Source organism: Chroicocephalus ridibundus, chromosome 17 (genome assembly GCF_963924245.1).
Source record: "Chroicocephalus ridibundus chromosome 17, bChrRid1.1, whole genome shotgun sequence".
Taxonomy (NCBI): domain Eukaryota; kingdom Metazoa; phylum Chordata; class Aves; order Charadriiformes; family Laridae; genus Chroicocephalus; species Chroicocephalus ridibundus.
In genome coordinates, this window is record NC_086300.1 from 9,443,398 (window position 1) to 9,514,940 (window position 71,543).

General features: G+C 49.3%; 2 protein-coding genes across 2 annotated transcripts; one reads left to right on the plus strand and one right to left on the minus strand.

Moving 5' to 3' along the window:
• Positions 1-7,946: 7,946 nt before the first annotated feature.
• On the plus strand, positions 7,947-8,879 carry LOC134524477 (olfactory receptor 5V1-like). Its single transcript, XM_063354548.1, has one exon. The coding sequence runs from the start codon at positions 7,947-7,949 to the stop codon at positions 8,877-8,879; it is 933 nt and encodes a 310-aa protein (XP_063210618.1).
• Positions 8,880-25,799: 16,920 nt separating this feature from the next.
• On the minus strand, positions 25,800-30,172 carry LOC134524782 (olfactory receptor 5J3-like). The gene is made up of 4 exons (XM_063354938.1): positions 29,969-30,172; positions 29,284-29,287; positions 27,599-28,398; positions 25,800-25,922 (listed from the first exon to the last, which is right to left on the minus strand). Exons 1-4 carry the CDS (start codon positions 30,170-30,172, stop codon positions 25,800-25,802), a joined length of 1,131 nt encoding a protein of 376 aa, XP_063211008.1.
• Between the last annotated feature and the right edge of the window lie 41,371 nt (positions 30,173-71,543).

Sequence of the window (71,543 nt, forward strand, 5' to 3'; positions counted from 1 at the left end):
CTTTTCACGCAACGCAGGGGGCAAACATTACTGAGAGTTCAATTTGTTACACACGCCTGGCCAGACATTCGAAGAAAATTAAGAGAAACTAGAGGACTGGCAGGATCGGGCCCTGAACAAATTACTGAGGGAAGCTCAGAAAGTATATGTATGAAGAGATGAGGAGAAGGCTAAAGCAAAAGCTAAAATCATAGTAGCCACCATGAGGGAAGGAAATATTCAGAAAAATCCCAGGGTGATGGTGGGGATGGGACGTAATCCTGAAAGGCGGGAGGAGACTTTTCGACAGAATCAGATCCCTCCCAGAAGGGGACCATCGGGAACTGAGAAAAGGAATGAAGGAAGTGGATGTTTCTATTGTGGGAAACTTGGGCATTTTAAGAAGGAATGTCCTCAAAGGGATAAAGATCAGAAAATGTTTAGAGAAATTGAGGATTAGGGGTGTCAGGGGCTCTACCTCCTGGAGGATAACTATCACCTTGAGCCCTTGATAAACCTGAAAGTAGGCCCCCAGGAGGAAGTATTAGAATTTCTAGTAGATACAGGAGCTGAGCGAACTTGTGTTCGTAACATACCTAAAGGACGCGTTATAAGTAAGGAAGTAATTAATGTAATAGGAGCAAAGGGGGAAAGTTTTAAAGCCCCGGTGATCAAGCAGGTGGTTTTTGAAGGTAATGACAAAATAGGTGTAGGGAATATCTTGTTAGTGCCTGGAGCTGGGTGCAATCTGTTGGGAAGGGACTTGCAGATTCAGCTGGGGGTTGGAGTAATCCCCAAAGAGGGGAAAATGATTGCAAAAATATTAAGTCAGGAGGACGAATCCAAAATTAATCAGCAAGTTTGGGCTGCAGCGGTCATATAGGTTGGTGCAAGACTTACGGGAGGTGAATAAGAGAACTTTGGCTCGGTGCCCTGTTGTACAAAACCCTTATACCCTTCTGAGCAAAGTTCCCCCGGAACACAGCTGGTTTAGTGTAGTGGATTTAAAAGATGCGTTTTGGGCATGTCCCCTGGCTGAGGAAAGTCGAGATACCTTTGCTTTTGAACGGGAGGACCCAAAACCGGATGTAAGGACAAAGCTCCCTCAAGGGTTTACGGAGTCTCCCAACCTGTTTGGACAGGCTCTGGAGGAGCTGTTACTATCTTTTCACACCCCTCCAAAAACTCAAATCACTCACTTATGAAGGAGGGGAGGCTAGTATTAAACAATATGTAATGCAGATTGCAGAGAACTTGGAACAACTAAGAAATAAAGGGTTGCTCCCACAAACTACCCTGTTGGATTTTAAGATCCATAACATTAAAATTGCAGAACGGGTTTTAGTAAAAACATGGAGAGAGCAATCTTTAACTCCCCAGTAGGAGGGTCCCTTTCAGGTGCTGTTGACTACGGAAGCTGCAGTACGGATGAAGGAAAAAGGGTGGACTCACGCCAGCAGAATAAAAGGACCAGTAGAAGAACCTAGAGATTGGACTCTGACTTCAACTCCCGGGGACACCAGACTCACCTTAAAACGCCAACCAACGCGGTGATGTGTGGGAGAGGAAATGAATAATAACTTAGAAATCACAGAAACCTGGGGAGTGAAACCAGAACTTTATCGTTGGTTTCGGGTACGGCCGGGGCAAACCTTAAGTAAAATTATATATCCTCCTTGGGGAAGAGCACTCCCGTTACAGACAGGAGGGTCAGGGTTGTATAAAACTGAAAACTCTCTGTTTGCACTTGCACGTGATTTATATAAAGAAGATAGTCGGCTATATCCTAACCTTGAGGAAGAACTACAGCCCCCTCCAGTACCCCGTAGTATACCTTGTCTGATACATCCCTGTGCTAGACATCATAGTTGGGTGAAGTGCGAATGTTTAGATTGTAAGCAAAATTGGTATTACCATTCATCCTGAAGACATCCCTTCTGTTTAAATTGCCGGAAGCAAAATTCGAGTTTGGCTCAAACTCGGATACGATATACCAATATCGTAACATTGATTTGTGGGTGGGAATTGCTAGTGCCGGTTCTGTGGGAAATTCCTGAAGAATGGTGGGAAACAGTGGTTTCTAAGTGTAAAAAACGATTTTGCTTGGAAAAGAGATAAGAACCCTACCTGCTACAAGAGCCAGGGATACCGGATGAAAAGAGGATGGAGGGCAAGACCAGGTTGGCCACTGTACTCGCTGCCAAGAAGAATTATTTCTCGGCTGTTGGAAGCACCCCAATAGGCATGAGAGGTAGGAGTATAAGCCATACTGGACCTCCACTCCTCGTATTGTTATTAGCGGTATCCTTAGTATCCAGTAAGGAATGCATGAAGCGTTACCAGCAGGTCTCCTGGAATAGGAAGATGGTTTCCACGATGACAGTGCATTCACATATCAACAGCCGCTGTTATAACTGCTGTTAGTTAACAGTGTGCAAATACGACCAACACGAATATTGGGTTGGGAAGAATTTAGGAACAGGCGGAACAAGACTAGGAGTGCATTGTCCGAGAGGGGAGCAATGGCTCTGCTTTACTAAAGCCGGGCATTGGGACGTATCAGACGGAGGTGGGGTACAAGATATGATAAAAGCCAAAATAGTGAGGGCTGCTATCTACCAAAACCAATTAGCCTTAGACTACTTACTGGTGGAAGAAGGGGGCGTTTGTGGAAAATGGAACACTTCAGATTGTTGTTTAAAGATAGATGATAATGGGGATGCAATATTGGAAATAACAGAAGAAATCCGGAAAATTGCGCATGTACTGGTTCAAAAATGGGAATCTATGTTAATTGGTGGAATAACGTTTTTGGCGGAACCTGGTGGAAGAAACTAGGTTACATTCTCTTATGTTCAATTGCTGGTTTATTATTTCTTCCTTGCTTAATCCCTTGTTTTATACGCTTAATTATAACAGTAGTCCAAAGCACACAAGTAGTTTCCATACCCAAGAATCCAAAATTGGCAGCCTCAGGCTCAACTAAAAAGATAATGGTATTACGGAAAATAAGAAATACTCCACAACAATTGGAAGAAGCAGAATCGATCTATGAACAAAACAAATGGATTAAGCAAAATGAAAGTTATGGCTCAAGCCAAATGTAGTATAAAAGACACAAAGGGGGAATTGTGAAAAATAGTGAAGGTATTGTTGGCTTTCGCCATAATAACACGGCTATAAATCTTTGACTTATAAGGATAACTAACCTTTAGTAAATTAGGAAACATGAGAAACCTCAAAGATAACAACTAACAGCAACTGTGGAGAAAAACATCATGAAGAAAAACATCCAAGAGAAACAAAAGAGAACTTCTCCAAAAGACTCCACAAGTGATTAACAGAAGGAAACAGATGCATAGGAGAAGGGAGCTGATGATAATCGATCCTACCAGAAGGAAACACATGCATGGGAAAAGGGAAGTGAAGATCATCGATCCTCAGAAACAATTGTCAGAAGGAAACACACACATAGAAGAGAAAAAGGACTAATGATAATCAATCATTATAAACAATTACTCTGTCTAAAAGAGGGAATACGTATGCAATATTGAATGTATATAAGACATGGTTGAAGTGTTAGCTGGTGTGCCTCTGACTTGAGTCATGCACCCAGCGCTGTGCTTTTGCTTTATTGACTTTGTCCCTATAATAAAATAAGTGCCATTTCTCTTTAAGGGATCTGGCTATTTATTACACAATATATATTGTATGTATAGTTTCAACCTTTACTAGTAGGCTCATCTGTACAATCTTTCCTTACTTTATTTTAAGAAAGGTGTTATAAACATGCTAAAGGTAAAACCGGTATGAGTTCTACCACTTCTACAATATATCTGAGTAGCTACAATTTGACAAATATTCACAATGGTGTTATGATCCGCAAGAGTAACAGCTTATTACATGAATAATATCAAATGGAATTGAACTTAACTCTTTGAGGAATTAAAGGCATTACATGGAAATTAATTTCCTGATGTACCATAAGACTATAAGCTATGGTATCTACTCAGCACAAAGGACTGTCTAATACGGTTTCCTGTCTTTGAAAGTGGCCAAAATAATTTTCTAGGGAAAGGCATGGTAAGGGATAAACCTGTAGAGATACAAATATAGTGATACACTGTCTTTAATCTTTTTAGGTGCTTCACTCTCTCTTCTGACTAACAAGAGAGAACAGATAACAAATCTACTCTTATTCAGCTCATTGTTAGATGCCTAAAAGCAAGTGAGATGAATTCTTGTGGAATGGGTGCTGAACCTGAAGAAAAAAAGCGCTCAACAATTAATATAATTTTTCCAGAAAGTAACTCTATCTAAGTAAGCAACGTGCTCATTCAATTAAACTTTCTTCAACCCATAGCTATGTGTCGGACTGCAGTTACAAAGCTTCTGCAACAGGATGAATGATTAGTAGTGGCTTCCTTGGTCCCACAAGACAGAAAACACATCACTCCAGAGAGTTCAATGGAATAGTCTCTAATAAAAGACAAGAAGAGGATAACAGAAAGTAAGAAAGCTATGTCACCTCATTTCACTGCAGTTCTTCTCACAGGATTTGCTCGTTCTTATTTGGATAGCTGGCTCAGGTAGATATTCCAATTGCTTTTATACTGAGTATGAAGAAAAAATGGTGTTCAAAGGTGTGGTTCCCTGACGGGGCAGCAAATCACTCTCTACAAGTGCCTTGTTCTCTTCTTTGTTAATGTAAAGGCATTAGCCAACTAACTAGTTGTTATTGACATGGTAACTACTTAACATTAGGAGAACAAACCCCATGTCTTAGACGAGAGATCAATCATAAATGAATTCTCAACTTCTTGCTCATCTCAAAAGTTGTAGAAAATAAAATAACTTAGTTTTAACTTTAGTGCAATTAAATCAACCTCTTATTTTAACTTCAGGTGAAGTATCAATGGATGCTTTCAGTATGAGTTAATAAGAAGTTCTTCTTTTCAGCATCCCTGGTGTTATTCCTTGGGCACCACATGAAAGTTGGGGGGATGCAGCATTCTTCAAGGGCAGAGTGTTTGAAAGGCACTCTCTGTTAAGGCAAAATTCTCTGGGGATGGAAGAAACAAAATAGCAACCTATTATCCCATCTTTTGTAAAATGCTTATTATTTCCTGTTCCACAATACTCTTAGTTTCTTTCACATGCGACTGAGATAGTAAGAATATATTTAGGTTCTAGAATTAAGGCTGAGTTAGGAATATGAAAGGAGATAAGCAATAAGGAGAGAGGTATGTGTTGACCTCCTTCTCAGCAGACAAGAGCAACATGGAGAAGCCTTTTTTTCCTGGCAGTAAACTGCACATTTTTGTGTAAAATTTTTGGCTTAAAGATGAACTGAGAGGAAGGATATAAAAGAATAGTAACATAATTTGGAGAAGGAGAGAGCTGGAGAGAGCTTTAAGTATTGTAGTGTTATAATTTTGAAAACATTTACTAATTTTTTTTTGTCTAAACAGATCACTTAAGAGAAGAAGACTGAAAGGAGGTATTACATGGTTGAAATTCAGATATCTATCATGAATTAATTTCCTTATCTATCAATGTATCTGTTGATATATTTAATCAGCTTACCTGCATTTCAATTATAACCTGTTCTAGACATGCATGTTCGACGTAAATGAATTCCACTATTATTTTATTCTTATTTATAGGCAATTTGGAGTAGATATATGAATGGACATTTGTTATCTCATTATGCTATGTTTTGTACTGATAAACTCACTCAACAGTTTCCAATATGCATTTGCAGAGAGAAGAGAAGGATGAATAGCAAATAATGACATCTTAAGAAAAAGAAGAAACTATTCTTTGCTTGGTGAGTACTCAACTTCTAAACAAAATAGCTCAGTGAATGTACATTTTGCAAGAACTATAAGTTCGGATTCCTTGGGATCAGGACAAAAGAGTGCAGAACCATGCTTGCACATATACAGAACAAAGCAGGAGTGGCGGGTCTTTGACATTGTACATGTAGCCAAATCCCTTTCCTTTTAACTCTGTAGTACTTTTAAAATACACACCAGCGTATTTCCGTAGCTCACACAAGGGTATTTCCGTAGCTCTTTTTTGGTTTAAAAAGTTAAAACAAAAATGCTATCTTTTTGCAGACTACTTTTCTTTGTGGATAGCATTGTATATATTTTCTTTAAATTTAATGGAATAAATTCATCTAGTTTTTTAAAAATAACAAAATTAAAAATAACAAAATTAAAATTAAGCCCCTAAGAACACAATTTAAAGAAAAAACCCAACAAAAGAACTTTACTTATTACAACTTTACTTATTACTTATTTACAACTTTTACTTATTAAAAGATGGATGGATTCAACTTCATCTAAGTTTAAAGGTAACGGTATTGTAAATTCAGATAGAAAAATATTTCCAGATGTTTATCCCTTTCCAGTATCTTTAATGCTAACTAACATGTATCTGGAAACTGTAACTAATATGTATAAGGAAAAAATCCATTTTTTCTTAAATCCAGATTTCTACGACTAACTTTTAAACAAGTCAAAAATTGGAAAAAATGTTTATAACTAAGAACATGTACATAACAAGACTTCCTGAAGACCAATGATTTTCCCATTTGCAGACTACGCAGACTGTGCTGGCAGCACCGGAACCCAAGAACTAGACACTTATTTAAATGAAAAGAAAGCTTTGCTCTGTTGTAGAATATCATATCTCTTCCTGTGGTAACCTTCAATTTTGGAGCCCCCGATCCTTTTCAGATCAAGTCCACGCGTACTCCTACTTGCCTTGGGTGCCCACACGTGTGACATGCTGGATCTGATTCTGCTTGGACTGTTGGAGTGAGTTGGACAGCTTTTCAGAATAGGAAACCCATGCCAAATGTGGAAGTGGTAAAAATGGGGAATTGACTCAAACTGCAGTTATGCTTCTTGAGACCTAATAAGATTCAAGTACATGGAAACACTTTGCGATGATATTCTGAGATAATTTAGTTCCGCATTCAGAGCTACGAACACCTATGTGTTTGAGATGCATCACATCTGTGTTAGACATCTCTCAGGTTAAGTGACTAACAATAATCACAGGAGATTATCTCTAGGAGAGTACTATGCTTGGGATTCTTACTGCTTCTTCCCTATATAAGTTCCTTCATTTTACTGAAAAATGTAAGAAGGGCATGTTTGTACAGAAAACATCTCATGAGTGTTCTCTGCTTTAAAATCCAGCTATCTGATATTTGATCTGAATCATCATAAAAACAAAACAAAATAAATTAAAAAACCAAACCAACACCTAACAACACCCTATCTCCTCCCTCCCCCCCACCCCAAACATTCTAGCCCCAAACTCCCACTTGCCGTAATTCGTCATGCAGGACCAAAACACACATATATATGTATCTCACAGACCTCTGTGTCTGCAGGGGTTATACTGAAAGCATATGCCGTGGGAATTTGTGACCCTCAGCAGAATCAGAAAAATGCTAAATAGTAGAATTTCTGAGAACTGGACGAGCCTTTAACTCAAAGTTTGTGCAGGACTGAGGTTCTAAGTGAGGAAGCAAAGTCTAGGACCAATTACACAGACTTACTGGAATTCCTATGGTGTCCTCATACTTGGTGGTGGGTAGCCTAATTTGTAATTCTGGGTTGTCAGGATGAAGACAAACCACAAATCAGAGAAGCACATCTTCAGTCTCGGGCTCAGCTTTCAAGACTTCACTCCTTTGTAGAATCTGAAAGGTCCTGGTAAGAGAGCAAAACGAATAGGAATAGCAAGTGCCAGTTGGGCTCAATGGGGAAAAGGCCTATTTCAAACACTTTCTGCATACCTCTTCCAACCCCCCTGCTTCCTAACATGGATTGAATTCTTAACCTCACATTGATCTGCTACCTGGGAGACAATTAATGTGATTTTGCGTATTCTGATTCCAGTGCTAACATCATGCATTTCCCTCCCCTTCAGGTGACACAGAGTAAATGGAAAACCAAACAAGTGACACTGATTTCGTTCTCTTGGGACTTACAAGAGATCCACTCCTTCAAAGACTCCTATTCACTGTGTTTTTAATTATTTATCTAATAATTTTATTAGGGAATATAGTAATCATGATGGTCATAAGGACTGATCTCCACCTTCACTCTCCTATGTACTTCTTCCTCTTTCATTTAGCAGTTGTTGACATCTGTTATGCCACCACTGTTGTTCCAAAGATGCTAGTGAATTTCCTTGTGAAAGGAAGCATAACCATTGCTGTCAATGCCTGTATGACTCAAATGTTCTTCATATTCCTCTCAGCTGGGTCTGAAGTTTTTATGCTTTCAGTAATGGCATATGACCGATATGTGGCCATCTGTAATCCACTGAAGTATCAAGAGGCTATGAGCAAACATTTCTGTTATCAGCTGGTGGGGAGTGCATGGGCAATGGGTCTCTTATATTCAGTTTTAAACACAATTCCTGTGTTAAATATTCAATTCTGTGGGCACACAGAAATCAAACATTTCAGTTGTGAGCTGCCCCCTCTCCTGTCTGCTGCTTGCACTGGAACTTTTCTCAGTAAACTCATTCTTCTTTTTTCTGCTGTAATCTTTGGGTGCAGCTCCTTTTTGCTCACCCTCATCTCCTACATCTGTATCATTGCCACTGTCTTGAAGATACAGTCTGCAGAAGGGAGGCACAAAGCTTTCTCCACTTGCAGCTCCCACTTCATTGTAGTGGGGTTACTCTACGTAACTGCTCTGTTCCAATACACAAAACCCAAATCAGTCTCATCAATCATTCTAGATCAAGTGCTGTCCACCCAGTACAGCATCTTAACCCCCATGCTGAATCCTATCATCTACAGCCTGAAAAATAAAGATATGAAAACAGCCTTAGGCAGAATTCTAAAGAAGCTGCAATTTGTGTAACCTCTGAGCTGTATATTTCAAATACATGTTCTTTAAAACATGGACTTAGGAGAAAATGACTTATTGGGATTCGCTGGTTGTGTATTCTAGGTTATGTGATAAAAAAACCTGTTCACATATCCACAAAGCAGCACAATGGCAGGAGGGGATGCCAAATAATGCCCCGACCCAGCAGCTCCCGTCACAAGGACAGCTACCAGCCCATTGGTGGTGCATCTCTACAAGGAGTATAGAGGTAACATGGAAGGCAGGGGAACCCAAATTACAGGCTCAGAAGAGGGAACACCCTATCCAGGCTCCTCTCAGGACTGTCACAGGAGGCTTTAACAGATCCATTCCAGGTGCGAAACCTATCACGATGAGTGAAGAGAAGTCAAGGCTGTAGCACTTTTTGGACCAATGGGAGTTACTGCCTAAGGCTATGGGACACATTATGGGATGCAGGGGATCAGCATTTTGGGAATGCACAGGACTTATTCTGGGATCTCTACAGGAGGAACCAAAGGCAGAGAAAGTGGTGTACCTAGGTGATTTGGGGAGAAACGTATGCATGAAAATAGAGTGATAAGGGGATAAAAAGGGCTGGTTGCATGTAAATGAGGACTGGTCAGTATGCTGATGTGGCCATGCCCTGCATCTGATCAGTGCAGTCTGTTCTATTTTCTTACTAAATTCCATTTCTAAATCTTTCCCTGGGTGGGGGAGTCTATTCTCTGTGTACATGTGTGTACTCAGGTCTGGGGGCCAGCCACTGCAGTTAGACCACAGGTCAGAGGGCCCATGTGTCTGGGTGCCAGCAACTGGACAGATGGAAAGTAGTGAAATCAAGTGCCAGACACTGAAGTGGGACACAGGCCAGACGCCTTTGTGTCCACAGTGCCAGCAACTGCAGTGAGTGATGGTCTGGATGCCAGCAACTAGACTGGGGCGAGGGGTCAGACACCCATGTGTTTATAGTGCTAGCAACTAGAGTGAGTGCAGGTGTGCAAGCAAGCACCATATCTGAGGTCAAATTCTATAGGCCTACAGGAAGGATGGGGAGGGACTCTTGATCAGGGAGTGAAGCGATAGGACACGGGGTAATGGTTTCAAACTGAAAGAGGGTAGATTTAGATTGGATATCAGGAAGAAATTCTTTACTGTGAGGGTGGTGAGGCACTGGAACAGGTTGCCCAGGGAAGTTGTCAATGCCCCATCCCTGGAGGTGTTCAAGGCCAGGCTGGGAGAGGCTTTGAGCAGCCTGGTCTAGTGGGAGGTGTCTCTGCCCAGGGCAGGAGGTGTGGAACTAGATGATCTTTAAGGTCCCTTCCAACCCGAACCATTCTGTGATTCTGTGATTTAATCTCCATGTAACATTAATTCCGTCGAGGCAAATGACTGAACTGTCAACTATTTTAAGGACATATTGTTCCTGTAATGGAGTAGGGCTCCTTTAAATGAAGCTGAGGCAGAGCAGAATAGCTGTGATTTCAGTTTCTAGTTGTCGTGGTTTTGGCCAAATTGGCCAATGGCTGGCGACAGATGCCCCCCCCCGGCCTCTCGTGCAAGGAGAGGAGGAGGAGACAAAAAGAGATTTATGAGTTTAGAAGAAACTAAACTACTTTAATGAAATATTAATAATAAGATAAAAAGGAAAATAATGAAATAGATACAGCATATACAAACCTGTATCAAGCTCCCAGGATGGTGTCACCGTCAGGCACTGGGGAAGTCCCAGGCTGGACCCGGGGACAGGTAGGAACTGGGTTCCAGAGCTGGAGTCAGGAACACATGGATCGGGATCAAAGGCAGATGAGCAGACAGGGTCCTCCTCGGACGTCGGCCATTGATGAAAAAGAGACCGACCCTTTGATCCCTCAGCTTTTCTACTAAGCATGGGGCAGATGGGATGGAATACCCCTGTTGGTCAATTTTGGGTCACCCCCGCAGGTGGGACCCCTCTACGCTTTTCCACTTCCGATCCTCTAACGGGGCAAATAATGGAATTAGCTGACCTTGGTCGTTATAGCAATAAGTTTAAGCAAGAGCCTCTCTACGTACCATTCCTTGGCACAAACTGCGTTATCACTCTGAACGAACCGTTTCAGACACAACATGCTGTTAATTTCAGAGAGTTAGAAGAGGCCTAGCTAAGAACTAAAATTACTGAACAGAAAGTTGGTTCTGTTTTACCTTAAACCAGGACATTCCACCCCTTATTCCATACCATTTGTGTCATGCTCAGATCACTAATACTTTATCTATCAAATCTATCCATATACCATATATACATAGAAACAGATATATGCAGGTTACTCAGTTATGATTTTATCTACAAACGTCCACTAAGACCATTTCGTCCATAACTGTAGAGTTTCATCTCTCATAGCAGAATCTCAGGGAAGGAAAGATGAATGAAATTCTCAGGGATGAATGAAATTCAGTGTGGTTCGTGCCCACAGGTATCATGTCCATCTCAAAGAGTTGTGCTGGACGTCACTTGATGAAGCTGGTTCAGGTTTCATCACCACTGTATTATCCTGAAAAACACTTATAGAACACTGTTAGTATCCTATAACAATTAATATCATACAATGCAGAATTAAGTATTCTCACCCAGGGTCAAATTTCCTTGAGGTACACACTGAACTTCTCCATTTTCCACCATCACCCACCAAGTACATCCAGGCCCTTGAGCAAAAACAGTCCCACGAATGGGTTTGCCTTTGCCTGAGACAGGGAAAACCCAAACAGTTTTCCCTAACATATTCGTTTCGTGCACCACAGGGACTTTATCCCCTTCTACTGTATATAAAAGGTCTGACTGAGCTGGACCAGCTCGACTGATGGATCCCCTGGTGTTAACTAACCAGGGAGCTTGTGCTAAATGCTTGTCTCAATTTTTAAAGGATCCACCACTCACTGCCTTCAGGGTGGTTTTTAACAATCCATTGTATCATTCAATTTTGCCAGAAGCCAATGCATGATAGGGAAGATGATATACCCACTCAATGCCATGCTTTTTTGCCCAAGTACTTATAAGACTGTTTTTAAAATGAGTCCCATTGTCTGACTCAGTTCCTTCTGGAGTACCATGTCACCACAAGACTTGCTTTTCAAGGCCCAGGATGGTATTCTGGGTAGTAGCGTGGGGTACGACGTAGGTTTCCAACCATCTGGTGCTTCCTTCTACCATAGTAAGCACGTAGTGCTTACCCTGGCGGGTTTGAGGGAGTGTGATGTAGTCAATTTGCCAGGCCTTCCTCAACCATCGTCCCCCATACCAGAAAGGTTTAAAGGTTTTAACCTTTCATCTTGCTTGATTTTGGTGCATGTTTCACAGTCATGGATAACTTGCACAATAGTGTCCATGGTTAAATCCACCCTTCAGTCAAGGACCCATTTATATGTTGCATCCCTTCCTTGATGACCTGAAGTGTCATGGGTCCACTGAGCTAAAAACAGTCCACCTTTATGTTCCCAGCCCAAATGTATCTGGAAAATCTTAGCAGCCTGATCCACTTGCTGATTATTTCTATCTTCCTCAGTAGCCCAACTCATGGATATGTGGGCATCTTCATGACTTACCTTTATGACTAGTTTCCCTAGCTGGCCAGCAATATCTTGTCACAAGTTGGCAGCCCAAATAGATTTACCTTTGTGCTGCCAGTTGGAAGCATCCACTGCTTTAACCACCCCCATAGAGCATTGGCCACCATCCATGAGTCAGTATAGATATGGAGCATTGGCCACTTTTCTCATTCAGCAATGCCTAGAGCCAGCTGGACAGCTTTTAGCTCTGCAAATTGACTCGATTCACCTTGTCCTTCAGCAGATTCTGCTACTCGTTGTGTAGGACTCCACACAGCAGCTTTCCAGTTTTGATGCTTTCCCACAATACGCCAAGACACATCAGTGAACAAGGCATACAGTTTCTCATTATCTAAGCGTTCATTATAAGGTGGGGCTTACTCAGCGCAAATCACCACCTCCTCTGGTGGCATTCCAAAGTCTTTGCCTTTGTGCCAGTTTGTGATCACTTCTACGATTCCTCGATGATTTGGGTTTCCTGTTTGAGCTCGCTGTGTAATTAGGGCAACCCACTTAACTCCAGGTAGCATCAGTGGCATGATGAATAGAAGGAACTCTACCCTTGAACACCCAGCCCAGCACTGGTCATTGGGGTCCCAGGAGGAGCTGTGCTTCGGTACCAGTTACCTCTGAAGCAGCTCTAACTCCTTCATATGCTGTCAAGATTTCTTTCTCAGTTGGGGTATAGTTGGCCTCGGAGCCTTTGTATCCTCGACTCCAGAATCGTAGGGGTCGACCTCGAGTCTTCCCTGGTGCCTTCTGCCAGAGGCTCCAGGTAGGGCCATTGTCCCCGGCTGCAGTGTAGAGCACATTTTTAACGTCCCGTCCTGTTCGGACTGGTCCAAGGACTACTGCATGCACAATCTCTTGTTTAATTTGCTCAAAGGCCTGTTACTGCTCAGGACCCCACGTAAAATCATTTCTCTTTCGAGCCACTTCATAGAGAGGTTTCACAATCTGACTATAACCTGGGATATGCATTCTCCATAAACCCACAACACCTAAAAAGGCTTGTGTTTCCTTTTTGCTAGTCGGTGGGGACATAGATGTTATTTTGTTAATCATGTCCATTGGGATCTGGCGACGACCATCTTGCCACTTGATTCCAAGAACTGGATGTCTCTTGCAGGCCCCTTGACCTTACCTCTTTTTACAGCAAAACCTGCTTTCAGAAGAATCTTGATTATTTTCTTACCTCTCTTAAAAACTACTGCTGTATTACCCCACGCAATCATATCATCAATGTATTGCAGGTGTTCTGGAGCTCCAGCCTTCTCCAGTGCAGTCTGGATTAGTCCACGACAAATAGTAGGGCTGTGTTTCCACCCCAGGGCAGTCAATTCCAGGTGTACTGGACACCCCTCCAGGTGAAAGCAAACTGTGGCCTGCACTCTGCTGCTAAAGGAATAGAGAGGAATGCATTAGCGATATCAATTGTAGCACACCACTTGGCTGCCTTTGACTCCAGTTCATACTGCAGTTCTAGCAGGCCTGGCACAGCAGCACTCAGTGGTGGTGTCACATCATTCAGGCCACGATAGTCTACTGTTAATCTCCAGTCTCCGTCAGACTTCCACACTGGACATATTGGGCTGTTAAAGGGTGAGCGAGTCTTGCTGATCACCCCTTGGGTCTCCATCTGACGAACCAGGTTCTGGATGGGAATCAGGGAGTCTCAGTTGGTGTGATACTGTCATCGATGTACCGTGGCAGTAGCAATTGGCACCTGCTGTTCTTTAACCCTCAGCAGTCCCACCACAGAAGGGTCATCTGAAAGACCGGGTAAGGTAGACAGCTGTGTAATGTCCTGAGTCTCTACAGCTGCTGTATCAAAATCCCACCGACAGCCTTTCGGGTCTTTGAAGTACCCTCTCTTGAGGCAGTCTATGCCAGGGATGTACGGAGCAACTGGGCCAGTCACAATGGGGTGCTTCTCCCATTTCTTCCCATTCAGGCTCACTTCAGCCTCTAATACAGTCAGTTCTTGAGATGTGCCTGTCACACCAGAAATAGTGACAGATTTTGTCCCTTTATGATTCGATGGCCATAGGGTACACTGTGCACCCGTGTCCACAAGGGCTCTATACTTCTGCGGCTCTAATGTGCCAGGCCATCAAATCCACACAGTCCAATAAACGCGGTTATCCCTCTCCTCCTCCTGGCTGGAGGCAGGGCAACCCTAATGTTGAGGATAGGATCTACATTTAGAAGATGAGTTCCTGCAAGGACTGGAGCATCGCTTACCATGGACTGGAGCAACCTTCCTCCTGCAGAAATTCTTTCTCCCATCTGCTTTACCTTGCAACTCAAGCACTTGTGCCTGCAGGCCCAGAGTAGGTTTTTTATCATTTACTCATGTCCTCTCCGTAGCTGCAGAGGCAAAGCCACAGGAAATCTCCGAGTGGATCCTGTCTCCCTTGAGTGGGTTTCGTAGGAGGGCGTTTTTTCTTAATGACTGCAAACTGGGTCTGTTCAGGGGAGGAGTGGGATTCTTTCCCCTTCTTAGGCAGTTTTTCAAGCAGTTCATGAAGCAGTTTATCAGTTTTCTCATTTTGCTCAGTTATTGTCTTAGTCATTTTCTCCACTGTCTCAGCAATGGTCTTAAGTTTGCTCAGCCATTGTCTCCATGGCTGCTACATGAAGGAGACAGGAGAGAGTGTCTTCATACTGTCACACCTTGTTGGCCACCTCATTTAGAGTCAGTGTATCAGCATCAGATCCTCCCCAGACCATTGGTGACAATGTTTGGGAATAATTTGATGGTACACTCTGCAAAAACTTTCTCAACGAAGATCATTTGCACAATATTTCATCAGGGTCTATAATCACTTGCCAGTTGCTATAAATCACCTCTCGCACAGCCAGTTCCCTCAAGTACTTAATACCTTTTTCCATGCTGGTCCATTTGCTCGGATGGCATTCGATGTCATCTTTAAAGGGATACCTGCCCTTCACAGCTGCCAGCAGTCGCCTCCAGAGACTGAGGACGTCTGCCTTTTGCCCAGTCGCTTTATCAATCCCTCCATCTTTGAGCATGTTTCCCAACTGCCCAGCTTCTCTGCCGTCTAAATCTATGGTATCAGCTCCGTTGTCCCGGCATCGGAGCAACCAGGAGACAAGTGTCTCCCCTTCATGACGACTGAAGTCCTCTCTTATATTTCGTGAATCCTAAGGATTTAGTGATTATCTCTGCATCTGAGTCCTCATCCTGTGTTAATGCTGCCTGAGAAGGACCCTCTCCCGGCTCTCCCCAGATGCTTCTCCCACGCCGTCTGCCTTGGGCTGCTCTCTGTCGCCGGAGGCGAGGGAACGAGCTGACTTGTTCTGTTTCCTGGTCACCGGGGCAACTTGTGCCGGCTCTGCCGGAGTTGGGGCAGCGGCAGCGCTCGCTGTCGGGGCAGCCGGAGCCGTGACCGCGCTCCTTGTCGGGGCCGGAGCGGCCGGTGCCGCTGCGGGCGGGGAGGGGCTGGCGGCGGGGTGACTCTGACCGCGGGCGGCGGAGGGACCGGGGCCGGCGGGGGCCGGGCCGCGGCCGGTGTTGAGGCCGGTGCCGGGGCTTTTGCCGGGGCCTGTCGGGGGGCAGCCGCTGGCGCCGGTGTCGCTATGGACGGAGCCGTGGCCTTGGCTGGTACGGGCGGAGGCGAGGCTTTCGCGGGGCCCGCGGGGGGCAGCCGGTGCCGCGAGGGCTGGCGTCGGGGCCGGTGCCGTTGTTTGTGTCTGTGCTGTGCCTCGGGCAGCGATCGGAGCTGTCTGAGTTCCTGCTGTGGCTGTCAGTGGGGGGTGTCTGAATTCCCACCGCGGCTCTCGGTGGGGGGTGTCTGAGCTTCTGCTGTGGCTTTTAGCGGCGGGATCGTCTGAATTCCTGCTGTCTTTGGCCGTGGGGTCTGAGTGGCAACATCAGATGTCACATAAGACTCACTCCCGCACTGATATTTAACAATAAACCACCCCTGCAACACATTCAGGAAACCCAACGACAGAATCACGTATGAATGAAAGTGACATTCACTCTCTAAACATCCCGAAGGCTTCTCATCCCCTAATTCTGTTACTGTCACTTTGGCATCATCATCCAAGGGCAAAGTGAACTTTCCCCAGGTAAGACCAAGAGTGTAATTTGCAAAAGAATCCATCCTGAAAGTGTAATTAGTAAAAGACTCCGTCACAAGATGCCCAAGATATGCAGGTAGAACCGTTATACAAGCAACTATTTTGTAAATTTGAAAGCAAATCCACACCAACAGAGTACACTTAGACCACTGCATCCAAAGACAAAGAATAAATCAACCATGCAATATGTTCGACCAGTTAATCCCCATTGCATCTATTAACTTCATACAAAACTCTCCAAGGACACGATACAAGATTTCATGTAAGAACGACGTAATGTGAACTGTCTGTTCCCCCTGAACAAGATGGAATTCAAACTATTCAGGCAATCTATCAGAGCTCCGTTCGTGCCCCACGTTGGGTGCCAATAAATCTGTCGTGGTTTTGGCCAAATTGGCCAATGGCTGGCGACAGATGCCCCCCCCCGGCCTCTCGTGCAAGGAGAGGAGGAGGAGGCAAAAAGAGATTTATGAGTTTAGAAGAAACTAAACTACTTTAATGAAATATTAATAATAAGATAAAAAGGAAAATAATGAAATAGATACAGCATATACAAACCTGTATCAAGCTCCCAGGATGGTGTCACCGTCAGGCACTGGGGAAGTCCCAGGCTGGACCCGGGGACAGGTAGGAACTGGGTTCCAGAGCTGGAGTCAGGAACACATGGATCGGGATCAAAGGCAGATGAGCAGACAGGGTCCTCCTCGGACGTCGGCCATTGATGAAAAAGAGACCGACCCTTTGATCCCTCAGCTTTTCTACTAAGCATGGGGCAGATGGGATGGAATACCCCTGTTGGTCAATTTTGGGTCACCCCCGCAGGTGGGACCCCTCTACGCTTTTCCACTTCCGATCCTCTAACGGGGCAAATAATGGAATTAGCTGACCTTGGTCGTTATAGCAATAAGTTTAAGCAAGAGCCTCTCTACGTACCATTCCTTGGCACAAACTGCGTTATCACTCTGAACGAACCGTTTCAGACACAACATGCTGTTAATTTCAGAGAGTTAGAAGAGGCCTAGCTAAGAACTAAAATTACTGAACAGAAAGTTGGTTCTGTTTTACCTTAAACCAGGACATTCCACCCCTTATTCCATACCATTTGTGTCATGCTCAGATCACTAATACTTTATCTATCAAATCTATCCATATACCATATATACATAGAAACAGATATATGCAGGTTACTCAGTTATGATTTTATCTACAAACGTCCACTAAGACCATTTCGTCCATAACTGTAGAGTTTCATCTCTCATAGCAGAATCTCAGGGAAGGAAAGATGAATGAAATTCTCAGGGATGAATGAAATTCAGTGTGGTTCGTGCCCACAGGTATCATGTCCATCTCAAAGAGTTGTGCTGGACGTCACTTGATGAAGCTGGTTCAGGTTTCATCACCACTGTATTATCCTGAAAAACACTTATAGAACACTGTTAGTATCCTATAACAATTAATATCATACAATGCAGAATTAAGTATTCTCACCCAGGGTCAAATTTCCTTGAGGTACACACTGAACTTCTCCATTTTCCACCATCACCCACCAAGTACATCCAGGCCCTTGAGCAAAAACAGTCCCACGAATGGGTTTGCCTTTGCCTGAGACAGGGAAAACCCAAACAGTTTTCCCTAACATATTCGTTTCGTGCACCACAGGGACTTTATCCCCTTCTACTGTATATAAAAGGTCTGACTGAGCTGGACCAGCTCGACTGATGGATCCCCTGGTGTTAACTAACCAGGGAGCTTGTGCTAAATGCTTGTCTCAATTTTTAAAGGATCCACCACTCACTGCCTTCAGGGTGGTTTTTAACAATCCATTGTATCATTCAATTTTGCCAGAAGCCAATGCATGATAGGGAAGATGATATACCCACTCAATGCCATGCTTTTTTGCCCAAGTACTTATAAGACTGTTTTTAAAATGAGTCCCATTGTCTGACTCAGTTCCTTCTGGAGTACCATGTCACCACAAGACTTGCTTTTCAAGGCCCAGGATGGTATTCTGGGTAGTAGCGTGGGGTACGACGTAGGTTTCCAACCATCTGGTGCTTCCTTCTACCATAGTAAGCACGTAGTGCTTACCCTGGCGGGTTTGAGGGAGTGTGATGTAGTCAATTTGCCAGGCCTTCCTCAACCATCGTCCCCCATACCAGAAAGGTTTAAAGGTTTTAACCTTTCATCTTGCTTGATTTTGGTGCATGTTTCACAGTCATGGATAACTTGCACAATAGTGTCCATGGTTAAATCCACCCTTCAGTCAAGGACCCATTTATATGTTGCATCCCTTCCTTGATGACCTGAAGTGTCATGGGTCCACTGAGCTAAAAACAGTCCACCTTTATGTTCCCAGCCCAAATGTATCTGGAAAATCTTAGCAGCCTGATCCACTTGCTGATTATTTCTATCTTCCTCAGTAGCCCAACTCATGGATATGTGGGCATCTTCATGACTTACCTTTATGACTAGTTTCCCTAGCTGGCCAGCAATATCTTGTCACAAGTTGGCAGCCCAAATAGATTTACCTTTGTGCTGCCAGTTGGAAGCATCCACTGCTTTAACCACCCCCATAGAGCATTGGCCACCATCCATGAGTCAGTATAGATATGGAGCATTGGCCACTTTTCTCATTCAGCAATGCCTAGAGCCAGCTGGACAGCTTTTAGCTCTGCAAATTGACTCGATTCACCTTGTCCTTCAGCAGATTCTGCTACTCGTTGTGTAGGACTCCACACAGCAGCTTTCCAGTTTTGATGCTTTCCCACAATACGCCAAGACACATCAGTGAACAAGGCATACAGTTTCTCATTATCTAAGCGTTCATTATAAGGTGGGGCTTACTCAGCGCAAATCACCACCTCCTCTGGTGGCATTCCAAAGTCTTTGCCTTTGTGCCAGTTTGTGATCACTTCTACGATTCCTCGATGATTTGGGTTTCCTGTTTGAGCTCGCTGTGTAATTAGGGCAACCCACTTAACTCCAGGTAGCATCAGTGGCATGATGAATAGAAGGAACTCTACCCTTGAACACCCAGCCCAGCACTGGTCATTGGGGTCCCAGGAGGAGCTGTGCTTCGGTACCAGTTACCTCTGAAGCAGCTCTAACTCCTTCATATGCTGTCAAGATTTCTTTCTCAGTTGGGGTATAGTTGGCCTCGGAGCCTTTGTATCCTCGACTCCAGAATCGTAGGGGTCGACCTCGAGTCTTCCCTGGTGCCTTCTGCCAGAGGCTCCAGGTAGGGCCATTGTCCCCGGCTGCAGTGTAGAGCACATTTTTAACGTCCCGTCCTGTTCGGACTGGTCCAAGGACTACTGCATGCACAATCTCTTGTTTAATTTGCTCAAAGGCCTGTTACTGCTCAGGACCCCACGTAAAATCATTTCTCTTTCGAGCCACTTCATAGAGAGGTTTCACAATCTGACTATAACCTGGGATATGCATTCTCCATAAACCCACAACACCTAAAAAGGCTTGTGTTTCCTTTTTGCTAGTCGGTGGGGACATAGATGTTATTTTGTTAATCATGTCCATTGGGATCTGGCGACGACCATCTTGCCACTTGATTCCAAGAACTGGATGTCTCTTGCAGGCCCCTTGACCTTACCTCTTTTTACAGCAAAACCTGCTTTCAGAAGAATCTTGATTATTTTCTTACCTCTCTTAAAAACTACTGCTGTATTACCCCACGCAATCATATCATCAATGTATTGCAGGTGTTCTGGAGCTCCAGCCTTCTCCAGTGCAGTCTGGATTAGTCCACGACAAATAGTAGGGCTGTGTTTCCACCCCAGGGCAGTCAATTCCAGGTGTACTGGACACCCCTCCAGGTGAAAGCAAACTGTGGCCTGCACTCTGCTGCTAAAGGAATAGAGAGGAATGCATTAGCGATATCAATTGTAGCACACCACTTGGCTGCCTTTGACTCCAGTTCATACTGCAGTTCTAGCAGGCCTGGCACAGCAGCACTCAGTGGTGGTGTCACATCATTCAGGCCACGATAGTCTACTGTTAATCTCCAGTCTCCGTCAGACTTCCACACTGGACATATTGGGCTGTTAAAGGGTGAGCGAGTCTTGCTGATCACCCCTTGGGTCTCCATCTGACGAACCAGGTTCTGGATGGGAATCAGGGAGTCTCAGTTGGTGTGATACTGTCATCGATGTACCGTGGCAGTAGCAATTGGCACCTGCTGTTCTTTAACCCTCAGCAGTCCCACCACAGAAGGGTCATCTGAAAGACCGGGTAAGGTAGACAGCTGTGTAATGTCCTGAGTCTCTACAGCTGCTGTATCAAAATCCCACCGACAGCCTTTCGGGTCTTTGAAGTACCCTCTCTTGAGGCAGTCTATGCCAGGGATGTACGGAGCAACTGGGCCAGTCACAATGGGGTGCTTCTCCCATTTCTTCCCATTCAGGCTCACTTCAGCCTCTAATACAGTCAGTTCTTGAGATGTGCCTGTCACACCAGAAATAGTGACAGATTTTGTCCCTTTATGATTCGATGGCCATAGGGTACACTGTGCACCCGTGTCCACAAGGGCTCTATACTTCTGCGGCTCTAATGTGCCAGGCCATCAAATCCACACAGTCCAATAAACGCGGTTATCCCTCTCCTCCTCCTGGCTGGAGGCAGGGCAACCCTAATGTTGAGGATAGGATCTACATTTAGAAGATGAGTTCCTGCAAGGACTGGAGCATCGCTTACCATGGACTGGAGCAACCTTCCTCCTGCAGAAATTCTTTCTCCCATCTGCTTTACCTTGCAACTCAAGCACTTGTGCCTGCAGGCCCAGAGTAGGTTTTTTATCATTTACTCATGTCCTCTCCGTAGCTGCAGAGGCAAAGCCACAGGAAATCTCCGAGTGGATCCTGTCTCCCTTGAGTGGGTTTCGTAGGAGGGCGTTTTTTCTTAATGACTGCAAACTGGGTCTGTTCAGGGGAGGAGTGGGATTCTTTCCCCTTCTTAGGCAGTTTTTCAAGCAGTTCATGAAGCAGTTTATCAGTTTTCTCATTTTGCTCAGTTATTGTCTTAGTCATTTTCTCCACTGTCTCAGCAATGGTCTTAAGTTTGCTCAGCCATTGTCTCCATGGCTGCTACATGAAGGAGACAGGAGAGAGTGTCTTCATACTGTCACACCTTGTTGGCCACCTCATTTAGAGTCAGTGTATCAGCATCAGATCCTCCCCAGACCATTGGTGACAATGTTTGGGAATAATTTGATGGTACACTCTGCAAAAACTTTCTCAACGAAGATCATTTGCACAATATTTCATCAGGGTCTATAATCACTTGCCAGTTGCTATAAATCACCTCTCGCACAGCCAGTTCCCTCAAGTACTTAATACCTTTTTCCATGCTGGTCCATTTGCTCGGATGGCATTCGATGTCATCTTTAAAGGGATACCTGCCCTTCACAGCTGCCAGCAGTCGCCTCCAGAGACTGAGGACGTCTGCCTTTTGCCCAGTCGCTTTATCAATCCCTCCATCTTTGAGCATGTTTCCCAACTGCCCAGCTTCTCTGCCGTCTAAATCTATGGTATCAGCTCCGTTGTCCCGGCATCGGAGCAACCAGGAGACAAGTGTCTCCCCTTCATGACGACTGAAGTCCTCTCTTATATTTCGTGAATCCTAAGGATTTAGTGATTATCTCTGCATCTGAGTCCTCATCCTGTGTTAATGCTGCCTGAGAAGGACCCTCTCCCGGCTCTCCCCAGATGCTTCTCCCACGCCGTCTGCCTTGGGCTGCTCTCTGTCGCCGGAGGCGAGGGAACGAGCTGACTTGTTCTGTTTCCTGGTCACCGGGGCAACTTGTGCCGGCTCTGCCGGAGTTGGGGCAGCGGCAGCGCTCGCTGTCGGGGCAGCCGGAGCCGTGACCGCGCTCCTTGTCGGGGCCGGAGCGGCCGGTGCCGCTGCGGGCGGGGAGGGGCTGGCGGCGGGGTGACTCTGACCGCGGGCGGCGGAGGGACCGGGGCCGGCGGGGGCCGGGCCGCGGCCGGTGTTGAGGCCGGTGCCGGGGCTTTTGCCGGGGCCTGTCGGGGGGCAGCCGCTGGCGCCGGTGTCGCTATGGACGGAGCCGTGGCCTTGGCTGGTACGGGCGGAGGCGAGGCTTTCGCGGGGCCCGCGGGGGGCAGCCGGTGCCGCGAGGGCTGGCGTCGGGGCCGGTGCCGTTGTTTGTGTCTGTGCTGTGCCTCGGGCAGCGATCGGAGCTGTCTGAGTTCCTGCTGTGGCTGTCAGTGGGGGGTGTCTGAATTCCCACCGCGGCTCTCGGTGGGGGGTGTCTGAGCTTCTGCTGTGGCTTTTAGCGGCGGGATCGTCTGAATTCCTGCTGTCTTTGGCCGTGGGGTCTGAGTGGCAACATCAGATGTCACATAAGACTCACTCCCGCACTGATATTTAACAATAAACCACCCCTGCAACACATTCAGGAAACCCAACGACAGAATCACGTATGAATGAAAGTGACATTCACTCTCTAAACATCCCGAAGGCTTCTCATCCCCTAATTCTGTTACTGTCACTTTGGCATCATCATCCAAGGGCAAAGTGAACTTTCCCCAGGTAAGACCAAGAGTGTAATTTGCAAAAGAATCCATCCTGAAAGTGTAATTAGTAAAAGACTCCGTCACAAGATGCCCAAGATATGCAGGTAGAACCGTTATACAAGCAACTATTTTGTAAATTTGAAAGCAAATCCACACCAACAGAGTACACTTAGACCACTGCATCCAAAGACAAAGAATAAATCAACCATGCAATATGTTCGACCAGTTAATCCCCATTGCATCTATTAACTTCATACAAAACTCTCCAAGGACACGATACAAGATTTCATGTAAGAACGACGTAATGTGAACTGTCTGTTCCCCCTGAACAAGATGGAATTCAAACTATTCAGGCAATCTATCAGAGCTCCGTTCGTGCCCCACGTTGGGTGCCAATAAATCTGTCGTGGTTTTGGCCAAATTGGCCAATGGCTGGCGACAGATGCCCCCCCCCGGCCTCTCGTGCAAGGAGAGGAGGAGGAGACAAAAAGAGATTTATGAGTTTAGAAGAAACTAAACTACTTTAATGAAATATTAATAATAAGATAAAAAGGAAAATAATGAAATAGATACAGCATATACAAACCTGTATCAAGCTCCCAGGATGGTGTCACCGTCAGGCACTGGGGAAGTCCCAGGCTGGACCCGGGGACAGGTAGGAACTGGGTTCCAGAGCTGGAGTCAGGAACACATGGATCGGGATCAAAGGCAGATGAGCAGACAGGGTCCTCCTCGGACGTCGGCCATTGATGAAAAAGAGACCGACCCTTTGATCCCTCAGCTTTTCTACTAAGCATGGGGCAGATGGGATGGAATACCCCTGTTGGTCAATTTTGGGTCACCCCCGCAGGTGGGACCCCTCTACGCTTTTCCACTTCCGATCCTCTAACGGGGCAAATAATGGAATTAGCTGACCTTGGTCGTTATAGCAATAAGTTTAAGCAAGAGCCTCTCTACGTACCATTCCTTGGCACAAACTGTGTTATCACTCTGAACGAACCGTTTCAGACACAACATGCTGTTAATTTCAGAGAGTTAGAAGAGGCCTAGCTAAGAACTAAAATTACTGAACAGAAAGTTGGTTCTGTTTTACCTTAAACCAGGACACTAGTACATGAGGTTGGTTTGGAGCTGGGAATTAAATTCCATCTTTTACATTTGCTGTCATTGGTCATCTTAGATTGTTTTAAGGAAACGGGGATAAGAGGCAGAACAAAACTGAAGCAGATAGTGCATTCAGCAGCAAATACCAAATACAGAAAAATGGGAACTTTCAGACTCGCCGTAGTGGGAAAGCTTTTAGCCATATCTTGGTGAGCCTTTGAATCCTGGTACTGACTAGAGCAGTAATAATAGTAATTATCATTATTGGCAATTGCATTGGCAGGGGAAGGGAAGAAGACTCACCTCCTGTTATCTGCACCCGCAAGTGACCCTAACAACCTATTATCACGTATGCGTTCCTGTGCCACCTGCTCTGGGTGACCCTGCTGTGGCAGGGCATTGGACGGGATGATCTCCAGAGGTCCCTTCCCACCCTGCCATTCTGCGATTCTGTGTGTGTGCAATAGCTGTCTCATGGATTCATGATATGACAACGTGGTACTCATAAGCAATTTACTGAAAGTAGAAAGGGGACTCCAGAAGTAGGCAGTGATCAGTTTTTCAGACACTTTCAGCTACCTTTTCTCAGCTGAATCGATTATAGATTAGCTGGAGTTTGTCAGACTAATATTTACTAATATTTACATTTTATTTATTTATTTATTTGATGATGTTTCAGTAGAATCTCTGACATCTTTCTCTGTCTTGCTTCCCCTACTTCTTTCATGCTCCTGTTTTACCATGAAATTACTCCCATCCCCCCAAAAGTTGCTCATTCTCTTCAGCAGCCTTGCTTAATTGTAGACACCTCATGTTTGCATATAAAAATATGTGAAATGGAAGCTGCCAGTGCTGTACCATACTGAAGGGTTTGTTTAGTCTTGGAAGCTTGGTACCATCATCATTTCTTTGTGCAGAAATGTAAAGACACGCTACTCTCTGCAGCTCATAGGACCTTATAAGAAAGAATAACTTCTCAAAATACTTGGTTGGTCTTTTTAGTGCCAGGAGAAGCCTAGTTATGATGTGCCTGAAGGTGAATGCCACATTACTATCCTCCCATCCCCCTCCCCCGTAAAAGATCTGTTGGAAAGGAGGTCAGTTTTTGGTGGTATGGTATTATGGGAAACGCAACGGTGAAAGTAACCATGCAAATGTTTTGGAGGTTTTTTTTTAGCATATATTTCTGGCACTTCAGTAAGAATAGTCGAACTGTTTTTCAAGTTGTAGATGTAGGAGGAGTTTTTTTTTTCAAGGAGAAGGAAAATACTAACATGTCAGTCCTATTATCATGAAGATTCAAGAATGGAGTAGTCTAGTGAAGCTCTCGTTTGTTGCATGTGAGTCCTACCTTTTTTGCAGGTTTAAAAAAGGAAATTTTAGTTCAAATTCTTTTTTTCTTCCACTAATCAGGCTATTTTTCTCTGATCTTAGGGGCCTTCCCTTCCAGAAAGTATTCTGTAAATGAGGGAGGGAAGAGTTGTCTTTGCCAGTAAATCCCAAGAAGAAATTAAAACATCGGCTGTAGTGTTCTCTACTTTTTACCACACTTTTCTGTATTTGGTATCCCCTTTCTACCCGAGAATGCCTCTCAAAACTTATCTATCTCAAAACCTATAGTTAGGTGAAAATTCAGATGTCCTGACTGAAGATCTTGATCTGAATTGATTTCTGGAGGACTCTTCTCTGATTTATACATCAGGAGTGTGAAGCCCTGCAAAAGGGATTAAATTTTTGAAAGATCAAAATCTGCTTTCAGTTCATTTTGTGGTTTAACCATATCATTCAGTTCACAGTATTTCCTTGTACTAGCACTGTGAAAACTAAGCCATAATGAGCATACTACAGCTCTAGACCCTTTGTGCTAGGCACACCTGGTGTTTCTGGGCATGCAACTCGGCATAATTTGTGGAGGCCCAGGCTGTTTTCGTTTGGCATTTGATCATACGCTGGTTTGTCTGATCTGATCCTGGAACTGAGCACTAGCTGCAGATACTGGAGCCAGGGCACCCGTCTGATGTGTCTAGTACGTTATATTTGTTCCTGGGATATCGTAAAGCAGTATCTCTCATCTCATCCTTTTTTTCTGGACTCTGGCTTCAATGTTAGTACTCTACAACTTTATCCTTAAACTAAGCAATGTGGACAATTCCTTTTCAACACAAACAGCCCTCCACCTAGCTCAGGAGGTTCATAGTTTAATTTCAACACTACTTATAATGCACTCACATGTGAACTCTTCTAGTGAAGTACTATAAGTACTTTGCGATGAAGTAGCCTAAAAGGCTCATTCTCACACACAAACTAACTAGGTCCCCCCTCGCCACCAAGGTACCCACCTCTGTTTTTACCAAGGTCTGTTCCTGCCTTCTTTGGTCATGTGTGCTAGGTCTGTTGCTTGGTATTACTCTTCTTCCTAAAGTTCATCACCCCAGACCTCCCTATATCATGTCATTAATCACAAAGATCCCCATCACCAGTACAGCAGGCACCTTCTTTGCCAGCCTCCTGTAGTAAATAAGGATTTAGCATTCAACTGATTTATCTGGGTAACATTTATTTGAGAGATGTGGTCTGACCATCTTTCACAGCACAGGCTCAGTTTTATCCACTACCAGGAGGGACTTTCCCATTGTATTTGGGGGAAGGCTCAATAATCTCAGGGCATTCATACATATCAGTCTCACTGGTCTTTGGCATTAACTTAGTTTAAACTTAACTCTGGCATTAAACTTAGTTAAACCAGGGTTTCACTTTATGAAATCCTAATGGAAAGACAGATTAAGTGATATGAGGTGATGCTTTTTCCTGCCGCCCATTGTTCCCTTCACCACTGTTTCGAGTGGTACCTGGGTAGCTGGAATATAGGAGTTGCTGGAGTATATCTAGAAACTGGCAGCACATAACTATCATGTAGGCAATCCTGCTTGAAGTTGTGGTATCTAATGCAAGTCTAGTGGAGCTGCCTGCTAGAACTTACCGTTCAACTGGCATAAAGGAATCCCAAAAAACTAATTCAGTTTTAGACTTCTACACAGCAAATACCTACAATTATAGATCTATTCTACTACCTTCGTCTTCCAAATTGAAAAAACTCTGAACAAAAATGCCTATAAGTATTCTTAAAGGATTTGCCTGACACTGTCTATAGTCGCAGAGATCACAACGTGAGATTAGATGTGGGGCACTACTATGTTACAGAGCTATTGCCATTGGAATAGAGACTGTCACCATCTGAGAGGTTATCTCCTAAGGACTGTGACACATCCATCTTTTAGGGGATGAGGTAAAATAGGGATTCCTGCAACAGGCAGGTGGGCTACCTACTCTTTCACAACAGACAAATCTTGCTCCCTTTGCCTTTCTCTTGTCAGGGGGAAATCAACCTACTTGCATACCCCCTTTTGACAGTTCTCGGGTTCTCTTAGTCCTGCTTGGACTCCTGAATCTCTGTGGTACAAATGGAGAGTAATATAGCCTTGCTACTGTCCTTCGAATGGCTTCTTTGACTTCCTTGTTCCTCAGGCTATAAATCACAGGGTTCAGCATGGGAATTGCCAGGCTATAAAACACAGAGATGATCTTGTCGTGCTCCACAGAGTACTTTGAACTGGGCCGTAAGTACATGAAGGAGCCTGTCCCATAGAACATGGTGACAGCAGTCAAGTGGGAAGCACAGGTGGAGAAGGCTTTGCGTCTGCCTTTGGTGGACTTAATCTTGTGGATGGTAAGCCCAATGCAGATGTAAGAGATGAGAATGAGGAGCATGGTTGAGATGACGAGTACAGTAGCACAGGTGAAATGGACCAGGTCAGTGATGTAAGTGTCAGAGCAGGAGAGCTTCAGGATTGGAGGCACATCGCAGAAGAAATGATTGATGATGTTGGAATTGCAGAAGGACAGGTGGAATATAAAAAAAGTCTGAATAGTTGCATTCATGCAGCTCATGAAGTAGGAGCCACACACAAGGAGCACACAGAACCTCTTGGACATAATGACAGGGTACAGCAAGGGGTTGCAGATGGCTATAAATCGGTCATATGCCATCACAGCCAGGAGGTAGCACTCTCCTGTCACTGCGATGCAGAATAGGAAGAGCTGAGCTGTGCACGCTGTGTAAGATATGTTTTTTGTCTTAGCCACAAAGGTCATGAGTGTGCTAGGTATAATGATGGTGGAGTAGCTGACATCTAAGAAGGAAAGAATCATAGAATCATAGAATCATAGAATCATAGGGTTGGAAGGGACCTCTGGAGATCATCTAGTCCAACCCCCCTGCCAGAGCAGGGTCACCTAGAGCAGGTTACACAGGAACACGTCCAGGTGGGTTTTGAATGTCTCCAGAGATGGAGACTCCACCACCTCTCTGGGCAGCCTGTTCCAGTGCTCTGCCACCCTCAGGGTAAAGAAGTTCCTCCTCATGTTTAGGTGGAACTTCCTATGTTCCAGTTTGTGCCCATTGCCTCTTGTCCTGTCCCCGGGCACCACTGAAAAGAGCCTGGCCCCATCCTCCTGACACCCACCCTTTAAGTATTTATAAGCGTTGATAAGGTCACCCCTCAGCCGTCTTTTTTCCAGACTGAAGAGACCCAAATCCCTCAGCCTTTCCTCATAAGAGAGGTGTTCCAGTCCCCTAATCATCCTCGTAGCCCTCCGCTGCACCCTTTCCAGCAGTTCCCTGTCCCTCTTGAACCGGGGAGCCCAGAACTGGACACAGTACTCCAGGTGCGGTCTCACCAAGACAGAGTAGAGGGGGAGGATGACCTCCCTTGACCTGCTGGCCACGCTCCTCTTGATGCACCCCAGGATGCCATTGGCCTTCTTGGCCACAAGGGCACATTGCTGACTCATGGTCATCCTGTTGTCCACCAGGACTCCCAGGTCTCTTTCCACAGAGCTGCTCTCCAGCAGGTCAGCACCCAACCTGTACTGGTGCATGGGGTTGTTCCTCCCCAGGTGCAGCACCCTACACTTGCCCTTGTTGAACTTCATAAGGTTTCTCTCTGCCCAGATCTCCAACCTGTCCAGGTCTCTCTGTATGGCAGCACAGCCTTCCGGTGTGTCAGCCACCCCACCCAGCTTGGTGTCATCAGCAAACTTGCTGAGGGTGCACTCTATCCCCTCATCCAGGTCATTGATGAATATGTTGAACAGGACTGGACCCAGTACTGACCCCTGGGGAACACCACTCGTCACTGGTCTCCAACTAGACTCTGTGCCCCTAATCACAACCCTCTGAGCTCTATCTTTCAACCAGTTTTCTATCCACCCCACTGTCCATTCATCTAACCCACACTTCCTAAGCTTCCCTATGAGGATGCTGTGGGAGACCGTGTCAAACGCCTTGCTTAAGTCAAGGTAGACCACATCTACCGCCCTCCCCTCATCTATCCATCTAGTCATGCCATCGTAGAAGGCTATCAGGTTAGTCAGACATGATTTCCCCCTGGTGAATCCATGCTGAGTACTTCTGATAGCTTTCCTTTCCTCCACGCGCCTTGAGATGACACCCAGAACGAGCTGTTCCATCATCTTTCCAGGGATGGAGGTGAGGCTGACCGGCCTGTAGTTCCCCGGCTCCTCCTTCTTGCCTTTCTTGAAGACTGGAGTGACATTGGCTTTCCTCCAGTCCCCAGGCACCTCGCCTGTTCTCCAGGACTTTTCAAAGATGATGGAGAGCGGCCCAGCAATGACTTCTGCCAGCTCCCTCAGCACTCTTGGGTGCATCCCATCAGGGCCCATGGACTTGTGAATATGGACTTGTGAAAGGCTGCTAATGAAGAAGTACATGGGGGTGTGGAGCTTGGCGTCGGTCCAGATGAGCACAATCATCCCCAGATTTCCCCCTAGGGTCAACAGGTATATCAGTAGAAACACCACGAAGAGAAGGACCTGCAACTTCACATTGTCTGTGAATCCTAACAAGATAAATTCAGTCACCACAGTGTGATTCCCTTCTGCCATCTATCATAGGTAGGAAAGCCAAAATTACACTGTAGAAAACAAGGCAAACACAGGCTGACTGTCAGAGAGTCAAACTGGCTCTCATCAAGCTGATGTACAACGAAGGTATAATTTTGTGCATCTTCCTATTCATGTGTTTCAAGTTCTGAACTTAGTTATGTCATAGACATTTCCCGCCTTTCAAAGGCTTGTATTCTTTTTTGTGTACTCTGAATGAGCATAGATTAACAAATCACACACGTTCCTGCAGGTCTCACTACCTCTCCAGCCTCAAACACTTAGTTTAACTTGTAAGGTGGCAATCTGCACAGTTGGCGCTAACTCCACAGTATTTTTTTCACCTTGCCTATTTTAGATATCTACTCAAACATGATTTGAAATGCTTGTTTTTCCCATCCTATACAGGCCTCATCTGGATAATTACTTTGTATGTTGTTGGGATATAAATGTAAACACATGCTAATCTAAGAAACTCTCTCAAACAGAAGAACTGGGGGCAGAGGTATGTACCTTATCACTAAGAAAAAATGATATTTTGGGATATTTTATGGTAAGCAGAAGGCCAAAGCTAGGGGTTTGCAAAAGCTCAACTATGGCATTTTGGCTGAAACTATTAATTTCTTATTAGCTATTCATTTCTAATTAATTTCTAATTAGCTATTAATGGCACTTCAGGCTGAAAGGGAACAGAACTTCTGCTCTGCTGTTACTTCCATAAACCTGGGAATAAAATCAGAATTATTATAAGTTGAATTCTCAGGCATAGTCTGCTTATGAAGTCTAAAAATAAGCTTTCTGTTCCCAAGAATAAAAAGTTAAAAACAGACCTTGGAAGAACTGATTTTGTCCATTTTCTTTTTCCAAGGAAGAATGAGGTCTGCTGATGTAACTACTTGAAACATTGATCTAATTTGTTCTTTAAAATCTGCAGTACCATAGTTTTCCCATGGTCCCTAGTCATTTTTGTTTCTTCTTAAAAGTTAATGTTATTCAGTTTTCTCCAGAAGATTAACCCAATTCTTCCCATTGCAATTTAACTGAAAAACTTTTTTTGTACCCCCCCACAATGGGCAAAAGAAACCACTTTTCTCCTTCCACCATTTCCTAATATCATAAAATCATGGAATATCTCAAGTTAGAAGGGACCCATAAGGATCACCAGGTCCAACCCCCTGCTCCTCGCAGAACTACCATATTAAACCACACAACTAAGAGCGTTGTCCAGAGGCTCCTTGAATTCATGCGGTTTTCCACCATCAGTTTTAACAGTGACCTTTTTGGTATGTTGCTTTTCCTAGGCTTTCTCCTGTAGGGTGTTAGTTCATCTTGTAAATTGGTGTCTTGAATCAAATAGTTGGTTGTAATGGCAGACATGTCAAACAGAACCTTAGCAAGATGAGAAAACTACCGCCTAGAAAGCTAGTAAAAGCAGGTCCCAAAATCTTAAAAAAAATTAAAAAAAAAAAATCAGAGATTTTTAAGAATACCTGTATTGTTATACTATAAGGGTGGGAAGTGGGAACTCTCCCTCCCCAATAAAGCAACAGTATAAAATATGTCTAATATATACATTCATACTCATCACATAACTTTTAATTCCAGCCCGTACTTACCTCACCAGTCACACCTTAGCATGCTGCATGCATCAGTGTTTCTTCTCTTGTTGATGTAAAAGGAACATGAAAGATGAAAACATTCTGTTAAGGCGGATTTGTTTGCAAGGTGTACATTCTCTATTAGGTCCAAATGAGAATTGATTTCTATTTTTTAAAACCAGAAAGGAAGAGGTACTGTATCTTTAGTAGGGTCAGAGAGAGGAAAATCTCTCGCACCTTATCAGCAAGTAGGTATTTTAGCAACTAGCATGCACATTCATATACTTTTGGGTGTAGAATTCCTGATGGGCCACAGAGTCTGAACCCAAGACAAGGCACAGTGGGACCATTATAATGTCCTTTGTACTCCTGGTGGAGATAGCCTGTTCTCTCTTTTCCTCCAATTAGACAAATGGACTTTATTCCTCTCAGTTTTAAAGAGAACTTTTCTCTTTTTTTGGCAATATGAGCCTTTGTGCTATTTTTCTTGTTTTATTCTGCTAATTAGTAACCTTGGACTATAGGACTATAAAGTCATGGACTATAAAGACACTTTCGCTATTGGGAAGTGATCCTCAAGCAATGAGAAGAAGTTTCTGTTCAGCAAGGATGAAGGCACTTCTCCCAAAACTCCTCTGAAACTGACCAGCAATCTCAGCCCCACCAACTTGTCATGGTCTGATGTTCCAAGATGGGTGAATTATATCAGTGGGGAAGTGCCACTTAGGCGTAGTTTCACGTTCTGAGAAGCTCAATTCTCAAGTGGTTATTGACGTCAGGCATGACCTTCAACCTATTCTGAAACACAGTGAAGACATAAGAAGCACGAGTTTGAATCACTACTTCAAACACTTCTAATCTCTGCACTGGGGCCCTCAAAGTGTGGATAATTCAGTAAATTCATTTAATTCAAGCCAGAAACTTAATATTCTTCTAAGATCCTTCAGCTAAGTCAATTACCTGTTTTTCAAGGCTTTTTCTTATACACCAAGTAATATGACTATGTGTAAAAAAATTAAATGTCTTTGCTAGTGCTGTAAAACTACGCCGAGTGATTAATGTTACCTTTAGTCAGTTGTATCAAAGCTGCAATATTGTCAAATTCCCATTAAGAAGTTTTGTTTGGATTGTGATTAAGCTTTGCTTTGCCGTATGCCATAGAACCAAACGATCAAACACACCAATAGCAATTAATCTCGCATTTGCCCCTCGCTTGGGAAAGTCCTCCTCCTCCACCACCACGTCTCCCGTTACACCCGGCCACTTCACACATGTAGAGGCAAGAGAGGCTCACACCCTCACTCTGCAGGGCTGTCACCCCAACTGCTGGATCACACCATTACCATCCATCACACGATCACGCCACCAACCCTTTTGAGACACGTCCAACTGGGTATGTAAAGGAAGTGTCTACGTCAACCTGTTGGTCATATGACTGAACAGAGAAGGCACAATCCCATAAAAAAGGCACCCCAAAACTAACTCAGGGTAGCTCTCACTGGGTGATCCACAGGTACCGCCCGGCAAAGGAGACGTCCTTATCTCATGACGGAGAACACAACAGCTCAACAATTTCCCCGACTGTTACTCATAAGCCAGTAAGATTAATCATTAAGGGTGTTGTACCTTGCCCACACAGCAAGAGAGATTTCCTCTTGTCTCTTTCCCGCATGCTTAGATCACTTGTACTCCACTCGGGCTTAATTATATTGATTGTCGACGTATATTATTATAATAAGGCTGATCATACTCCGTCTGTAGACCGTAGCTTTTTTTATCATCTGATGCCCAAAGAATCCTTGTCGTGCAACAGGCATCCACCTCTGATGGCAGTTTTAAGCAATAGCTCCCAGTGTCTGGCAAAGAAAGATGGGCGAGAGAAGCACCAGGATGTATGCAAAGAGAAAGCCCAACAGAAGTTGCCTCTGCTCATCTAAAAATTAAAGGGAAAAAAAGACTCAAAAAACAGAGCAGCCTTTTCCATCACCCCAATTTAAAGCAGAGCAAGCAGCTTTTATTTTAACACTGCTGAGGATGTCCTTAAAACCTACCTCAGAACACTGCTTCAGGATTCAGGAGGCTCAGGTAGGCCAGATTAAATGCTCAGAGTTACCAACACAGAACGGGGAAATGAAGAACCTATTATGTAAAGTAACATTTGTACAAGGAAAAAGAAGTGCAGCTTTTTCACGATTGTAACGTCTGTGATGTCTACTTCACAGAAAGATGGGAGTGGGGGAAATGAACCTGCCTAGGTTGTAGGTAAAGCGCGACCAGTTCATGAATGACCAGGGATTACTCTGTCCAGACATGGCAGGAAAGACATCCGAGGATTAGGGTGACTTTTACTTCCGATGAAACACCATCAACATCCGGGCAGCATGAAGGCTACACAAGACTAGTGAGAAGACTGCAGTCCCAGGCTTTTTGTGGGACCATTACCCTGCAAGGGGCTTTGCCCTGGCAAAGCGACAGCAAACCAAACATTGCCGCTTGAGCACTCGAACTACAGCATCACAATCCCAAGAGGTTCCAGTCTGTAAGACTTGGATAGACGTAGCTGAGAAAACTATGCGTGCAAAAGAAATGCATCTCCAGGAGACAGAGCTCCATGGTCTGAGCACAGCACTACGCTATAAGCTTTACTGACCGAACGTCTACTTTTCTACTCAAATGCTAGTGGTCTCCATAGAGAGAAAGCTGTTTCAGCCAGTTCTCCTCCAAAGCCCTTGCACTGGTAAATCCAGACAAACAGAAGCACCCTTCTACAGAAAGCCACTGCAAGCAGAAAGGCACTAGTTTGTGAAATCCATATGGAAACCCATTCCGGCAGAAAAGAGAATCCTTACCGGACTGTTGGCAAAACTCCCCACGTCTCTGGGCCAGGGGGACGTCAGCAACATATCTGCACCTCCGACACTCGGGGCCCACCACAAAGATGGTTTCCATTCTGTCACATCCTCTGAGCTAAACTGTCGGCGGGAGCTGGCTCATCCTGGGGCTCGGTACCGCTGACACACGTGACCTGCAGTCCAGAAGTACTCGTGCAAAGATATTGATGTCCTGCATTAACATACCAGCACACACTTGAGATCATAGAAACACAGAACGGTTAAAGTTGGAAGGGACCTCAAAGGTCATCCAGTTCCAACCCGCCCTGCCATGGGCAGGGACACCTTCCGCTAGACCAGGCTGCTCAAAGCCCCATCCAACCTGGCCCTGGACATCTTCAGGGTCCATAGCTTCTCTGGACAACCTGTGCCAATGCCTCACCACCCTCACAGTAAAGAATTTCTTCCTAACACCTACCCTAAATCTTCCCTTTTTTAGTGTAAAACCATTACCGCTCGTCCTATTGCTACACTCCCTGATAAACAGTCCCTCTCCACCTTTTCTGTAGGCCCCCTTTAAAGTACTCCAAGACTGCTATAAGCTCTCCCCGGAGCCTTCTCTTCTCCAGGCTGATCAATCCCAGCTCTCTCAGACTGCCTCCAGAGCAGAGGTGCTCCAACCCTCCGATCAGCTTCATTGCCTCCGCTGGAGTCACTCCAGCAGGCCCATGTCCTTCTTATGTTGGGGGCCCCAGAGCTGGAGGCAGCACTCCAGGTGGGGCCTCACCAGAGCAGAGCAGAGGGGCAGGATCACCTCCCTCGGTCTGCTGGCCACGCTTCTCTTGGTGCAGCCCAGGATGCGGTCGGCTTTCTGGGCTGCAAGCACTCATTGCTGGCTCACGTTGAGCTTCTCACCAAACAGCACCCCCAGGTCCTCAGGGCTCCTCTCAGTATAAACACTGCCAAGTCTTCTCTTATTTGCAACAGATACAGAGGATCAAATTTAGCAAATCTAGCCTTAACTCTACTGAAACTTTCCTTACAGACAGCTCATTTTCTGTGTTTGGAAACTGTTGTAGAGACCTGTTCTAGCGCAAAGGCTCAAATGCTGCTCAGGGCAAAGAAGCCGTTTAGACAAGCCCCAGTTTTCTTTCCTCACTGCCGCCTTGTTTCCCAGAAGTCAAAGGCTGTGTAAGAAGACTGCATAAGAAAGCCAACTGCAAGTGTCTTTAATATTTTTGTCAGGCATTGTTCTAGGAAGACACTGACTTTTCCTGCTTGCTTTGCTACAGCTTCATTACCTTTAAAGACGATACTTCTCACCCCTGCTACTCCAATACAGCCTCACAGCCCAGCAAAATCATACTGCAGGTAGGAAACCTTCCCCACAGAAAGATGGGCACACTGCAGGAATGAGTTACTGTCAAAGAACAGACTCCAAGACGCACAGAGCACCAGCTGAGAGCAACCTCTGCTTCAACTACACCTAGCTCCACTGTCTACACGAGGAGACCAGCTCCGAAATGATCCCTAGCCCTAAGAACACAGATCAGCCCGAGGGCAATGCTAAGGAAATACCAGCACACAGGGACACCCGGTCATTCGGTTTAAGCTGATGGGGAAAAGGACAGAGGACTAGAAAGAGAAAATACGATGAGAGAAAAGACAGAGGAGCCGAGAGAGAAAGAAAGGTCCAGGGAAAAGGCTGGAGAGATCAAGACAAACAGGGACTCGGGCACTTCTGTCCTCGCCTCACGGGCAGGCGGCCCTGGCCCTCCCCTCGGCCGGGCCGCGGCGGGAGCAGAGGCTGCAGTCCCTGACACAACATGGACGCCGGGAGCCCCGTGCCGGGACTACAGCTCCCGGCGCGCCCCGGGGTGCCCCTGCCTGCCCTCTGAGCCCCGCAGGAACCAGGGCCGCCTCCCCGGGGCTGCGCCGGCCCAAGGGGCCCCGCTGGGGCCGCAAGGAGGAGGGCAGAAAGGGAGGGAGCGGCGGAGAGGGGTGGGAAGGGCCAGAGGGACAACGGGGAGAGCAGGGGGGAGCTGGGCCGGGAGCGGAGGGAGGGGAAATGCTGGCGAGGAGCGGGCAGGGCAATTGCCATGACCCGCTCAGGAAAAGGACGGAGGGGCGGGGGGCTCGGATTCGCAAACACCCAGCAACGAGGACTAAGGTGAGACAACTCCCAAGGTCCGTATGCAGACATTCATTAGATTCACACAGTGATTAGGTCTTAAGTAGGTCTACGGTAATTGGTTAGGTATATAGCAAATCATGGCTAGCGGAAAGGTACACGCTGTTACTTGGCAACAGATACATAGCAGTTTATGGCAAGCAGTGGTATCAGCGGTACTTAATAACAGATATACAATGAACTGTGGCGAGTGGTAAGATACGCCTTGCGTTACTTCTTTAAAAGAAAAAGGAAAAAAGAAAGAAAAGAAACAAAGGGATAGAGAAGGAGAGACAGAGAGAGATAAAGAGATCACTGGTCCTGGTTCCAGCGTTGGCTCGGCCAATGCGGGTTGTGCAAGTGCTCCTCTGCATAAAATCTCCCCAGGGAAAATCTTCCCTTCAGGGAAAAATCTTCACTTCCAGGGGCACTTATTTTCCCCTCTGTGTTCGCTGTATCAATATGATCTGCCCCACTGCTACAGTGACAGTTTCGTCTCAGGTTTCTTCCCCCTCCCCCCCAACAAGGTGATGTGTAGTATGGTTTGGGTGGGGAGACGAGTGCTATAGTCATATATGTTGCGCGTGATCTCAGTAATCTTCATTAGCATATGCAAGGGTGTCACGTTTAATACGCATTTTGCGGATTACGCGGCAAAGGTCATCATCAGACGTAGCAGCCTTCCAAAGAAACAAACTACACAAATTCCTTGTTGTCTTGTCCTTGCCAACGAAAAGCAGTTCCCTCCTCCAGATTCAGACGAGTTTCTTTCCCGCCTGAGTAAGCGTGTGTTAGCCTTATCAGTTCTGTGAGCATAAGGCCTGCATTATTCACCCCGACACTATAGCTTCACTTACCTGTGTTTGAGACATTCCTCGGAAAGGCTCAGGGGGCCTCCTCCCCCTCCTGTTCGACTCTCACCTTTGGTTTCGGGGAATTTACAAGTTGTCTCTTACAGGGATAGAGCAGTAAAGAGATGGAGGGGAAGGGGACAGCAGGGGGCAGGAGGAAAACCAGCGACAAGCAGCGGGACAGAGAGTGCAGGAGAAGGGCAGGAAGGAGGACAGAGGGATGGAGAGACACAGGCCGGGCAAGGAAGCGGGACAGAGGGGCAGAGAGACAGAAGAGGCACCAGGAGAGCGGAGTGACAGATAAATGGGATGGGGAACATGAGAGCGGGACAAAGGGGAAAGGGGGAGAGGGGAAAGGGAAGGGAGAGAGAAAGGGAGAGGGAGGGACAGAGGGCAGGGGACAGAGCAAGGCAAGGACGGGAAATGCTCCAGAAAGCCTGAGAAACAGAGGGCTGTGAATCAGGACAAGGAGGCACAGAGGGACAGAACAGCGATGGCCTCCAGGACTTTTCCTCTCTTTAGGCCTGCTGGATAAAGACTCGTCCCTTGAGAGGTGGCTCAGGACCAGGCCGGGGCCAGCAGCACTGCCTTCTGCATGCCATGGCGGCGATGGGCAGAGGAACAGGTTGGCAGATCCCGGGGCTGGGTCTGTTTTTTCCCAGTGAAGCCCCAGCCGGTGCTGGCCCCACGCTGCAGCCCCCAGGCTGAGGCTTAAGGAGCTATTTCTGCAGGCGCTGCACCCAGCTGGGCCCTGCTGCCGCTTGCCAGCTGCCCTGGGCTGCCCCCCGTTGTCTCCAGCTCTCCTTTCTGCCAGCGCCAGGGGCACTGTGGCGTGGCTTGCCTGCTCCCCACAGCTGTTCTGACCCACGTCCGCAGCTCGTACGTGGTGTCCACATCACACAACTGATTTGGGTGGCAGGTCTCTCTTGCGGCACCCTGGGAAGGGGGGCAAAGCAAGCCCCACCCCTCCCTTCTGATCTTTGTCCCCAGATGACCAGGTGGAGACCTACCGCATGCTGGCAAGCATCCTGCAGGGAGGTGACAGCTGATGGCAGAGCAACGCTGAGACCCGCCTGACAGCAAAGGTGCCCGCTGGCCGCGGAGCAGACCAGGTGAGCTGGTTCTCTTGGAGGCCACCAAAGAAGCCTTCCTCTGCCCCCAGTTTTGGTGAGATATGGAGCATTGCAGAGCTGTTTCTCAGGCATCCACGCCTGAGGAGTTTCCCCGTGCCCCTGTGAGAGATCCTGCTCTCAGGAAGCACCTCCCCATAGAGCAAACCACCCAGGACGTATCCAGCCACCCAGCGCTGGGTAGGGCTGCCCTGAGGCCATGAGGATGGGGCCACCTGCCCGGTGGCTCTGACACAGGAATGATGAGCTGAAGCCCCGTGGTCATGGCTGGCCAGTTCAAAGTCTCTGAGTGCCTCAACCTTTCTCTCTCAGAGTGTTTAACCAAGAGACTTTTTAAGGGTGTGACAGATGATGTGAAGATGGATGTCGGTAGTCTCCTGGTGGCTCTGTCCGGCTTTGAAGTTGTGATGTCTGAGATCTGGGGCCACCTGAAGGCTCTGGCAGAGGTCTCCAGGGCGTTTGTGTTCAAAGTTTTGATATCTTAGGGCAACAATGTGCTAAGGTTACAGAGTGCTTGGGTTACAGGGTGCTAGGGCTATGGGGTTCTGGGGTTATGCGGTGCTACGGTAACAGTTTACAAGGGTTATTATATACTTGTGTTAGGGAGAGAGAGGGTTATTGGGTGCTAGGTTCAAGGCTTACAGTGTGCTAGAGTTATGGGGTGGCAGGCTCACGGAATGACAGAGTGTAAGTGGGATAGGATTAAAGCATGCTCTTTTTAGGGATAGGGTCTGGCCTTTTTGCTCCTGGTTTCCCGGGTTGTTTGGGGTTTTTTTTTTTGCCTTAGCTTATGTTCTGGATGTTTTCTGGGGAGTCCTATTTGAAGTGGTTTTCTTGTTAGGGTTTGGATAGGGGCATGCTTTCTGAAGTGTCTTCTAGTTGTTTTTTTGCTCCTCTGGTGGTTTGTTTTGCATTTTCTGCCTTGTAACCATCATTTCTGGTCTAATGTGGCTTTCCAGGTCGGCTAGTTTCATTTCTGCTCGGTCCAACTCATTTCTGCTGAGTTTCGGACTGTTTTAGATAGGTGTGGATTATTTCTGTGAGAAACGCTCCTTATCCACTAACAATGGCTCAGGCAGTGATCGATACGAAGCACATTTTATTTAGACATTCTTGCAGGAACGGGTGTTCTAGCAAGTAGGCACACCTGAGTTCCCGAAGTAACTTCTTTTTATTTCCTATCCCCGGCCGAAATTTCCCTCCCCTGTTTCCCCATTGGCTAGGTACTCCAGGGTTTACAGCCTGTCCGATTTGCCTAAAACTACTTGCGTTTGCTCTGCCTCTGTTTACTTCTCCCCATCACCCATCCTAAACCCCTTACTCCACCTGTTTATTTCTTCCTTTTTTTGGTATTATTGCCCACGGTAGCTGGTCTCAGTTAAACATCCATCCTCCCGTTAAACCACCGGTCCGGCATAGGCTGGTTTCTCCTTTGTCTAAGGGATGAGCATTCTTGCCTGTCTCTTGATCAGCCTGTGTGTTGTTAATCATTCTCTAGCTACATTATTGCAGACTGGACAAGTTGTTCCTCTGCCAAAACAACGCTTAAGATTTTTCTTACATTTGCAGTCCGTGGAGAACGACTGACAGATGACTCCTGTGCACTTCTGGGGTGTGGGAGGACTTCTGCCCGTAGCTAATGAATGTCAGATGTCTAAGTGTACTTCTGAATTTGTGTAGACTTCCAAATACACGGTCATTTCTCCTGCCTTGGGGAAGAGCCATAGGAAGACTTCAGCCACACGGAAGGACAAGGGTTTCCCCAAGGGTACGTGGCTTTTTGGTTTTTGCTTCTGAGTAAGAAACCTGCAAAGAAGCTGCTATCATTAAGCTTAGTGACATTTCGTAGAGTCCTGGACCGAGTATCGCATGTCTTGAAACATTGCTGAAAAAATGGTAGAGGTTTGTCTGTGTGTTTTGGATTCTTCAGGTTTGAATGTTTGCTCGTGGTGGTAACTTCTTACTGTCCTTAGCTGCTGTCTCAAGGCACAACACGTCCTTAGGGTGAGGTTCATCACCCATGCTAGTGGATGTCAATCCATATTTCAAATAGACTTCTTTAGGGGCCAAATTCCTCTCAGATATGTTCAGTCATCCTTGGTTTTGCCTCTTCACGTAACCATTGTCCCCTTAGCCCCGCCATGTCCTCTTTAACTCACTCTGGGGCCCCTCAACCACCTAAAATATCCCCTTAGACACCCCCCAATGTCCCCTTAGCCCCCCATAGCCCCTCAGCAATGTCCCCTTAGCCCCGCCATGTCCTCTTTATCTCACTCTGTGGCCCCTCATCCCCCCAAGGCCTCACAGTGTCCCCTCAGCTCCCCCATGCCCCTTCGGCCCCCCAAATGTCACATCAGTCCTCGCTGGGTCTCCTCTTAGACGCCCCCAGTGTCCCCTCAGCCCCCCCGTACTCCCCCAAGTATCCTCTGAACCCCATATGTCCCCTTAGACCCCACCAGTGTCCCCTCAGCCACCTCCAATGTCCCCTCAACCCCTCCATGCCCCCTTAGACCCCCTCTGGGTCCCCTTAGACCCCTCAATGTCCCCAAAGCCCTCCCAATATCCCTTCAGCCCCACGGCAGGGATTAGGGCCCCCCCACGCACCCCCAGGAGGTGTTGCGGGGGGCACTCCTAATGACACCCCCCCAATTAATTAACAGCTGCTTTTAATTAGGGGGACAGAGGATTACGGGAGTTTGGTCAAGCTTGGCGGAGGGGACCCAGGCATCTGGGAGGGGGTGACCCCTGCCCTGTGTTTGGTGACAGCTCTCAGGGGACCCAGGCATCCAGGACCCCCAAGTCCCTCTAGGGTGTCCCCCCACCCCTATAGGTGCCAGAGCCCCTTCCCCACCCCTTTCATGCCCCTTCCCCCATAGGATGCCAGTGGACCCCTCCCCACCACTTAGGGGTACCCTCTCAAACCCCTGTGGGTGCAACCCTGCCCCCCTTACCCTATAGGATGCCCCCATACCCCATAGAGTGACACCGCTGCCCTATAGGGTGCCAGCCCCACACTCTCATGGGTGTCAGGTCCGCCATCCCATGTCTATAGAGTGCCACCCGCATCCCATAGGGTGCCACCACCCCTCTCCCCACACCCCCATAGGGTGGCCCCCTGCCATGGGTGCCAGCCCCCCCTTCCCCCCACTGTAGGGTGCCACCCCCGCCCTGATAGGTGCCCTCCATTGCGTGTGGGGTGTGCCTCCCCCCCCACCATGGGACTCCCCCCAAGGTGCCCCCATAAGCCCCCTCTCTCCCCCTCCCAGCCCTGCCATCCTGCTCCTGCTGGCCCTCAGCACCTTCAGCCCGCTGTGGCCATGGGTGTCATCCCCCCCTTGCCCACCCAGCCCCATGCAGGCCCTGCGTGCAGGCAGCGTGGTGGTGTCGGTGACCTTCAATGAGAATGGGGATGCCCTGGGGCGCTACGATATCTTATAGTTCTGGGGTGGCAATGGCAGCAGCACCTACTGGGTGGTGGGACAGTGGGTGCAGGGGCTGAGCCTGCGGGTGAGTTCCCCACGGATGCCTCGGTCCCCATGGGTGACCCCTGCTATTGTCTTCTGGGACCCCTCTGTAGTCAACTGGGTCCCATGGGAGCCCCCACATGATCTTATGGGTGCCCCCATGGTCATTTGGGTTCCCATGGGTGTCCCTCCCAACCACGATGTCCTGGTGGGTCCACCCATGGTCATCTGGGTCCCCATGGGTGCCCCTCCATGTTCTCCTGGTGGGTCCCCCCATGGTCAGCTGGGTGCTCTTCCTGGTCATGTGGGTCCTCTGTGGGTGGGGTGGGATGTCCATGGGGGAGTCCTCTCCTGGATGCCTGTGACCCCATAGGTGGTTCCACTGGACCTCCTGGTGGGACTCCATGGTGTCCTGGTGGATTCCCATGGTCATCTGGGTTCCTTGGTGGACGTTCTCCCTCTGGGTCCTTTTGATGGGTGGGGTGGGATGTCCACATAGGGTGAGATGTCCAGAGGGAGTGTTCTCCTCCTGGATGCCTAGGGTGGGCGTCTGCACCCTACCAAAACTCTTCTTGGGCTTGGGGATGAGCCTCACCTACGCCACACTCCTTACCAAGACCAACATGATCTACAGAATCTTCAAGCAGAGTGAGTCATGGAGGGACACAGATGTTCTGGAGGACCCAGGAGACCAGGAGGGGGACAAGAGTCCAGGGAGGAACCCATGAGTTGAGGTTGAGGGCTGTAGTATGGGGTTCCTTACCAAGACCAACCACATCTAATCTGTCTTCAAGGAAGGTGAGTTATGGGGGAAACCAAGAGTTCTGGAGGACACAGGAGATCAAGAAGAACCCAGGAGTCCATGTTGTGGGTGAGGATTTTGGGTTGAGGGCCAGGAGGGATGTAGGATGGAGTTCTGGAGGACCCAGGTGTCCAGGAAGGGGACCCAAGCATGCGACGCTCAAGCAAACCAAGGGAATGGAGGCATATGGGCTGGTTCCTCCACCTCTAGGGAGGAACCTCGATGTCTGGGGGTGGACCCATGTGTCCGAAAAGGAACCCAGGCATCTGGGCACCCCATACTCCTCTCTTGATTGTCCTCCCCCTGCCCCTGGCAAATGGTCAGTGACCCCTCCCCGTTTCATCAGCCCCATCTCCCAACTTGTCATCACCTTCGCCTTGAGCGGCCTCTAACTGGTGGCTGCCTCCATTTGGCTCCTCCTTTGTTCTCGCTCCCTAATCGACTAGAAGATGGGTTGAACCCCCAACCCTGAAGATGCCCAAGGTGTCCCCAGGTGTGACACAGCCAAAGGTGGCACCTTGGGCTGCTTGGCCTATGCCCTTCTTCTCATGTTGACCTGCACCATCTATGCCATCAAAGTCCGGGGGGTGTCTGAGGCCTTCAGTGAGGCCAAACCCATTGGCTTTGCCATGTACACCACCTGCATCGTCTGGTTGGCCTTCAGCTCCATCTTCTTCACCATCCAGTCAGCCAAGAGGGTGAGGACATTTCGGGGGGGGGGAATCTTAGGAGATGGAGGAGGTGGGATTTTGGGGATATACAAGAGGTTGGGGAGACCCAGGAGGTTGGAAGTGAGTGTCTATGGGGGAAGCCAAGGGGCTTGGAGTGACCCAGGAGATTGGGGAAGTGAGAGGGAGATGAGTGATTGTGGGGGAACTCAAGAGTTTGGGGGGACCCAGGACTCTGGGGACAGGCAGAAGATGGTGGTCTGGGGGGGACTGGGAGTTGGGTGGACCGCGGAGACCAGCTTCAGGGCAGGTAAGACTGCGCTGGGGAAGGGATCTGCAGCAAAAAGAGCTGACGAAAAGCTCTTCCTGGGGCTTTTGGATGCTGGCAAAAGCCCGCAGCCTGTGTTGAGTGCTGTCAGCTGGTGGGCGGGCTGCTGAGTGAGCCTGGGTGGAGACAGCAACACCCCTGGTTGATCAAGCCACCAGGTTATAGGAAGCCTCCAGGAGTGCAGGGACTAGTCCTTGCCCAGGGCGAGCAACCAGTGCTCCCCACAACTGACCATCGAGTCACAAGGTCTCGCTTGTGTCTAGAGATCCAGCCGTGTTTGCTACCCGGTCGAAGGCGGCTGTTAAAAAAACTGTGGGCACCCAGACAGGGGCCCCGTGCAAACATATGGGCATCCAGGCTGGAAAGAGTGCCGAGCCTGGCACTCGTGATGGAGGGCAACACCTGTGTAAGATGTGAACAGGTAAATGATCTGCTCATTCTGGTGGCTGAGCTGGAGGAAGAAGTGGAGAGGCTGAGGAATATCAGGGAATGCGAGAGGGAGAGTGACTGCTGGACCCGCTCCCTGAGAGAAAGGGAACAGGGTGAGGCCCCACACAAGTCAGAGGACCCCCTCCCCTCTCGTCACCAGGCAATAGGAGGGGATCACAGAGACGAGGGGGAATGGAAACAGGTCCCTGCTCGGGGAAGCAGGAGAATCCCCTCCCACCTTCCCAGTTACCTTTGCAGAACAGATATGAAGCCCTGCAGGAGGAACTGGCTGTTGGAGAGGAGGATGATACACCCAGGCCAGGAACGTCAGAAAGACCAAGTCGCCATGGACCCAGCATCACAGGTGGCTCCAAAAGGAAAAGCAGACGGGTCATTGTGGTGGGTGACTCTCTATTGAGGGGGGCGGAGGGGCCAATATGCCGTCCAGACCCACTTCACAGGGAAGTCTGCTGCCTCCCTGGGGCACGGGTCAGGAATGTGTTAGGCAAACTTCCGGCCCTAGTAGACTCCTCTGACTACTACCCCCTCTTAGTATCGCAGGTGGGTAGTGATGAAGTGGGTAGGAGGAGCCCAAAATGGATTAAAAGAGATTTTAGAGCCTTGGGGCGACGGCTTAAGGGGTCAGGAACACCAGTTGTATTCTCCTCTATCCCCTCAGTGGCAATCATGAATGAGGAAATTAACAGGAAGAGGCAACAGGTCAACTCGTGGCTCCGGGACTGGTGTTATCGGCAGGGCTTTGGGTTTTTTGATCACAGACTGCTATAGGAGTCACCTGACCTGCTGGTGGCAGGTGGAACGCACCTGTCCCAGAAGGGGAAAAGAATTTTGGGGCAGGAGTTAGCAAGGCTCCTTGACAGGGCTTTAAACTAGATATGAGGGGGGAAGGGGAGACAACTGGGCCTGTCAGGAATAAACCCAAGGGAGGCATGCCAGGGCTTGAAGGATGGTGGGCTAGTGAGGACTCTCACTCTGACATTTCGTTTGAGAGAAGGGATAGACACTTAGAAATCATGGAAGCACCTGAGAGGGGTCTGGTGGGAAATGGGGCCCACACTCACAAAAAGGTGCTGGAGTCATTAGCACATCTGAAGTGCATCTATACCAATGCATGCAGTATGCGCAACAAACAGGGGGAGCTTGAAGCCATGATGCACCAGGGAAACTATGACATAGTGGCGATCACAGAAACGTGGTGGGATGCCTCACATGACTGGAGTGCCACAATTGATGGCTACAAGCTCTTCAGGAGGGACAGACAGGAAAGGAGAGATGGAGGAGTGGCCCTGGATGTTAGAGAATCCTATGAGAGCACAGAAATTGAGTATAGCGATGACGGGGTGGAGAGTGTTTGGATTAGGTTAAGGGCTGATAAAGCTGCTATCGCTGTGGGAGTCTGCTATAGACCTCCCAACCAAAGCAGAGAGGTGGATGAAGCTTTCTATAAGCAGCTGGGGGAAATCTCGCGATCACTTGCCGTTGTTCTTGTGGGGGACTTCAGTCTCCTGGCTATCTGCTGGGAATACAACACAGCTGAGAGGGAACAATCCAGGAGGTTCCTGGAATGTGTGGAGGATAACTTCCTCACACAGCTGGTAAGCGAGCTGACCAGGGAAGGTGCCCTCCTGGACCTGCTTTTTGTGAACAGGGAAGAACTTGTAGGGGAAGTAAAGGTTGGTGGCCGTCTAGGGCACAGTGATCATGAGATGATTGAATTTCTGATTCTTGGGGAAACAAAGAGAGGGGTTAGTAAAACTGCCATGTTAGACTTCCGGAGGGCAAATTTTGACCTGTTCAGAAGACTGCTGGACAAAATGCCTTGGGAGGCTGCCCTGAAGGATATAGGAGCCCAGGAAGGCTGGACATACTTCAAGAGAGAAGTCTTAAAGGCACAGGAGGAGGCTGTCCCTGTGTGCCAAAAAACAAGTAGGCGGGGAAGGAGACCGTCCTGGCTAAATAGGGACCTTTGGTTGGACCTCAAGAACAAAAGGAGAGTCTATGACCTCTGGAAGAGGGGGCAGGTCTCTCATGAAGACTATAAGGATATAGCAAAGCTCTGCAGGGAGAAAATTAGGAGAGCCAAAGGGCAGCTAGAGCTCAACCTAGCTACAGCTGCTAAGGATGACAAAAAATGTTTCTATAAATTCATTAACAACAAAGGGAGGATTAGGGAAAATCTCCCTCCCTTACTGGATGCAGAGGGAAACATAGTCCCAAAGGATGAGGAAAAGGCTGAGGTGCTCAATGCCTACTTTGCCTCAGTCTTTAGCAGTGGAACGAGCTGTTCCCTGGGCACCCAGCCTCAAGAGCTGGGAGACAGGGAGGGGAAGCTGAATGAGGTCATCGCGATGAAAGAGGAAGTGATCTATGACCTGCTACGCCGCTTGGATGCGCACAAGTCTATGGGACCGGATGGGTTACATCCAAGAGTGCTGAAAGAGTTGGCAGCCGTGCTCACCAAGCCACTTTCCATGATCTACCTGAAGTCATGGCTAACTGGGGAGGTCCCAATGGACTGGAGGGTAGCAAATGTAGCACCCATCTACAAAAAAGGCAGAAAGGAGGATCCGGGAAACTATAGGCCTGTGAGTCTGACCTCAGTAGCAGGGGCGGTCATGGAGCAGATCATCTTGAGTGCCATTACAACTCATATAATGGACAACCAGGGGATCAGGCACAGTCAGCCTGGGTTTATGAAAGGTAGGTCCTGCCTGACGAACCTGATCTCCTTCTATGACAAGATGACCCGATTATTGGATGAGGGAAAGGCTGTGGATATTGTCTACCTAGACTTTCAAAAAGCATTTGACACAGTCCCCCATAGAATTCTCATGGAAAAACTGGTGGCTCATGGCCTGGAAGAGCATACGATCTGCTGGATCAAGCACTGGCTGGATGGGCGGTCCCAAAGAGTGGTGGTCAATGGAGTTAAATCCAGCTGGCGGCCAGTCACAAGTGGTGTTCCTCAGGGCTCAGTGTTGGGACCGTTTCTGTTCAACATCTTTATTGATGACCTTGATAAGGACATAGAGTGTATCATCAGCAAGTTTGCAGATGACAGGAAGCTAAGCGGGAGTGTAGATCTACATGAGGATAGGGAGGCTCTACAGAGAGACTTGGATAGATTGGACCCATGGGCCAATGCTAACGGTATGAGCTTCAACAAGGCCAAGTGCCGGGTCCTGCACTTGGGCCACAACAACCCCATGCATCACTACAGGCTTGGGGAAGTGTGGCTGGAGAGCTGCCTGGCAGAAAAGGACCTGGGGGTTCTAATTGACAAGCAGCTGAACATGAGCCAGCAGTGTGCCCAGGTGGCCAAGAGGGCCAATGGCATCCTGGCTTGTATTAGAACTAGTGTGACCAGCAGAAGGAGGGAGGTGATTGTCCCCCTGTACTCAGCACTGGTGAGGCCACACATTGAGTACTGTGTCCAGTTCTGGGCATCTCAATACGAGAGAGATATCGAGGTGCTGGAGCGAGTGCAGAGGAGGGCAATGAAGCTGGTGAAGGGCCTGGAGAATAAATCTGATGAGGAGCGATTGAAGGAGCTGGGACTGTTTAGTTTGAGGAAGAGGAGGCTGAGGGGAGACCTCATCACTCTCTACAACTACTTGAAAGGACATTGTTGAGAGGTTGGTGCTGGTCTCTTCTCACAGGTAATTAGTGATAGAACAAGAGGGAATGGCATCAAGCTGCAGCAGGGTAGGTTTAGGCTGGACATAAGAAAAAAATTCTTCCCAGAAAGAGTGGTCAGACACTGGAATAGGCTGCCCAGGAAGGTGGTGGAGTCACCGTCCTTGGATGTGTTTAAGACTCGTTTAGATGTGGTGTTAAGGGATATGGTGTAAGGGAGAACTTTGTAGAGTGGAGCTGATGGTTGGACTCGATGATCCCAAGGGTCTTTTCCAACCTAAATGATTCTATGATTCTATTCTATGACCCGGGGGTTTGGCAGGGACACAGGTGTTCCAGGAGTCGGGTTTTGGGGGGACGCAGGGGGTTGGGGACAGGGGTGTTTGGGGGGAACTGAGGTGTTCAGGGGGGACTCAGGAGGTTTGGGAGGACTGAGGAGATCGGTGAGTTGGATTGTGGCCCCTCAAGCACCATCCCCCACCCATCCCCATGCCGTACACCCCACCTCTGCCCCCGCGCCCCCCCCAAACCCTCATGCAAGGCCTCGTGTGAATCTTCGTGTGAATCTCTGTGCGAGCCCTCGTGCAAGCCCCCTCGTGCACTGCCCCACCCCCCGAGTCCAACCCTCGACCCCTCCCCAAAACCCCAACCACCCCCAGGGACCCTTGTGTGAATCCTTGTGGAAACCCTCGTGTGAATCCTCCTTCCGGACCCCTGCACACACACCCCCCCGGCACTCCCCCTCCCTCCAAATCCCCCCTCAACCCCCTCCTTCATCCCCCAAATCACCGTGCCCCCCCAGCCCCCTACAACAAGCCCTCGTGGAAATCCTTGTTGAAGGCCTTGTGCAAAAATGCCTTGCGCGACATCCATTCCCTTCCCCACCCCCAAATACCGCCTCAAACCTGTCCCCCACCCCCCAATCCCCCCACGAATCCTTATGCAAGGCCTCGGTGCGAATCCTCCTGCCAGCCCCCTCCTGTACCACCCCCCCAAATCCCTCCTCGACCCCTTTCTCAAGACCTCTAACCCCCAGCCCTGCAGGATCCCTCGTGCGAGCCCTCGCACAAATACTACCGCGAGCCCCCTCGTGCACCACCGCCCCCTCCCTCATCTCCCAAATCTCTCTCCCCTCCCCCACCCCCACCCTTCCCCACTCCCTTATGAACCCTTTTGTGATCCCTCCTGCAAACTCCTGTGCAAACTTGTGGGAACGCTCAGGTACCATCATCCACCCCTCCCCAACCTCCAAATCTCTGCCAGCCCCTCCCCCACCTTCCAACCCCTCCCAACCCCCCTGCAAACCCTTGTGACAGCCCCCACCCCGCCCACCTCCCTCTCCCCTCCCCCCAACAGCCCCTCCCCCGCTTCCCTACTTCCCCTCTCCCAACCCCCGCAGCCCCCTGTGAACCCTTGTGCGAATCAGCATGCAAGGCCTCGTGCAAACCCCCTCCCCCCTTCCCAAATCCCCCCTCAACCCCGTCCCCCACATCCTCCAACACCCCCCGCTCTCCCTAACACAAGCCCTTGGGGAACTTGTCCTTCAAACCCTCGGGCAAAACCCCCTTGCACGACATCCACCGCCTCCCCCGCCCCCAAACGCCCCCTCACGCCCCTACCCCACCACCCCAGCCCTCCCTGTCAAACCTCATGCAAACCCTCGCCCAAGCCTCCTCCTTCGCCACCCCCTATATCCCCCTTGAACCCCCCCTTCACCCTCCAAATTGCCCTAAAACCCCTCCCCTACGCCCCTTCCCCCTACAGCACCCCATGAGCTGTCGTGCGAACCCTCGTGCAGGGCCCCGTGCGAATCCTTGTGCAAAGCCTCGTTCCAGCCCCCTCATGCGCCACCACCCACCTCCTGCCCCCCGCCCTCCCAAAACGCCTCCCGTGAACCCTCGTGTGAGGCCTCGTGCAAAATCCCAACCCCACACCATCATCCCCCTGTGAGCCCTCGTGCAAGGTCTTGTGTGAGCCCCCTCCTGCCCCATCCCCCCCACCTACCCCCAACACACCCCAAATCCCCCCCCACTACCCACAACACCCCCAGACCCCTACGAACACTCATGCAAACCCTCATGCAAAGTCCCCTTGTGTGACATCTACCTCCACTCCCCCAGCCCCTAAACCCCACCTCAGCCCCCTCCCCACACCCCAGTCTTCCACCCCCCACAAGCCCTTGTGCGAACACTCACATACCATCATCCGCCTCCTCCCACACCCCCCAAATTCCCCCTCAAATCCCACCCCCCAAGCCCCCCCGACCCTTGTAAGCCCTTGTGCAAACACTCGTGTGAGCCCCCTCCCCTACCCCCTGACACCCCCAGCTCCCGGTGAACCCTGGTGCGAGGCCTCGTGCGAATCCTCCTGCAAAACCCCCTCATGGGCCACCGTCCATCCCACTCCCCCCTCCCCCACGCCCTAAGTCCCCCCTCAACCCCCTCCCCAGCCCCTACAAACCCTCGTGCGAATCTTTGGGCGAGCCCCCTCCTGCCTCACCCCCAGCTCCCACACCCCTCCCCCGCCCCCAAATCCACCCCACCCCGCCCCAATCCCCTCTAAGCCCCTCCCCCAACCCCCCCAGTCCCCTAGGAACTGCCGTGTGAGTCCTTGTGCGAGGCCTCGAGCAGAATCCCAATCCCACGCCACCAGTCCTGCTACGAACCCTAGTGCAGGGTCTTGTGTGAGCCCCCCCCGTACCCCACGTCCTACCCCTCCCACCCCAAATCTCCCCTTCCACCCTCTCCCCCACCCTTGAAACACCCCCAGCCCTACAAACCCTACAAACTCTTGTGCGAGTCCATGTGCAAAATACCCTAAATGCCACCATCCCCCCTCCCCAGCCTCTGAACCCCCCCAAACCCTTGTGCAAACCCACCACCCACACCCCCCACATTCCATCCAAAAACCTCCCCCAGCCCCCTACAAACCCTCGTGAAAATCCTCCTGCGACCCCCTCATGTGCCAACCCCCAACCTCTCCCCCCACCCCCGAATCCACCGTGAACCCCCTGCCCCACCCCTTCAAACTCCTTACAAAGCCTCATACAAATCCTCGTGCAAACGCTCATGTACCATCATCCACCCCCTCCCCGACCCCCCAAAATCCCCCTCAAATCCCTCCCTCACCCCCTCAACCCCCCCAGCCCCCTATGAACTCTTGTGAGACCCCTCCCCTACGCCCCAACCTTCCAGCTCCCCACAAAACTTTGTGCAAACCCTCGTGCAAACCCGTGTGCAAACGCTCCTGGGAATGCTCCCCCAGCCTCTCAACCCGCCCAAACCTTCGTGTGAACTCACCACCCCCCTCACACGTGTCCCCCCTCAAGCCCCTCCCCCACCCTCTACAAACACTTGTGTGAATCCTGCAAGGGCTTGTGTGAATCCTCATGGAAGCCCTCCTCACGCACTTCCCCCCCCTACTCACCCCCACCCCCTGCCCCCTCCCAACCCCCCAAACCCCTCCCCCACCCCATCAAGTGCCCCCTCAGCCCCCGACCCACCCTCGTGCAAACCTTTGTGCGATACCCACCCCACCCCGTGCCCCTGATCCCCCGCCACCCACCTCCCCTGCCCCCTCATTTCCCCCCAGCCCCTGAAGAGCCCTCGAACAAACCCTGGTGTGAGGCCTTGTGCAAATCCTCGTGCCAAGTCCTGGGGTAAGAAAGGCAGGTATTGCTTTTGCAGAGGAGAAAAGCCGTTTCCATCAGAGGTGACAGGATAAGGGAATGACTAAGACAAAGAGGCTCCAGCAAAGGCTTGTAGAACATCTCTTATCACACAGACAAAAGGACAAACTGATTTCTACTGGATTAGTGTCTAGAAGGGGAGTCAAACATTTAACCAGGGCTAATGACATTGAGCAATCTTTTACCAAAAAGGAAAGAAATAAACTAGTCAGATAATCCCTTTGGGTGTAGCATAAAGAGAAGTAAACAGAGGCAGGACACCGGGGAAGAATTTTAGGCGCCTCGGCAGACTGTGAACCCTGGAGTACCCAACCAATGGGAAACAGGGGAGGGAAAAATTTGGCCGGGATTAGGGAATAAAAAGGTGTGTTTCAAGAACTGGAAGTGTGCCTACTTGCTAGGTCACCCGCTCTTGCAAGAACGTGAATAAAAATGTGCTTCACAGAGGATTCTGCCTGAGCCTATTTCATTCGGACCGGAACTTGTTTCTCACAATTTGGTGGCTCGTCCGGGAGCCGAAGTCATCTTCTTGGGAGTCCCTGTCGCCGAAGGACGGGAAGACGTGTCCTGTTGATTTCAAGGGCCTCGTGGATCGTCGGCAGGGATTCCAGGAGGAATCGACTAAGATCTCGAGACCCAGTTGTACGGCAGACTCTGTGAAGCACAGGGGGAGAAGGGGTAGGTGCAGTAGGCACAGAGAGTACGACCAGGCAACTCCATGCACGGACCAGGGTAAGGAAAATTGGACTGTTAAAGTATTGCCTTGGTGGTCGGGACATTCTAAGAGACTTGTGTGTGAGTGACTGAGACGTACTGCGGTACGAAGCGAGTGTGGAGTCCGGATCCGCGGTTCTGTAGTCCCGCGAGGGGTGCAGCTGGAGAAGGACGAAGCGAAAGGAAGGGGTGTAAGAAAAGTCTGTGTTCAGAATGGGAAATAAGGATTCTAGGCCTAGGGATGAAAAAGGGGAGAATAAGAAAGACCCCGGGAACTTTCCCCCAGACAGTCCTTTAGGGGAGAATGTTGAGGTTTTGGAATGATTCTTCTTGTACAAGGGATAAAGATAAAAAGAAAATGATTTGTTTTGTTCGGACCGCATCCCAGTGGGGCCGGGGGCAGCTGGAGGGGCCGTGGACATTCTGGGAAGGGTCTCAGGGGTGTCCTAGGGGTCCTGTGTCTGTCTTAGAGGATCCCAGAGGTGTCCCAGGGGAGACATGTTTGCATTTGAATTTGTTTGGACCAAAGAACCCATAAGATCTCCTAGTGTATTTTGGCCCAAATTTGGATCTGATGAAGACTGGGTCTGTCAGACTTTAAACATGTATGCGAATAATAAGGAATAATAAGGAAGGTGAATATGCTTTTTGCTGGGTCAAGATGCATAGATTCAGGATTCGGGGACGCCCAAATCCATTTTGTATGTTCCCAGCCCGGACTGTCGGTGATGTTTCAATCGACAAAGAAATTGAATCCCCGAAGTGGGACCCCTTAGACTGTTACTTGGGGGCGAGGAAGAGGGGTGAATAACGGGACTAGGACTGCCCCAGCCACTCCTACCAGCAGCTCGGGGTTCACCGGTAGGGTGTTATCATTGTGGGATTTACAGAATCCCCTAATTTGTTTGGCAAGTGTTAGAACAAGTGCTTGGACAATTCAGCCCTCCATTGGGAGTAGCCCTGCTTCAGTGTGTGGATGATTACTGGTATCTGGGGAGGAAGAAGGCAGGGTAAAAGCAGCCACGAATGAGTTACTGAACTTTCCGGGACAGTAAGGTTTGATGGTCTCAAAAAAGAAAAAATAATTAAAAAATTGCAATACGTGGAAACAGAAGTGAAGTACTTGGGACATCTAGTCAGTGAAGGGAGTCAAAAAAAATAAATCCTATAAATCCTGAGAGGATCAAAGGAATAGTAGACTTACCTCTGCCAAAGACCAAGAGGGAACTGAGAAAATTTTGGGGGCTGACTGGGTACTGTGGACTGTGGATGGAGGGGTGTGCTCAAAAGACTAAAGGACTATATTCCAAACTGTTAGCTGAAGAACCAAATGTATTGGTTTGGACAGAAGAGGAGGATTTGGTGTAAGATTTAAAACAGACCCTAATCAGAGCTCCAGTTTTAGCCTTATCTTCTTTGGAGAAATCTTTTCAACTATTTGTTAACTGTAGACAAAGGGGCTGTGTTAGGAACTCAAGAGTGGGGGGGGATAAGCGGCAGCCAGTGCCTGTGTGGGAGGGGAGGGAGCACAGGGGGGGTCAGTGGGAATGGGCCTCCACCAGGTGCCACAGCCCTGCTGAAAGGGTATTTTCATTCATACCTGTCCCTTGTTTAACTTGGACATTCAAGCAGCTCAACTTTTTCTGACTTACTTCTTCCTGTATACACATCACACTCTCCTGCAATCAGCCTTTCTTTTTCTCCTGACTTGGCCTTTCCCAGCGAGTTCTTGGCTAGTGGTTTTCTTCAAAGCTGCTTTAGTGCTGCTGAAGGATGTTCAAGCGACAGCTCTGGCCATCCAAGCACTATACTCGCCCATGAAACCCTTCCAGCTCAGGCAGCCGCAACACAGGATTCACAGCTCCTCACTCCCCTGGACACGCTTCCAACCTCCGTATGACCCGATTCTATGACTATGGAGCTGGAGAGGCTGCAACCAGGGTCCCAAACACATGGGGAAGATGTGGCAGCTATAGGGGAGGAAGCAGAGATCAGCGAGTGCCATCTCACAGTAAGCACCCCACGCTTGTCACCTCACTTTGTCTTTCAGTCTGAACTCCCACCCACACACCAAACACAAGCACAGACTTTGCACTCCGGCCACTCTCATGAGCACCAGCCCTTGCTCGCTGCATTAGCAGCACAGCCTCCTTAATACACCCACCAGGAACGTGTGACAGCACCAAACATCTGCAGTGAGTTTTGTGCTGGCTACAGCCCATGCCAGAGAATGACCCCAGCCCCCAGAGACAATGCGACTTTCTCCCACGGCTCCTCCATCCATCCTGCAGCCTGCCCACAGCAGGAAGAAGGCACAACGGCCTGCGACAAAGGAGGAGCAAAAAACCACTTCTTCCCATGGGCCACCAGCAGCCGAAACACAAAGCCCTCTCACACCTCTGCTGGGCTGAGCTTGAAAATCCTTCCAAGGGGTGTCGTGGAAAACCCTGTTGCCGGACCAGCCACAACAGAATTCTGCCCACGGGACAGCTTCAAGCACATTTACACCTCTGTGCAATGGGAGACGGCTGAGCCCTGAGCAACCAGGCCTTGCATTTACTGCTTCAAAAAACCCCCCATTAAAAAAGCCCACACCAAGCGCCCTGCATCTCTGCAGAGAGCTCCACCTTCTCCAGCTGACAGCCAGCAGGAGGCAGAAGAGCCAAAGCCCCAAAGCACAGAACCCCTCAGAGGTCACCAGATGGGGGCCTCTAGGGGGGTTGTTCTGTCCCTCGAGCCAGGATGAGCCCTGCTCCCCCGGCACAGCAGCTGCTGCTCATCCCGAACGCCTCACAGGTCAGCACCCAGGAGGTGCCCCAAAACACAGGCCCTCAGGAGCCACAACACGGGACGACACCTCTCCCCGGTGCAAGGCCCACGCACCGGCCGCCCCGCGCCGCCCCTCCCCACACGGACAGCCCCTCCCCCGGGGGTCCTGCCCCCACGGCCAGGCCCTTCCTGAGGGCCGCCCCCAGACCACAGGCCCTGCTCCCCCGCAGAGCGCTCAGAGCCTCCCACAGCCGGACGGACACTGACCTCAGCGGCGCTGCGACCCCTCACACAGCCCGCCCGGCCGCCGCCGGCCCGGCTACACACAAACCCCGGCCCCGCCGCCGCTCTGAGGCGGCCTGGCCGCCGCCGGGCCTTTTATACCCGCCCCGCACACGCGCCCCCGTCACGTGGCCCGCCCGGCCCCTGCCCTCATCCCCGCGTGCGGCAGCATGGCGGCGGCGGCCCCCGCTGAGTGCGGTCCCACGACGGCCCCGATCCCGGCCCTGCCCCGCCGGCCCCCCGGTACGTGCCCGGGCCCCCTCATAACCCCCTCGGTACGTGCCTGGCCCCCCCCCAACCCCCACAGTACATGCGCAGACCTCCCCATAACCCCCCGGGTACAGGTATGGCCCTTCCATAACCCCCCTGGTAGGGGCCAGGGCCATCCATAACCCCCCCACTACGTGTACGGCCCCCCCATAACCCCCTCCCGGTACATGCCAAGCCTCTGCACTGCCCCCCCAGTACACGCCCGGCCCTGCTGTCCCCCCAGCAGCCCCCTGTCCCCCATGGCCCTGTCACACCGCTCCCCCCATGGCTGGGGTGACAGGGGTGTGATGTTTCTGTAGGTTCCTCGCCTCCAAGGAGCAGTTCCATGCCTACCTGCGGGCCCGGGGTGAGCCCAGCGGCAGGGGCGAGGAGGAGGAAGAGAAGGTCAAGGAGGAGAAGGAGGTCGGCAGCTGCCAGAGCGAGCCGCCCGCCAAACGGGTTGTAATAAATAGTCAGATCCCTTAAAGAGAAATGGCACTTACTTTATTATAGGGACAAAGTCAATAAAGCAAAAGCACAGCGCTGGGTGCGTGACTCAAGTCAGAGGCACACCAGCTAACACTTCAACCATGTCTTATATACATTCAATATTGCATACGTATTCCCTCTTTTAGACAGAGTAATTGTTGATAAGGATTGATTATTATTAGTCCTTTTTCTCTTCTATGTGTGTGTTTCCTTCTGAATTGTTTCTGAGGATCGATGATCTTCAGTTCCCCTTTCCCATGCAGCTGTTTCCTTCTGGTAGGATCAGCTCCCTTTTCCCGTGCATGTGTTTCCTTCTGGTAGGATCGATTATCATCAGCTCCCTTCTCCTGTGCATCTGTTTCCTTCTGTTAATCACTTGTGGAGTCTTTTGGAGAAGTTCTCTTTTGTTTCTCTCGGATGTGTTTCTTCATGATGTTTTTCTCCACAGTTGCTGTTAGTTGTTATCTTTGAGGTTTCTCATGTTTCCTAATTTACTAAAGGTTAGTTATCCTTATAAGTCAAAGATTTATAGCCGTGTTATTATGGTGAAAGCCAACAATACCTTCACTAATTTTCACAATTCCCCCTTTTTGTCTTTTATACTACATTTGGCTTGAGCCATAACTTTCATTTTGCTTAATCCATTTGTTTTGTTCATAGAACGATTCTGCTTCTTCCAATTGTTGTGGAGTATTTCTTACTCTCCTTAATACCATTACCTTTTTAGTTGAGCCTGAGGCTGCCAATTTTGGAGTCTTGGGCATGGGAACTACTTGCTTGCTTTGGACTACTGTTATAATTAAGCGTATAAAACAAGGGATTAAGCAAGGAAGAAATAATAAACCAGCAATTGAACATAAGAGAATGTAGCCTAGTTTCTTCCACCAGGTTCCCCCAAAAACATTATTCCACCAATTGTCGTTTAACATAGATTCCCATTTTTGAACCGGTACATGCGCAATTTTCCGGATTTCTTCTGTTATTTCCAATATTGCATCCCCATTATCATCTATCTTTAAACAACAATCTGAAGTGTTCCATTTTCCACAAACGCCCCCTTCTTCCGCCAGTAAGTAGTCTAAGGCTAATCGGTTTTGGTAGATCGCAGCCCTCATTTGTTTTTGCTGTTTCGTTATTATTGCTCGAGCTGTTCTATTAGATATTATTTCTACAACCGCCTGTAGTCGGACAATGCGGTTTAACATGTAAATGGGAGTCCGGTAACCCCAGCTGCCATCTTGAGCCCAAGTGGCTGGTCCGTATGCTTGGATTATCCGTTCAGGAGGCCAATCCTCTTCACCCCACCTCTGAGATCCTCCTAGAATATCTCTTTTAGTTCTTTTTAAGGACTCATATACCGGTACTCCTAAATCATCCCCTTTTGGTCCAGGCAATAAGAAAAATCCCGGCTGGATAATACCAAGGGTACAGCTACCCGGCCACTTAGAAGGTAGTTCTGAATAAGCTCTTTTGCCGCATATCCAGAATAACCCTTCAGGGGCTTTCCAAAACTCTGTCTGCATCTCCGCTATATTTTCCCCAAACTTGGATATTTCTGGGATGTTTTGATAAGGGTTTAGGACCCTTTTTTGACATTTAAGAAGTCTGGTCATACTGTCATATTCACAATTTCCTGTATTATTATTTAGGGCCCATACCCATTTTGGCTTTTCGGGGTACCACCAGGTGGAAGTCCCATTGCTGATTTGAAGTCTTTTACAAGGAGAATGTCCCGCACTCTTTAAATAATTTTTACCCTCTCTCCGTAGGCATTCTTCCCGTATTGTGATAGAACTCAAAATCCATCCCTCAGGTCGGTCTTCTCGTGTGCTACTGGTACGATTCCATTTAAGGAGTTCCACTGGCCCTAAACTGCTCCCTTCCCAAGGCCACTCTTCCGTCATTACAGGCCCTCCGCAAATCCAGCAACTTGTTACATTTAATTCCCTGCTTATTCTTTCCCCCGAATCTACAAACAAATTCTTTCCTAATGTTGGGAGTCCTATTTCTTCCTCCAACTGCTTTCTGATTTTTGCATGCAATTCTCCATCAAATTTTGGAGTTATTTTTTTCTTAATTTGTTCTATTTTATTTTTCACTATTTCGGCTTTTATCATATCTTGTACCCCACCTCCGTCTGATATGTCCCAATGCCCGGCTTTAGTAAAGCAGAGCCATTGCTCCCCTCTCGGACAATGCACCCCTAGTCTTGTTCCGCCTATTCCTAAACTCTTCCCAACCCAGTATTCGTGTTGGTGGTATTTGCACACTGTTAACTAACAGCAGTTATAACAGCGGCTGTTGATATGCGAATGCACTGTCATCGTGGAAACCATCTTCCTATTCCAGAAGACCTGCTGGTAACACTTCATGCATTCCTTACTGGGTACTAAGGATACCGCTAATAACAATACGAGGAGTGGAGGTCCAGTATGGCTTATACTCCTACCTCTCATGCCTATTGGGGGGCTTCCAACAGCTGAGAAATAATTCTTCTTGGCAGCGAGTACAGTGGCCAACCTGGTCTTGCCCTCCATCCTCTTTTCATCCGGTATCCCTGGCTCTCGTAGCAGGTAGGGTTCTTATCTCTTTTCCAAGCAAAATCGTTTTTTACACTTAGAAACCACTGTTTCCCACCATTCTTCAGGAATTTCCCACAGAACCAGCACTAGCAATTCCCACCCACAAATCAATGTTACGATATTGGTATATCGTATCTGAGTTTGAGCCAAACTCAAATTTTGCTTCCGGCAATTTAAACAGAAGGGATGTCTTCGGGATGAATGGTAATACCAATTTTGCTTACAACCTAAACATTCGCACTTCACCCAACTATGATGTCTAGCACAGGGATGTATCAGACAAGGTATACTACGGGGTACTGGAGGGGGCTGTAGTTCTTCCTCAAGGTTAGGATATAGCCGACTATCTTCTTTATATAAATCACGTGCAAGTGCAAACAGAGAGTTTTCAGTTTTATACAACCCTGACCCTCCTGTCTGTAACGGGAGTGCTCTTCCCCAAGGAGGATATCTACTTTTCCTTAAGGTTTGCCCCGGCCGTACCCGAAACCAACGATAAAGTTCTGGTTTCACTCCCCAGGTTTCTGCGATTTCTAAGTTTTATTCAGTTCCTCTCCCACACATCACCGCGTTGGTTGGCGTTTTAAGGTGAGTCTGGTGTCCCCGGGAGTTGAAGTCAGAGTCCAGCCTCTAGGTTCTTCTACTGGTTCTTTTATTCTGCTGGCGTGAGTCCACCCTTTTTCCTTCGTCCGTACTGCAGCTTCCGTAGTCAACAGCACCTGAAAGGGACCTTCCCATTGAGGAGTTAAAGATTGCTCTCTCCAAGTTTTTACTAAAACCCGTTCTGCAATTTTAATGTTATGGATCTTAAAATCCAACAGGGTAGTTTGTGGGAGCAACCCTTTATTTCTTAGTTGTTCCAAGTTCTTTGCAGGCTGCATTACGTATTGTTTAATACTAGCCTCCCCTCCTTCAGAAGTAGCCATTTCCTGCTGTGAAGCCAAGAAGGGCAAAGCAAACATCATTTCATATGGAGAAACTCCGAGATCCATTCTGGGTTGAGTTCGAACCCTGAGTAATGCTAAAGGGAGGCACTTGACCCATGACAGTTGAGTTTCTATCATTAATTTGGTTAAAGCCCTTTTTAAAGTCCGATTCATTCGTTCAACCCTTCCTGAGCTTTGGGGGTGCCATGGAGTGTGTAACTCCCATTGAGCGCCTAAGGCTTGAGTTCTCTGGGTGATTATTTTGGAGGTGAAATGTGTTCCCCTGTCAGAGTCTATTCTACGAACCATTCTGTATCTAGGAATAATTTGTTCTAGCAGGATCTTTGTTACTACATTAGCCGCTGTTCTAGTGACTGGAATTGCCTCCACGCAATGGGTAAGATGGTCTACTAACACCAAGAGGAACTTCCACCTTTGGACTTGTGGGAGTTCTGTAAAATCCACTTGTATATTTTGAAAGGGGCGTAAGGCCAACTCCCGCCCTCCATGGGTGGGTTTTCTCATTACCTTTTTATTCACCTTTTGGCAAGTTATACACCTCTCGGTGATTTGTTTAGCTACTCCGAACACCCCTATGCATCCACATTTTCTAAGAAAGTGATCGCAAATGGCCTGTGTTCCCCAGTGGGTTTCTCTATGCAATTCCTCCAATATTTTTCTTGCTAAAGTTTTACTTACTATCTGACGCCTATCAGGTAACACCCATTTTCCTTCCGGAGTCTTTTCTCCTCCTATTCTAGTCAATTCCTTTTCTTCAGCTTCAGTGAATTGAGGAATATTACCTCGCTCCTCTTTTCTCTGTTGAACAACTAATAATTTCTCTTCCCCATTTTCAGCAGCCTCTTTCGCCTCTTGGTCAGCTGGATTATTTCCCCTTATTTCTGGTGTTAATCCTTTCTGATGCCCCTTTACTAGTCCTTTTCTTTTTGAAGTTAGTAATCCTCTTTCTTCCCAGATTTTTCCAAAAGTATGTACCACCCCAAATGCATAGTTAGAATCTGTATAAATAGTTCCTTCCTTATGTGCTAGAAATTCTAATGCTCTTTTTAAGGCGTATAACTCACAGCTTTGAGCAGACCAATTAGATGGCAGTTTTCCTTTTTCTATAATCGTCACGTTACTCCCATCTATTATTGCATATCCAGACATTCTTTTCCCTTGTATACACCTAGATGATCCATCTATGTATATCTTTTCTCCTACCGATAAGGCTTGGTCGGTCAAAACTTCTCTAATTTTTGTCTGAAAATTTATTACTTCTAAACAATCGTGTACTAGTTCCTCTTTAGGTTCCCCATATAGAAACTGGGCAGGATTTTGATTCTTATCTGTTACCAAGGTTAGGTCTTCGTTGTCTAGTAAAATGGCCTCATATTTCAACATCCTAGAATCCGTCAACCATTTATCTGCTTTCTAAGATATTCCTTACAGAGTGTGGAGTGTGAACTATTAGCTTACCCCTGAAAGTGAGTTTTCGACTTTCTTCCACGAGTATCGAGGTAGCGGCTACCGCTTGGATGCCAACCTCGGCTGACTGGATCTAGTAATTTTGGTAAGTACGCTACCGGTTTCCTCACCCCTCCCCATTCCTGGGCCAAAATTCCATGGGCTATCCCATTTTCCACATTGACAAACAAATAGAAGGGTTTCTCTAATGATGGTAGGCTCAGAACCGGAGCTTTTATCAGTTTTGACTTTAGTTCTTCTAGTTTTTCATCGTCATTCTGTGTCCACTCTATCTTATCTTCCCCCGTCAATTTTTCGTATAAAAATTTCACCGCCCGGGTATACCCCTCGATCCATAATCTACAGTACCCTAGTAGTCCTAATAACTTCCGTACTTCTCTTCTTGTAGTTGGGGGTGGGAGGGATATTATTCCGGCAATCCTCTCAGGGTTTAATTTGCGACTTCCCTGACTTATTATATGCCCTAAGTATCGTACTTCTGGTTCTACAAATTGTAACTTTCCCTCGGAAACCCTTAAACCTTTCTCTCCTAAAAAGTTTAATAACTGAATTGTTACTTCTCTGACTAATTTTTCCTCTTCCCCTGATATTAATAAGTCATCTACATACTGAGTGATTTGAGTTTTTGGAGGGGTGTGAAAAGATAGTAACAGCTCCTCCAGAGCCTGTCCAAACAGGTTGGGAGACTCCATAAACCCTTGAGGGAGCTTTGTCCGTCTAAGCTGCTGTTTACATCCGGTGTTTGGGTCCTCCCGTTCAAAAGCAAAGGTATCTCGACTTTCCTCAGCCAGGGGACATGCCCAAAACGCATCTTTTAAATCCACTACACTAAACCAGCTGTGTTCCGGGGGAACTTTGCTCAGAAGGGTATAAGGGTTTGGTACAACAGGGCACCGAGCCAAAGTTCTCTTATTCACCTCCCGTAAGTCTTGCACCAACCTATACGTCCTGTCAGGTTTCTTTACAGGTAGGATAGGAGTGTTATGAGGAGACATACAGGGTTCAAGGGTCCCATCAGAGGTGAGTCCTTCAATTACCGGCTGGAGGCCTTTTTTTCCCTCCATTGCAATGGGGTACTGCCTGACTTGTGTGGGGTGATTTTCCCTTTCTATAGAAACTTTGCTTGGTTGGATATTCAGACCTCCTCTGTTACCAGCCACAGCCCAAACTTGCTGATTAATTTTGGATTCATCCTCCTGACTTAATCTTAGTATTTTTGCAATCGTTTTCCCCTCCTCGGGGGAGGGACATTCCTTCAAAGGAATGTTTACAAATCCTATCCCACCTTGTGCTCCCCCCAGGGGTACTTCCCTTAAGGGGAATAAACTAACTCCTGGGCTTTCCTGCACCGTGTCTTGGTCTTCCGATTCCTTGACTTTAACAGAAGGTTTCCGCCGTAACCTAGGAGAGTTTGGAAGTGATACTGTTTCAATGAACCTCTGAGACCTGTCCGACCTTCTCCTAGCACTAGGTGTCAGCTCTTTTCCAGGAGAAGGGGGGGCTGTTGGAGGGAGGCGGTAGGGAGGGGGGGCAAAACTTCCAGAGGATCCCACCGCTTCTCCTTTCCTTCCCTTGAGATCTCAGCTATTTGAAAGGTACTAACTCCTTTTGGCCAAATCTCCCCTTTCCAGCAGGAGGCATATTCCCTCTCCTCTGGGCTGAAGGATTCTTTAGAGGTTACATAAAGGTTTAAAGCCTGGCACATCCACCCTTCAAAGGGCCCATATCTAGGCCAATAGAAATGGTCTGCTCGTAGAGGTTCCTTTGTCCATTCTATCATATAATACTGAATCATTTTAACTTTAGCCTTATTTTTGTAGCCGGATCAATATTCCAATGAGCCAATTTTATCCCCAAAGGACTGTCTTGGGGTATATCTGCCGGCACTTTCCCGCTCCCCTTTTCCCTGGGGCTGTCGTCCGCTCACCACAGCAGTCAAGCACCCAATTTTCCCGGGGCTGTCTTTCACTCAATCTCTGACGCTTCGTCTCTTCACTGGCCAATTCCCTCGCGGGAGATTGGAACTGTGCTTAGAAAGACTCCACACTCGCTCCCCAGATCCGGACTGTCCGGTCCAAGTTCCACACACGCAGCAATCAAGCCCCAAACCCGCCCAACCGAGCAGTACTTACAGTCCTGTTTTCTTGCCTGGGTCTTCATGCACAAGAATTAGGGGCTACCGCGGGTTTTCCTGGGGAGACTTACCCCTTTTGCTTTATGAGTCCCTCCTCTCGTGGCATTATCAGCTTGGAGTCTCAACAGGCACCGGGAAGTCCTGCGAGCAGGCCGCCGAAATCGGTGGGATGCACCTCCTGCTCGGGGTCTCGGAGCCCACTGGAACCAAGTGAATTCTCCCAGACGAGCCCCCAAATTGTAATAAATAGCCAGATCCCTTAAAGAGAAATGGCACTTATTTTATTATAGGGACAAAGTCAATAAAGCAAAAGCACAGCGCTGGGTGCGTGACTCAAGTCAGAGGCACACCAGCTAACACTTCAACCATGTCTTATATACATTCAATATTGCATACGTATTCCCTCTTTTAGACAGAGTAATTGTTGATAAGGATTGATTATTATTAGTCCTTTTTCTCTTCTATGTGTGTGTTTCCTTCTGAATTGTTTCTGAGGATCGATGATCTTCAGTTCCCCTTTCCCATGCAGCTGTTTCCTTCTGGTAGGATCAGCTCCCTTTTCCCGTGCATGTGTTTCCTTCTGGTAGGATCGATTATCATCAGCTCCCTTCTCCTATGCATCTGTTTCCTTCTCTTAATCACTTGTGGAGTCTTTTGGAGAAGTTCTCTTTTGTTTCTCTCGGATGTGTTTCTTCATGATGTTTTTCTCCACAGTTGCTGTTAGTTGTTATCTTTGAGGTTTCTCATGTTTCCTAATTTACTAAAGGTTAGTTATCCTTATAAGTCAAAGATTTCTAGCCTTGTTATTATGGCAAAAGCCAACAATACCTTCACTATTTTTCACAGCGGCTTAACATGATTCGGTCGCCGCCAGTTAAGCATACTCGCCACAAGGATTCAGTTTCAGTGTCACCGGGGTTTCTGCTATATCTCTCTTGCAAATTTGTCCCTTGCACCGGACCCCAGGGACTGGTTCGCGTGGTATGCCATGGAATAGCACCCCGAGGTCCCGCAGTTCCTTCTGTTTTAACAATGGGTCTGGCTTCATATTCGGGAGGATTTGTGGGGAAAAAAGGAACGTCTTCTTCTGACTCGCTATCATCGGGATCACCCCAAATGTTTCCGTCCCAATCTTCAGGGGATACTATCAGTTTCCTAATCTGTACTATGTCAGGGGGGTGGGGAGCCTGCATAAGCATCATTTCGACCTTTTCTCCCCATTTCCGCCTTTTCTCCTTCTCTTCCTGCAATCGTTTTTTGCAGCTGTTCATTTTTAAAAGGTATCAGTAACTCAGCTGCCTTCCTGCTCTCTATTTCCTTCTCTAATTCCTGCTCTCTCCTATTCCTATTCTCCCTGTCTTGGTACGCGGCTTCTAAACAAGTGCCTAACATTTTACAGACGACTCCCTTATCTTTTCCATCCTTTGTACGGCCCCTAATGGCTTTCAAGTACTCTTCAACGACTTCCCAATTGGACCAATTATCACGAGCCCATTCCTATGAGAATCTGGGGCTCGGCTTCACTCCATGCCTCCCTAAATAATCAGTGATAACTCCTGACATCCTGCCGACTAGGCCAGGTGTCGCGGGCCGAGCCCAGTGAATAACTTCACTTGTAAGAGAGTAGTGAAATGTTTATTAACATAAAACAGTGATTTAACAAAGTTAGCAGTGAATGCGACAGTGTTTTACGAGATTCGATGCCAGGGCACACTTGATTATTTACTGCATAGAGGCTGGGGTCAGACAAGCTCTCAGGGAGACCCTCCTGTTGAGTCACGAGGTTCAGAAAGGACCCCCTGGCTTTCTAAACTCCTTCTCAGAGAGGAGTCTGGCTGCGGCTGGATCCAATCCTAGTCCCAGACTTGGTCAACGGTTTATGTCTAAAGGATTCTATATGCGCAATCAATCCTTAGATCCCTTAGCTAAGATTTCAAAGTTTAGCATGCTATTAGTCACTTACCGAGAATCTGTTGTGGCAAGGAATCTCTCAGCCTCGAGGAGAAGAACCTTAAGCAAGCGGCCCCACTCAAGAGGAGATCCTGTCGTGCAGCCGCTGCCGTGCAGGAGAGCTCAAAGGGCTCTTGGGCTGTCCACTGTTTATGGAGTAAGAGAATTGACCTATAGTCATATTCTCATGGGAACAAGATACCCAGGTTCCCACTCCAGACAGGGTTTTGGTTATGTTGCCAGCCATCTCCCACAGTTCAAGTGCAACTCATCACAACTCCCGCTGATGGCCATGGCTTGAGCAGGAGCCGGGGGGGGGAAAAAGGAAAGAGCACACCGCCACATCTGCCCTTAATGCCTTCTGGCACTGGCAGGGTTTTGGCTCTGCACAGGCACGGCGAGAGGTGGGGAGGAGCTTTTCAGTGGCTCCTGCTGACTCTCGGCATGGCATTGCCAGGGGTGAGGCTGGTCTTCAGGTCACCAAACTTCAGAACCCGTTTTGGCACCGATTCTGGGTGACTGCCCAGCAATAGGGGCATTATCCTCATCGGGAGGCTGCGTCCCTCCAGTGCTGGGGTTCAGGGTTAAAGCAACCAGGTCTGTTAGCAACCGGATCATTTTAAATCCTTGTTGGGATCTGGTGCCATGAAACCAATTAAACCTTAGAGTGGATAAGGGAAGTTGAGATAAAGCAAAGATGGACCCTCCAGGCTGTGATCCTGCGTGGCTTCCTTAACGAGAGGAACCCAAATGAATACCAGACAAGTTGATTTTTTCATTGCTGCTGTTGGATAAAGTTTAGCTGGGAGGACTTTTTAACCTTAAAACAGACGTCTTCAGGTCAGGGCTAAATTATGCCTCCGCAGGCTGTCATTATTTCATGACAGGAGCAGGTTAAAGCTCAGCACCGGAGGCAGTTTTGTGCAGCAGCCTTAAATTTTCGGGAGGGTAGAGGCTTGGTTTGACACATCTGACTGCCATCACCTTCGCTGTAGAGCCACAGGGCCATGCAACAGGGTACCGGTGGCTCTATTGTACTGGACACAAACCTCTGCTTGTTTTTTTTTTTGCTTTGTTTTTGTTCTTTTCTCTCTTCTAGTGAGCTGCTTCCGGGAGCCGTAGCTACCAACTTCACCTTCCTGCCTAAACACACGGCAAATTCCTCACGGCAGTTGTCCCGGCTCCCCCACGCCACACGCTGTTCACGTAGCGGGAGCGAGAGGCCTCTGTTCCTACCGGGGTGTCCTTGGTAGAGCCAAATCCTCCCCAGTGCCAGGAGGGGATGAACTAACCCAGTCCCTGGGGTCCTGCAGAGCACAAAGAGACCCAGCATCTCGTCATCGGATGTTGTGCAGAATCCCGGCCTTTCCTGGGAGCATGCAGCGGTGGGTACCGTCTCCTCCCGGTGTCACGCACCCAGGGGAAGTGCAGCCCCCTCCGAGGGGGACCCAGAGCTGCTTGTTTCCCAATGAGGAGACTAAAAGACCCGAGAGCAGGATTTGAGGGAGGGCTGGGCAGGGGAGCGTGCCACCGAGGGATGCTGCGTGACCTTCCCTCGCACCCTCCAGGTCCTTGTTCCTGTCTCTGCGTCACTCCAGGCAGCGCAGCACAGGCGACAGTCACAGAGGCATTTGCCGTGTGGCACAAGGAGGCTGCGGGTGCAGCTTCGTCCCCACAAAGCTCGGCTGAACCAACTTGGTCCTTTCGCCCCCTGAAAAATACTGTTGAAAGCAAAAAGCACTTGCACACAGAGCCCCTGGTGGGATCCGGGGACACCCAGCCCCCCCGAGCCCCTTCTCTCCCCAGCAGGAGCTGGGGGGATGTTGGGGGGGCCGTTGGGAGGGGGCGGAGCACAGGGAGCCCCAACATTCCATCCTGGAGACGCCAAAGAGTCCTTAGCAGCCGAGAGACTGAGGGGACCCACCATGGCGCTGCCACCTCCGTGGCTCCCACTGTGCGGCCCCCACACCCCCCCGGTGCCCCAGAGCCTTCAGGCTTTCGTGCTCCCGCAAACCTTCTACCCGCAAGGCAGGGACAGACCCCGACCCGCAGCCCGGGGACGCTCTCGGAGCCAAGAACGCAGGAGGTGACCATGGCTCCTGTCTCTCTTCCAGGCGCAGCCACCCTGTTCCCACTGCCTGGGCAGCAGCTGCTCTTCCCCATGGCCTGGGCACCCCCAGTGGGGGCGGCCCCACAGGCCCCACCACCAGGTATGGCACCCCTGTCCCCTCTGCCACCCTGACACCATCAGCGCCCTGATGGCCATGGGGGGGGCTTGGCGGGTGCCCTGGGGGTGCCCCGGCCCAGCACGGCTCCTTCCTACCCACACAGGGCTGCACAGGGCCCCATGCGGATGCTGCTGCTGCGAGCCACACTTCTTCCACATCGACTGGACCACGACCAACGGGCCTGCGCTGGCCACCGTGACCCTCCACCACGGCGCCACTGCTCCACCAGGCTCTGCCCTGTGGGGCCCCAGGGGCTGCGGGACCCTCCCGGCCTGGGCAGCCCCTGGCACCCCCCAGGGACAACACACACTACTCCACGTGATGCAGGTCCCAGCCTATGGCCACCAGGGCACAGCGGTGCCCGCAGCCCCCACGCTGCTGCTCACCTCCATCCCTGGCCGCCAGCACCTCAAGGGACAGCCTGCAGGCACCAACAGCTCTGGCACGGCCACCCTCGTGGGGCTCCCCCCTGCCAGCCGCGTCCCCATGGGTGCCTGCGTACCCCCCAGACCCGCTGCTGCCCCCCACAAGGAAGCTCCTGGCGACCTGGATGCCAACATTGAAGTGACCGAGGAGATGCTCCTCCAAGAGCCCCTCAGGCTCTTTGGTTCGTCTGTGGACGCAGTGGAGGATGGCCAGGACCCTGACACCAGCATCACCACGCCTGGGGACGCCGGTGGCATCATCAGAGAGGGGAGAGCGGTGGCCCCAGCACCCACCCAGCTGCCAACATCCATCCCTGCCTCTGAGAAAACCAAGGAATGGTCCTCAGAGACCAACAGCTCCAGCAGGGCCTCCCCCGCGCAGACACCCCTGGGCAGCGACATCTCCTGGAGCACCATCAGCTCCCCAAAGAGCAACATCTCTCCCTGGAGTGACATCTCCTCTGAGAGCGACATCTCCACAGAGCTCACCTTCTCCCCAAAGAACATCACTTACTCAGAGCAGGACATCTCAGAGTACGACATCATCTCCCTAAAGAGTGACACCTCCTCGAGCAGCGACAACTCCTGGGAGAGCGACGTCCCCCACAGCCAAGCCCTCGGGGACGCGGCCGGCCACCTTGCCGTGCCCCACGAGGTGTCTCTCAAGGAGGCCCTGAGCCTCTTGGACTGTGACCCCGGTGGCACCGGCGAAGCCGCCCCGGTCTGCGACATCGACTCCCTCTCGCTGCCGGAGGAGCTGCTGATGCTTGATTGCAGCATGGAGGAGCTCCTGGAGGGTGCGCACATCCTGGAAGAATTCCTCTACGGGCCAGAGAGCGACGTGCCCAGCACCTCCTCTGCAGTCGCCCACAGCCAAGCCCTCGGGGATGCGGCCGGCCACCTTGTAGTGCCCCAGGAGGTGCCCATCAAGTACTTTGGCACAGAGGTGACCCGGAAGGCCGTTGTTGTCCTAGAAGATATCTTCTCCAGGACAAAGTCCCAGGAGCCGTGTGGGGACACGGGGATGGAGCTGCCGCCAGCCCAGCCCACCATGGCAGAGAAGCAGGGGACGAAGCAGGGGACGAGGCGGGGGACGAACTCCCTGTCGCTGCCACCCAGGAAGCGCAGGGCTCTGGCGGACAGGCCGGGGGTGGCGGGGGGGAAGAGATGCCCCCCAGCAAGGAGACGCAGATGATGGGGGGCAGAGGGGGGGTGCATTTAGGGGGTGGGGGAAGGGTTGTATTTAGGGGAGGGGGGTGGGGGGGCAGATTTAAGGGAGGGGACTGTATCTGGGGGGGTGGTGTGTTGGGGGGGTGGGGAGAGGGACATGTTCAGGGGAGGGGGAGTTAGAGTAGCTTCGATAGGGCCTTTTCTCTCCTTCTTTCCATTAAAAGTTGTAGCGGGCAGTGTGTTTGGGGAGGTGGGTGTGTTTAGGAGAGTCAGCTATATTTAAAGGGGGGGTAGTGTATTTTGAGAGATGGGAGGGTGAGTTTACGGGAGGGATTAGAGTACCTCTGATAAGACCTTTTCTCTTATGTTTTTCCATTTAAGGTTGCGGCAGGCAGTGTATTTGGGGGGAGGGATGTGTTTAGGGGCGGGGGATGCGTTTGAGGGAGGGGGGTTAGAGCAGCTTCGATAGGACCGTTTCTCTCGTGTTTTTCCATTAAAATTTATTTCTCCAGCCCTGCTCTGTGCCTGTCTGGGAGGGGAGGGAGCGCGGGGGACAGCGGGAATCGGCCCCCACCAGCTGCCACAGTCCCACATGGGACCCTGAAGGGCACCGAGCTCCCCCCAGGGCCGAGTCACCACCAGCGGGGTGGCAGTGGCAGGGGGGGACTCCCCTGACCCCTTTCCCAGGGGCAGCCAGGACAGACGGGTCCCCGCCAGACCCACGGACACAGCCCCATGCAGAAAGCAGCACGTAGCCCCCGGGACAAGGACAGACCTTGGGGAGCGGGAGGGGATGGACACACACGACCACAAGGGCTGCCAGGCCTTCGGCTGGACCCCGGCCAGCGTCCCCTCCCGCGGGGACAGGCCTTCGGGCAAAGCCCCCAAATCCTCGGCACAATCACCCCCGTCCGCGGCTCCGCAGCCCGGCTTTGCCTCCCTGCACTGCCCAATCACCCCAAATCACCCCCACAACAGCCAGGGGGGAGCTGCCAGCCAGGCAGGGACCCTCCTTCCCTTCTCTGCCTGCGCCTTGGGCAGCACCGACACCAGCAGTGGGGGGGGAAATAAGGAAAGAAATAAACAAAGAAATGACGGCAGGGGCCAAAAGTGCCTGGAAACCCCAGCTCTTTATTGCCCGTTCCCCCTCCCAGCTCCACAGCCCGGGGCCAACGCAGCCAAGGGTGCCTTCGGGCAGCGGCCGCCCCTCTGCGGGTCCGGTGCGCAGAAGGTGCGGGGGGAGGTCCCCGGTCCCCATCGGGGCACCCTCAATGTCGGGGGCTGAGCCCCTACCCCAGGGCAGCCCCAGGGATGCCACCGGGGTGGGGGGAGCCGCTGTGGGCCCCGGGCGGGCGCAGTCCCCTTGGCCTCGGCAGGGCCCGGCGCAGCTCCCGGCACCGCTGCTGCTCTGCGTCCGGCCTCCCAATCCCCCGCCCCGAGCACCCTCCTGCACCCAAAACTCCCGTCCCCTGCAGCAGCTGCACCGCCACCGCCCGCAGCTCTTGGGGGCCGCGGGGAGCTGCTCTGCGCCAGACAAGGAGGAAAAGGGAAGAGAAAGACCAGAACCCAAACTCCAGGGCTGACCTCGAGTTAAAGCGTGTTCTTAAGGGCATTGTCCAAGTGCCTCTTGGGCACAGAGAGACTTGGGGCATCAACCACCTCTCGAGGATGCCTGTTCCAGGGTTTGACCGCCCTCTTGGTGAAAAAACGCTTCCTAATGCCCAGGCTGAACCTCCCCTGGTGCGGCTTTGAGCCATTTCCACGCATCCTGTCCCTGGATGCCCGGGAGAAGAGCTCAGCACCTCCCTCTCCACGTCCCCTCCTCAGGAAGCTGCACAGAGCCACGAGCTCGCCCCTCAGCCTCCTGCTCTCCAGACGAGACCAACCCCCAGCGCTCAGACACTCCTCAGAGGACATGCCTTCCAGCCCTGTCACCACCTTGCTTGCCCTCCTCTGCACCATCCGAGGACCTTACCACCCTTCTCCAACGGTGGGGCCCAGCACCGCACACAGTGCTCCAGGTGAAGCCACGCCAGCGCTGAACACAGTGGGACAATCCCCTCCCTTGGCCGCCTACTTCTACTGTCTTTGATGCCCCCCACGATGCGCTTGCCCTCTTGGTGCCAGGGGACACTGCTGGCTCCTCCTGAGCTGCTCACCACCCCCACACCCCTTTCTGCAGGGCTGCTCTCCAGACGCCCCCTCCCCATTCCCACTGCTGCCGCCGTTACTCCCTCCCTCCCACCTGCAGAACGCGGCACTTGGACTGCTTCAATTTCACGCCGCTCAGGATTGCCCAACGCTCCGAGCCATCAAGAGCCTTCTGCAAGGCCTCCTGGCCCTCAACACACT

Bases quoted from the DNA above. Each gene is read 5' to 3' on its own strand.
- LOC134524477 (XM_063354548.1), top strand. From the start codon at position 7,947: ATGGAAAACCAAACAAGTGACACTGATTTCGTTCTCTTGGGACTTACA.
- LOC134524782 (XM_063354938.1), bottom strand. From the start codon at position 30,172: ATGGCAGAAGGGAATCACACTGTGGTGACTGAATTTATCTTGTTAGGA. The intron at 25,923-27,598 runs GTAGGTTGATTT...TCCCTTTTGCAG, and splicing joins TGTCAAAAGGGGGTATGCAA to GGCTTCACACTCCTGATGTA.